A 72089-nucleotide genomic window follows, 5' to 3' on the forward strand; every position below is an offset into this window, starting at 1 on the left:
ACTTCCTGTATCCTCAGGACCTCACAAAATGTCTCAGACATAGTAGGTGCTCAGGAAAGGATCAACATTTTTAGTGCCCTTTGGCCAATCCCTAAGAGAAAGAGGGCTTATCAAATCTGGTATCTACTTTGATCATTTTCACTTTGATCTTATTCACTGACTAGGAACTCAATTCTTTTTTTTTTTTTTTTTCAACGTTTATTTATTTTTGGGACAGAGAGAGACAGAGCATGAATGGGGGAGGGGCAGAGAGAGAGGGAGACACAGAATCGGAAACAGGCTCCAGGCTCCAAGCCATCAGCCCAGAGCCCGACGCGGGGCTCGAACTCACGGACCGCGAGATCGTGACCTGGCTGAAGTCGGACGCTTAACCGACTGCGCCACCCAGGCGCCCCGGAACTCAATTCTTTACTACTGGTTGCCAGTGTAAACAATGAAGGAAAGCGAAATAACGGGCAATCCCATGGCCCTGCTACAGTTCAACTATCCTTGAGATGAAAGTGAGGACCTCATCTATCACCACATCCTCCTGAGAAGTGGCCCTCCGGAATCTAAAGACGTGTCTCTTACTTGAGTCCATGCAGCTAGGTGAAAATGAGTAAGATGAGATGCCTAAGAATCCAAATGTGTCATGCATTCATTCAGCAGATATTTATGAAGTACTTACATTGCGCCACGCACTAGGATAGCCCGTCGTCAACTTCCTCGAGGATTTTATGCTAGAATTAAATCTCTATATCCTGGGCGTCTTAACATGTCATGAATTTATTTCCCTCCTATGCATATAGTATCATTTTAGTTATATATCATCCTTGGGAAAATTGGGGAAAAAACAGTCACTCAATTTTTTGCTCTGTGGTTCAGATGAATTTTAAACAAATTCAAGTTTATTTTTTTTAACGTTTATTTATTTTTGAGAAAGAGACAGAGACAGAGACAGAGACAGAGGTGGGGGGTTGGGGTGGGGGGGGGAAGGGCAGAGAGAAAGGGAGACACAGAATCCGAAGCAGGCTCCAGGCTCTGAGCTGTCAGCACAGAGCCAACACGGGGCTGGAACTCACGAACTGCGAGATCATGACCTGAGCCTAGGTTGGACGCTCAACCTACTGAGCCAACCAGGCGCCCCTAAACAAATACAAGTTTAAAAAGGCTGCAAGTCTAGGCGATGAAATGACAAACAAAACCCAATACTTGTCTTTCAGAACCATACTGTCCAATAGAACTTTATCAATGATTGAACTGTTGTATATGTGCTACTCAACAGGGTAGCCACTGGCCACATCTGACTCTCGAGCACTTGAGATATGGCCAGTGCAACTGAGAAACCGAATTTTTAATTTTGAATTTTCTTCAATACTAGTTCATTTAAATTGATGTAGCCCACATGTGGCAAGCGGCTACCGTATCCAACTACCCAACAAGGCAGGTCTAGAATTTCACACCCAAAGGGAGGAGACTGGCACATAAATGATCATAATCTGGGTGAAGTGAGCACAGAATGCTATGAAATCTCCTACCTGAGGAAGCTCATCCTAGGTCAGGGGAGTGGATGACAGGGGTGGAAATTTCCAAGAAGAAATGACCTCCAGAACGAGACCAGCAGGACAAGAGATGGATCTGGAAAGGGTAGCGGAAAAAGTACTATGCAGAAGGTTTAGGTGTTTGAGAAGCCCTGAAGGTAAAGAGAATGTTAAGAAACGGCAAAGAGGTATGGCAAGAACCTAGAACAGTAGTGGGAGACAGTCACTCAATGAGTTCAGAGAGGAATGTTGGGGCCAGGATCTAGAACATGAAGGGCTTTAGGTATCACGCTATTCCAAGGGCAATGGGAAGGTCGTGAAAAGTTTGAAACCGTGGCGTGATATGACCATATTTGTGGTTTAGAGAGATTTCCCTGGCGGCTGCTTGGCGGTGTGGAGGGAAAAACTGGAGGCATGCCGCCATCGTCCAGGTGAGACACGAGAGCTGTCTTAACTACAGTCGAGCAGAAGATGAAGAGAAGCAGACGGACTTGGAAACAGAAGAAGGGAAAAGGTACATGTCTTTCCTGATGGATTAGCCATGACAGTTGAAAGGAGAAAAGACAAGGACCACACCTTGCTTTCTGACCTGGGTAGATGACAGGGCTGTTTATTGAAAGGCAATATGGGATTGTTAGCAACGGTCTCTAAATTTACGTTTTCCCATCGCATCAGATTAATTGCTCCTCGTGGATCCTGAAACTAGCTTTGATAAACACTAGTGAAAACAAACAAATTATGAGAGCACGCTCTTCCAAGAAATCAACACAAGTTCACAGTTGATGCAACGTTGCTTTTATTTGGGGATTCAAGGGACATACGACAAAGTCTCAGAAAATGTCAACAAAGTCACATTTTGTGCTTGGCTACTCACTTAATGAGAACTGTGTGAGATAGGGCCAATAATCGTCATTTTGAAAACAGGACGGCCTGAGCCACAAGGAGGTCTAGGTCTGACACTGCCAGATTTTGAAGTGGAAACTTACAACAAATATTCAGGTGCTTCCAAATGTCTAGATGTGTGTCCTTAAGTAGATGCAGTTTAACTGACTCCTTCGAGACAGAATTGCATTTGGGAACTGTGTCATCCAGCTGACCACTTTATTAATCATTACTAAATGCCAATTAAATGCGAAGGATCCGGTGAAAAAGAGTGAGATTTCCTCACTTCTAGCTTTTTATGGCTGAAGTATTCTTGAGTTAGTTACATGGATAAGTGAGGATTAAAATAGCAAATAACCATTGATATTTTCAAAAACATAAGGACTATTGAAACAGTCGTGTATAAATATTCATGCAGAAGCACTGACAAATACATACTGCGCATAAAAACGGATAAGGAAATGCTCATTAGAAGACCCGATTGGTTTAGGTGAACTAAGAATTCCAAATAACTTAAGAAGAGCATTGGAGACACGGTGCACATAATTTGAGCCATTATGTGTTCTTTGGGGGTGGACCATTGACAATGTCTACATCAGAAGATGTCAGTTCATACCTGGCTAGTTTTCACGTTGAGGTGGGAAGCGAAACAGGTGCAAAATGGAAACAAGCTGCTAGGCGCAGTCCCCCCCTCCCCCCCCCCCCCCCCCGATCACCCAGACAGAACACTTTCCTTGATCAAATTCAAGTTCATACTTCATGTAGGCAGGGTGGGGTAGTTCAAGAGCCTCGGAGAGGAGACTGGACAGCCTGGTTTCTGGACCTAGCTCTGCCACACTCAAATGTGTGAGCTTCCTGCAAGCCACTCACACGTTGATTTGCCGTCTGTAGAAAAGCACGTTGCAACAGATGACCTTTGAGTCTCCCCCCTCCTTTATTAATCCTCAGGGATTTTAGATTTTGTGCAGAACAAGGCGAACCGTTTCCTCAACGTCTGGCGAAAAAACAAACAACACCCTAAAATGCTGAGAAGCTCTCTTCCCCAATTCTGTCAGTTTTCTCCCATGAAAAAGTCTTTCGATCGTTCTAATGTCATTTAAGCAGAAAACTGAAAAATTTGAGGGGATAACTGAATGTCATAGCTATTTGTTCACCATAAAGAACTATCGGGGAATACGGAAGTGGTAACACTGCAACACTGACCACAATATTGGGACTTCGTGCTTCAGATCATGAGATTTACGGTCACAATTCTGAGTGCGGACCCTGTGCGTGGCAGTTTGGCAAGTTACTTAATCTCATTAACTGTTAGCTTCCAAACAGGGATAATCGTACCTATCTTGCAGGGCTGTTCTGAGCTGTAGGCTTAAGCGAGTTCATATGTCAAATGCTTAACACACATTAAGACCTCGATAAATACTAATTGTCATTAAGTGAAAAGAAAAATCGTAAGTTCTCATATTACCACCAATCACTCCCACTTGCTTTTGTGGAAAATAAGATGGTATTTCTAGGTGACACCCAAGGTGGGAGAGGGGACGTGTGTGTGCAAAGTCCTTACCGTATATGTCTATGTATGCTGGCATTCAATGTCAACTAGACACGTATACTCATAATTCCCAATATTCACCACGTAGATTCCTTCCTCCATGGCTTTGCTCACATTGCATTCATTTAAAGCAATCTACTCTCTCTTTCCTTTCCATTTATCTAAATATTTAATACCTCTCCCCCCTTTTTTTGTAAGTAGGCTCCACGCCCAATGTGGGGCTTGAACTCACAACCCTGAGATTAAGAGTCGCATGCTCTACCAACGGAGCCAACCAGGTGCCCCTAAATCTTACTATCCTTTAAGATTCATCTTGTGTCTTCCTCCTTTGGAAACTTTCTTCCCTAAACAGGCCAGGTTTGCCCAGATTATGGTGACCTCCTCTGAACTCTTTGCTTATTATCTCTTGAGTTTTACTGTGGTCTTAACATCAGTGCACCTGATTGGTTACTATCTTTTCAAAAGTTTGTGTTTCTCGGTCTCATTAAATTGAAACTCTTTAGAGGCAGGGATCGTGTCTCAGCGAACCTATTTTGCTGGATTAAAAGAATGGTTGACTGGTCTGTGTCAGGTGGGATAATGTCCACTATGTTATCCTTCGGATTGCCTCTGACTACTTTGGTATTTCGAAAGTACTTTATGTTCCTTCAGGTCACTCTTAAGATCAAACGGTGTGTGGCTAAAAATCGATGTTCTTATAGCACTAATTTTGTTCCTTACCCCATGAACACCTGTGTGCAATTTTCTGTTGTAAAAACATCAACGCCTTCACGAGCATACTCATCCCGGGAAAATATTTTAGAAATGAATGTCACACTGAATTTAAATACAAACAGAGGAATACACACGAGGAAGGGAAAGTCCTTGGCTCTTTAGAAATCTAGATGTCACTGTTAAATTTTGTCTGGTTCTTGAAAACATGGTCTCCTGTTCTGAGAGTTCTATTGCCTGCAACTGCGCCATTTGGGGTGTGCTGCTTAGCAGGGAAGGTGTCTTCAGGTGATCTCTTTCTTTGTTTCAACTCCATTGTTGGCTTGAGCGTCCAGCAGTGCAGCTGTGTCTCTGAAGTTTTTGTCCTTTCCCTGGGGAGACCTTCCTGAGGAGGGGGGCTATAGGACCAGCTGAAAGGAACATCGACACAACTAAAAAAATAACAGAACATGTCACAGAAAGTTATCACATTGACTCTTCGATAAAAATAAGTAAACGTAACGATACTTTGGGGGCCGTGCTATTTCTAACTCCACGTGAAATGCTGCATCACCAGAAAGACGTAGCACTTTCTCGCTCTTCACGTCGCTCAAGGACCAGTCAAGCAACAGCACTGCTTGAGCGTGTGAGCACCCCACGCTAATCACTCTGGGAGAAAAAGCTCCGTCAGAAAAGCTTCAGGGTTATCCAACAGGCAACTTACTGAAATAGGACACGTAGGAAAACAACAAAAGAACACAGGACATTAAGGACAAATTCAAATAAATCTAAAGACCAAAGGCAAAATAAAATAATTGTGGATACAGAAGTGCTTAGCAACGCAGGGGTGAATGAAGTCACTGAAATTGTTAGGAGTTAATGTCAGTTTCTTGTGTTTGTATTTCTAGTGCCTGGCTCAGAGCACGACATACGGTGCCCACTGAAAGAAAGGAGGAGAGGAAGAACAAAAGGGAGGGAGGAAGGGAGAGACTGAAGAAGGAAGGGAGGGAGGGAGGAAGGAAGGAAGGGAAGGAGGAAGGAAGGGAGGGAGGGAGGAAGAAAAGAAGGAAGGAAGGAAGGAGGGAAGGAAGGAAAGGAGAGAGAGAGAAAAAGGGTGGAGGGAGGGAGAGAAAGAAAGAAAAAAAGAAAGAAAGAAAGAAAGAAAGAAAGAAAGAAAGAAAGAAAAAGAAAGAAAGAAGAGAAAGGTTGCTGAAAGGTACCAGTGGTGGAGAGCAGAGTGTGCGGGGAGGAATAGCAGTGTGCGAGCTCATTCAAAGACCGGGAAGCCAGGAAGAGCAGGCTTGCTTAATTCAAGGAGAGATTATACATTCGGAGTGGCTTTAGAAAATAGGGCAGGGCAATTTTCAGGAGGTCCTGAACATGTTAAGATTTAATTTGGGAAACGTGGCGTGTTAATGTGACTTTGTGGGTTTTGAAGGGAATATTAACATGATTCAGATAAATCGAATGGAAAGGGAAATGTGAAACTCAAAGCCGTCAACCCAATGGGGCAAAACAAAATCATGCTGCAAGAAATTAAATGAAGGCAGAAGGACCAAAGACTATGGTCTTAAAATAGAAAGACAGGTGCTTGTCTGGGTTTCTTCTGTGTTAATGCTGAAGGACATGGGCTTAGAAGTCAGATCAAGAATTTCCTTCTCCCACTGTGTAGCTTTTTTCATTCTTCAGCTGTTCCTCTTTTTTGTCTCTGCCCTTCCTGAAAATGAACTTCAGACTTTACTGTTTTAGCAGCAAGGCAAAAGATGTTAGTAAATAAAGTACCTGGAGGTGGAATCAAATATAACTTTAAAGGACAACTGTTGGTAAAAACAGACTCCGGATTCCAGGGTCCTGGAATGGTTCTATTTCTATACTTTAGAGCAACTTCAAAAATCCTTAAGGCTGCAAAAACATTTAGAGACCGACTCATCCAACCCACTCATCTTGCAGATAAGGATATTCGGGAAGAGCTGTATTCGTGTTTCTCTTATGCTGCAAAAGTTATTATGAATGAAATATACTCTGCAGGTGGATTTTGATGTAACGAAAGCCCTCACTGTCAGCCTTTTCATTATGCCAGCACAACGAAGGTGCATAATGAGTTAGGCACGGCAAAAGAGATACACTAACACGTATCACTGATATACTGCCACATATCTGCCCTGCCCAACTTTGGATATGTTGACGATGGGTCTCTAGATAGCAGGGACGATGTTTTTTTTTTTTTTCCCTAACACCTGAAATATAACCCTGTATGACATATTATTAACAGGTATTTTTCTGTGCTGAGCAAGCATGCAGCAACTGAGCCCGGAAGAGTAATTAAAAATGTATCTTACAGAGGTCTGTATTTTAGAACTCAGTGTTTTGTGAACATCGTTGGGGACGGGGGTCGCAAAGCCCCTGACACACGTGTGCAGGACTCACTTGTGAATACATTAAAATGCTATTAGAGTCAAGAAGGACGCTTGGCACAGTTTTGGGGGTAGCTAATAAGGGCAAGTCCTTGTATACGTGAGCAAACGAGAAGTAAAACAACGCATCGCTTTGGTGTTGCATAGATATGGCCCATGCAGAGTGCCTCCTTCATGATATGGGCCCCATTATTAAAATGACTGTTGAGGAACAAATGGTATAAAAATATGAGCCACCGTATTTTGGTGTCCAGTATGAGTCAAATGTTTAACAGATCAGCCTTCTTTGGGGCCTCTGCCTACTTAATTGGAATGAGTAATCTCTTGTATCATCTCAACATGAGCCTCCCTCGGACTCCTTTTTGTCTCCCGAACATATAAGCATAAATCGGGACGTTTGCGTAGCCTCGCTCAGGGTCCCTCCGTGATCTGATGGTAATGATTCTCCAAATTTGCATCAAGAGCACCTTCACCTTCACCTTCACCTACGGAGCGTAGAGCAAGTGCCTCGCACCAGGCTGACCAAACTCACTGTTGCACTGTCTGGCTTTTTCCTTAATGGCTAGATCTTCGGGGGTCAGCTCCTTGGTGGGGAGGGGGTCTTCAGTCCAACGGAAGACCACGTCGAGACACCAAAAGGGAAGTTGAGGTTAGTGCATAAATGACCGAAGGCAGAGTTTTAGTTATTCATCGTGTGCCATGCAAAATGGAGGAAAAATGGAAAAGAAGTTATTATCGTTATGATTTTGGTTACTCTGATTAAATCAACAAATTATTATCTCTGCCTAAAGCCATTTCCCTGGCATTTTATCTCATCCCAGTAAAGGAAATGGATTTCCTACGAGTAAGATTTACCATTCTAATATTCTCCATTCACTTCACAAATTGTCCCCAGTCTGGATGAAGAGTAAATCAGTAAAGAGTAGCAAATATTTTACAACTAGTCCCAGTGTCCACAATGATAACCCTCTTAGAGACCATTACTTTCCAACATCAAGGTCACACACATCCATTCATTCTTGCATGGGAACACAGACCGTGGAGCCCTTTTTCTCTTAGATCAATTAGCGAGGAATTTTTTTTAAAGCTGATTTTAAGAACATTCTAGTCAGGAGCCATTTCAAATGATGAGCAATACCCAAGGGGGGGGGGGGGAGGCGGGAATCTCAAGTAGGCAACATGTAAAGCCACACACAACTATATGCACATTAGTATAATTACACATTGCAAATTATATCGGATGTATCTAATATCTAATTTTTTGAAAGCTGACTCCACTTGAGATTTCAATAACAGCATCAACATCTTGCAGGTGGCTCCTTCTCCATAGTATCCAGAGAGAATGATTCCTCTAATGTGCTTACAGCCCTCAAGTAAAAGCTGAAGCTCTCCCTGAAAGGACCAATGAACAATGAAACTGGGAATATTACCTTGATAGATTAAGCAAGGGAGGGGGGAGATTCCACCAAATATAATATTCAGCATGGTTATTTATCCTCTGCCTTCTGTGCATAGGATCCTTATTTGCTTCCAGCAAGAAGAAACAAACTTAAACACAATCCTCATTACAAAACGTGGGGGAGGCTTCCCATGTAGAGTCTGAGGCAATGATATAAAAAGCTAAGGGGCTGACGATTTTTTAGAGCACCTGATAAAAGAGAAATAGGCAACTGAATGGCGGATTATATCTTTGATTGAAAACAGAGGGCCCTCCGTTAAATTCCGCTCTTACAGAACATACGATTAATCTGTCCGAAAAAGGAGGCCGGATCAAAGCTCCATTTTGAGGAACAGGCTTTTGTCCTCATCTTTCTGTATGAATCAATCAATTATCGAATAACCAAATATACATTTGTGATCTTGGGGAGTGGAGCGTATTATTCGAGTTGATTGGATCCATTTTCTTGATTCCTCCTTGAAGATCTTTCTGCTAATTAGTCAGGGTTACTATTGAATTATTTAATTATCTGCACTTTGGTGCAATGAAATATGTTGTCATATCACAGACTTTATCATGCTACTGCTGTTCACACTTAATGATGCCTCTATAGTTACCAGTTCCCTTTGTTCTACTCAGTAAGTGGTTTTAGAAAGGGGGTGGGCCGGGAAGGAGGAGCCTGGGGTTTGTAAAATAAAATCATACATTCCTGGTGCCCATGCAAAACGGTATGCATTTACATGACTCTCTTTTTAGCAATTAAGTTGCAATTCCGTTTGGAATAAGTTAAAAGGCACATGTCGGCGACTTCAAACGCAGCCAGGATGGTATTACTCCTATACCTTGGACCTCTCCCCACTGCATTTCCACTGCAGTGCAATGGTAAAACGATTTAATCTTTTTTTTTTTTTTAATCAGCAAGGAATGTCTTTAACAAGGAAGAAGTAAATTATGATAATTACTCTGAATGGTCGGATCCTTGAGCATTACTAATTAGCATTTATTGCCTGGATTATAGAACAATACATGCGAAACCGAACTACGACTGCTCTTTTGCGTTGAAGAACTGAAAAAGGCAATGGAGCAAAAAAGGCAGCATCATCAGGACTGTCGTCTGGTAGTTTCCATCCCCTTGATAAGTGGGCAAAATCCCCCACTTTTGAAAGACGCCAACGCGGCCCTCCATATTTACGGCCCATTCATTTTTTTTGTGTTGGGCACATCTTTCCATAGGATATCGTAGTCATGAGAGGCTAATGAGAGGAGAAACATTTTGGCCGTGATGTCATCTGGGGACAGTTTTATCCATTGTGAGAGTTTAACAATCAAGAGCACAAAACTCGCCGTTTCGGAAAATATACATTTTGCTGCAGACATTCCGACTTAAAAAGGAAACAAAGAACTCAGCTCTTAGTAAACAGAATTTTACATCCACCTCCCCACTTTCTCCTAGGAGGACTACAGTTGCAAAGAATTGAGAAGAGGAAATTGGCATGTAGTGCAAAAGCCTTTTCTCCACCCCCCCCTCACCCCCCCCCCGCCCCAACGCATCACGAATTTGTAACAAAATAGATTCTGAAATTAGAAATAAATGAGATCTTAATCAACGGAGCAACATCGGTCGTGGAAATAAATGCCACTCAAATAATCTGGCAACTGAAATTCCCCAATAACCCAGCAGGTAGAAGAGAAAGGGAGGAAAATTAACCATCCCTCACCCCCCCTCCCCACCCTGCAGCATCGTGGGTTCCTCCACACCCCAGTACAGGGAATGAAGAGGAAAGGACCCGGTAAAATATAAAGCCAGTACTAAATACAGTCGCTAGTCTTCCCAGTACCTTCCATGGATTCCCTCCCCTGATCCCTTTTAGTTTGAAAGAATAAGTTTGACTAAATCTGTGAGGAGATTAAACAGGCTGGTGATAAAAATTAATTCTGCTGAATGAGCAAATGCGTTTGGATGGCAGAGATGCAAATAAGATAATACTTTTCTTTTCCTTTGACATACCAAGCGGATTAGTTTAGAATGTTAAATTTGATTTTATTAGAATATATTAGCAGTGTTTTAATTAATACCAATCAAACATTTTCTTTCCCTGGGGCTTGATGTGTTCCTAACGCTTTCTAAATCATCTGGTATTTATCCATCAACCCCCACCCTCCCCAACCACCAAATTACCAAAGCCTTTTGTTACATTCTTCATCATTTTACTGTATTCAACAGAAAACTATGAGCTGTTTACCTAAAGGTGTCTTGCCCATAAAATTAGTTCCCAGGTGCAGGATTTAAAATGAGTCCTGGTCGTTAGTACAGTTGATTTTTCTTTTTTTTTTTTTTTAAAGGTAGAATTAGAGACTCAAAAATAAACATCTTGTGTGTTTTTCTTTTGGGGAAAAATGTTGCAAAAGGAGTTTTGGCTGGTTCGTATTACTTGGCCTTCTTCTCAGTAGAGCTTCCTAAAGCTGTTAAATTTCCAACTGCCTTGGTGTAGAGCTGGCATTTCTTTGGAAACAGAGGCAAAAAAAAAAAAAAAAAAGGAATAAAAAAAGGAGGAGGGGGAGAATCTAGTTAAAAATATGGTGAACCAGGATGCCCTGTGAACTGAATTGTAACTGTGTGTTCCAACGAGGTGTTGCATTGCATTTCACTCATTATCTGCTCCTTTTCTCTCAAGCTTCCTGTCCTTCTGTGTCCGAAAGCTCCACTTCACGTCTTTTTCTTTTCTTCCTGCAACGCAAACCGCCCCCCACCCCCAATTCCCCGCCTTATTTTTTTTTTTTATCTGCCAAGCTGGATTTGCACTTTTAAAGATCGGTATCAATAATGCCCGGCTTGTTTCGGTGGCACTCCCCCTTTAAAAGACAGCTCTCTCTAATTGATGCGTCTGGGCTAGTCTAGACTGGTAGTGATTGAACCAACCACCAATTATGTTATTCATTTCACTGAACTTCGCTGATGGGCTCGGTGAGGAAGAAGGGGTGTTGAGAAACCTGCCCTTACACTCGAGCAGTCCCCTGCTGAAATTCAAAATCCTGTGCGTCGTTGTGCATTGCTAAATGCCCGTGTGATCAGTTGTGATGGCAACCTCAGGGCATGAGCAATCCACTTGAAAACATGTTAAAAAAAAAAAAAAAAAAAAACCAAAACCAAAAGAGCCTTGGAATTCAAACTGTATCACTTGTATTAAATTACTATCCTGTTCCCATTTAAAATCATAGAAGAATGATATCCAGCATGTTTTTATTGGCCCATGAGTCTATCTTTATAGAACTGACTGCAGATAGATTTTGACTTAGTAAAGCACCAAATGTTTTGCAAATATTTGATATGCATCATGTGGTAATATAGATCCATAAGTTAAATAGATCCCTTTCCATAATTTCCAAATACCTATGCATACACACCAGCTTACGATGGGGAAAAAAATCATTAATCCATTGTGGAGAAACCGAAGGTGACTTGAAAATCAAATAACTCTTTTCTCTGAAGCCCATTCAGGCTCCCCAAGGCTGGAAAGTAATATTTAAATAGTACAACTGCACGAGAGGTCGCAACAAAAGACGTAGTGCAATTGTTGCACGCTTCATTTTCTCGATTCAGTTTTCTGATACAAAATGGTTTCTTGACTACGGTTTGGAGTCAATGACTGAAATTGCAATAAACACTCAAAAAAAAAAAAAAAACCCATACACACACACACACAGGAAAAGAACAGTTTCCTTAACCTTCGACTACACGTATAAAATGAGGTTACAGCCAATACAAAGTCTTTAAAAGAAGAAAGCATTTGAAGTCAGGGGTGATTTAGGTGTTTCCCAAAAATACAAGACAAGTGTTGGCCCACGAATACCAAAACTGTCTAAATAAAATTGTATATGGGAGTTTTGCACAACAAAGAAAAGGTAAGTTAATGTTTCTCTTCTTCAACTAGGAGATAGATCTAAATCACTAAAATTATTCTGTCACAGAAAGTTCCGTTTTTCTGAAAACTGCAGACGAGGTAATGCTAACAAATTACCTTAAGATTATTTTAAAGGTACAGTTTGGTGTTATAAGTAACTTTGTTGGATTACATTTAAATCCTGATAAATTTTTCCACCCCTTGATTACTCCTAAAAGATACAATAATTGCATATTGTGTGCATGCTGCTATTTCTTTGCTTTCATATATTCAGAAAATGTATTTCCAACGCCTATTACCCTTGAACTCACAGCGCGTAACATTTCAAAACGGACGCCAAGCACGCAGGCTCTGTCTCTCTTATTTTTAAAATCTCGCAAAGTACCACAGATGTAATCTTCATGAACACCATCAATTTCATCCTCCCTGTAGCGTAGCAAGAGTCGAATTTTTAGCCTGCTACTATTTTAGCCCAAACTCCTGGTTTGCCCCCATCTGCGTCTGTGTGCTCACTGTCCGGCCGTATATGTGACACATACGTGTGAGGACTGAGTGTGTAACATGTCCACATGCCCGTTTTAATTGGACATGATTTTCAGGTTAACTGTTGAGTTTCAAAGTTGGAGGCACGGGGCATGCTGGGACTTCAGCTGCTATGTTCTGAGGTCAAGCACCAGGTACTGAGCTGTTCTTGTTACGCTCGGATAGTACTGCGTGTTGCTCTCAAGAAACAGACCACGGTAGATGAGTTCCCCAAGCCTTGGGCATCAGTGATACACATCCGTACGCACAGCAGCCAACACGCTCCTCTAACAGAATGTATACCTCCTTCACCAGAAATCCAGGAGAGCGGCCACTTTCTGCTCACCTGACCCCATCTAACAATGAAAACCTCTGAGCCGTGCTCCGTCAGTTCAGACAAACTTTCTTTTCTTTTGTTTTTGCTTTAAAGAAAGAAGTTCCACCCAATTTCCAGGATGCACAAGCACGACTCACAGCTCCCAAGAGCCTAACCCGTGGATTTAAACGGTAAACATCACAAGTTAGGGTCTCAGGGATTGGGAGGAGCGCAGGAAAATTGTTCTTTCTTGAGACAAAGCAAGGCAAAGCAAGAACCACAGCCAGGTTCTGTTCCAGGTTCATGACCAAAAAGGCCACAAACAGGTGGCAGGGTATTCCCTCACTCTCGAAGCTTCCTCAGGTCACAGAATTTAGAGCCCACGTAAATACGATACATTCATACGCACACACGCGCTCTCTGTGGACACATATACGTACCTGAACATACGATCGCGAGCGTATCAGAGAAAAAACGAAACAAAACAAAAAACTCTTTGACGCTTTGGGCAATCCAGTTTTACAAGGAAAATCGTATGCATAGACCCAGGAACGCCCCTGTCTTCAAAACCAAGGTCTAAAAGAAGGATCAAATGTCCTTTTGGAGCTTTTAACTTACAACTAGCACAAATGACGGTAAAGAAAATAGGAGGCATCTCTTAACCCCTGGGCAAGCATGCCGCATGCAAAATCATAGAAAATCAGGTTTTCGGAGGCAGAAGACCCAAGGCACAGGGCTTGGAGGCCGTGGAAGTACAAATACGAATAGCGTTTTAAACTCACCCATTGGAAGCGGAGCAGGGCTGCAGCCCTCGTGCAACACCATTCCGAGCAAGGGGGGGAAATGGGAGCTCGCAGTGCGCTAGCCTGGGCGAGGTGTTTCAACAGAGGACCGACATCGGGGCGGGGAGGGAGGCGGGGGCAGGAAGCGATACACCAAATCTCGAGACTGTAACTCTGTAGCTCATGCTTTGACGAGGGAGAAAAAAAAAGGCAATTTGGTGCAAGTGGAGGGAGGGACTGGGACTGATCAAATTTTGAAAATATTCAGTGGAAAAAAAACGTTTTTAATTCCCTCTCTCTCTCTCTCTCTCTTTTTTTTTTTTAAGAATGAGAAACCTCCCAAGAGCTGCTTTTAAAAAATTCCTTGCTTCTTTCTTTAGCGTGCACTTTGCCAGTCCTGCAAACGGGGGCCTCGTCTTCATCAGCTGCTTGGCTGAGGCCAAGGCCAAATCACCCAGAGCCAGCACCAGGCTGTCATTTGGGAGGCGAGGTGGGGAAGGGGTGGGTGCAGGCTGGGGAGATCCGTCTCCCCCGCCCCACTCCCGCCGCCGCCGAACCTTTGGAGCCTCTTGCCAATGTTTCAGAGGAATCAGAAGCATAATTGCCTTCTCTTGTCACAGAAGCTACCGGTTCTGTACCTGAGAGATAGTCGCTTGTTCCCATCTGCCTGGAAGCTGAGTTCTCCCCAAGCCAGGGGTTCTTGTGCCGCCTCCAAAACCGAAAGGAAAGGGAGGGGAAGTGGGTGGAAAGACTCTTAAAATTTTTCTTCCTCCTTGTGTTTCTCCCTTTCTTTCTTTTTCTTTCTTTCTTTCTTTCTTTCTTTCTTTCTTTCTTTCTTTCTTTCTCTTTTTTCTCTCCTTCCTTCCTCCCTCCCTCCCTTCCTTCTTTCCTTCCTTCCTCTTTTTTTTTTTCCTTTATTCCAGCCTAAGCAAGGTAGATGGCTGGCTAGTCAAAGAGAATGACAAAGCAGCCCCCTCCAAGGAAGACACTGGAGGGGCCCCGGGCACTTAGTAAAAATGCTAAATATTTGGTAGATGTTTCCATATGCAACTAGAAACCGTTAAAACTCCAGCCTCTCCCCTCTTCTCCCCCACTCTTCCAAAATAGAATCATAACAGCAAGACAGCTAAATGATGCCTCTTTTCCCTCTGTACAGGGTCTACTCAGCATCCCCCACCCCCCCATCTCCAAGACAACTTTTTTTTTTTCTCACCTCTGTAGGTTCTTCTCAGGCACAATCCTCCGTTCAGTTCAGGGTCTCTCCTTTCTCTCTCACTTTCCTTTTCCTCTCAGAAAGGCTAGTCCGTCATCAACCTACCTTGCTTCTCTCTCCCTGTCTCAACCTCTCTCTCCCTTTTTCTTTTACTATTAAAAATAATAATAATAATGGCCTTTTCGACATAGCAGCGTGAAGTGGCCGCCTTTGAGAAAGCACATTTAATCTTTGCTGGCTCCCCTAGGCTTCAGTGAAGAAGGAGAAGGCAAGAAAAAAAGGGAGAGAGAGAGAGAAAAAAAGATTGTAAGGGAGGCTGCTGACGGACAGCAAGCATCAGGCACAAATCAGCGACAAGTTGAATTTTCCTAGACCACACTGCCCCCTTTCTTCTCAGCTCTCTCCCTGGGCTCCTGGAAAGCCCGAGTGTCTGGTTACAGAGGCTCCTTTTGCCAACCATGGTGCAGATTCCTCGCATGCCTGCTTAAATCTCTGGCAGAATAAGGAATCAATATCCCCCCTCTAATCACCGTTAGCTCTATCTACGGCTTCCCTCCTTCTCTGAGAATCCACTTGGCTTTCCCCGCCGCTCCCCCGCCCTGCCAGGCTCCTACATACAAAGCTTGCGGTCCTGTCATTTCTCACTTCCTTCCATATCTTGGAGACAAGCCTCCCTTCTAATATCCTCTCGCGCTCGCTCTCTCTCTCTCCGTTGTAGTGTCTCATCCCTGACTCGCAGCCCCGGATGCACTAAGGCATCTCCCTGACTGCTAATGAGACCAAAAATACACCAGCAGGTCAGGGGGAAGGCCAGACATTGTATTATACGAATACAGAAAAAAAAAAAACAAACAAAACAAAAAAAACAACCCTCAGCCTGCTAGACCCAGAGATCAGGTATCACGTTTTCTAGAAGGGGTAAAAGAAAGGGGGAGGAGTGGGGGGGGGGGGGGAGAGAGAAAGGAGTGAAGAAGAGGAGACCAGGGCGCAGTTCTCTGCCTAATGGTTCCGCATCCCACCGGGCATTTAGGGCACCTATGCCTGTATGCGTGCAGGTGGAGAATTCTGTGAGCCTTGCTGGGTTTTCTTTACGGACAGAAAGTCAACAGCCCCCAAATACTTCCTTGCAATCGGCGTTTAGAGGCACGAAGAGCAGAGATTCCAAGCCCTATTTAAAATACGCACTCTATTCAGGCATGAGATGACGACAACGCTAAAAAGCTCTTTCCTTCCAGCGGCAGGCTTTGCTCCTTGACTATCTTTGCCATATGCACTGATTTACCACTTGGCTTCTGCAATGGACTCATCACTCACTGCGGCTACTCCTACCCCCTTTACTTCTACCGCCGACATTTTCCTTCTTTCTGAAGTATTTCTCCTCCAATGTCCATCAGATCCACGCACACTCCACTGATCAGCCTACAGCCCCTTGGTAATGATAAGTAATAATTCAGATGACAGAAAAGTGGCAGAAGATAAAAATGAAAGACATCTTGAGTTGAGTAGGGGAGTGTCTCCCATCATTTCTGGTGGCACGCGTTTTCGGAGCTCGGCTACACATCGATCCTGGAAAGCAGGTAGCTCCTGAAAATCGGGGTCTCTACCTATCTACACACACAGTGGGTATATTGCCATCTCCACCCGAGTTTGCTGGCCGGAATCATGCAGACAACAGGCAGTGCTGTGTTAAGTAGAACGCTGGGTCCCGCAAATAGCAGGGAAGGGAGGGAGATATCTGAGGACACAGGTTTCCTCTAAGTCGATGTTTTTTAAAGGTGGCTTCTTTGTGCTCAACTCAGACATTGTGCTTTGTCTCTCACTGGGAGACCTGCAGAAACGCAGCTGGATGCCAAGGAAAAGGAGAAGAAAAAGCACACATGAGGAGACCCAGAGAGAGGAAGAAGGGAAAGGAGAAGAGAGGAGAGGAGGGGAAGGGAGGGGAGGGGAGAGGTGGGGGGGGGGGGGACAAACAGAGGCAAAAAAAAAAAAACAAAAAACCAGACAGACTTACAATCATAGCATTGGATTCCCTTTAATACTTTGTGTGTGTGTGCGTGTCGTTATTGGGAAGGAGAAAGACATGGTTGGCAGGCTTGGGGACTGGGTTAGAATCTTTTTCAGATTTGGCTAATAGTGTGTTTGCACTAGACTGATGAGAAAAAAAGACATGCTAGAATAATCATAAAGGGTGGAGCTGTCAAAGAAAAAAATCTTTGACTCACTGGGTGCCTCCCTGTAACGCCAAGATGAATCATTCCTAACCAGAGTCGTCAATTGTCTCAGTGTGCTTGCACACGAAGGCCAGATTATGGGAATCACGTCAGTGCCCCCATCTTCAGAAAGGAAAGGTAAGCAGAGAATGGAATTCTGAGACTCCCCTAAACCTCTCTCTGTGTGCAGCCGCAGTTCAGCGCGGTTTGTCACACGCCCAGCGAATCCGCCCCTGTCTGTATTCACTCTGCTTACAAAGATATACAAATGTATGAGTTACGAAAGTTTTGCTACGAACACATCGTGTTCTCTACACAACTCAGCGACGTCTTTGGAGGATCCTTACTTCAAGCAGTTAACGCCTGACCCCAATTTCTGTGGGTAATTAGTGAGCTAGATAACCACACAAAGTGGGTAATTATTTAGTACCCAAGGGTACGCTAGAAGTGGGTAGTGGCTTTGTTAACAAAAGCACATCTCTAATTATTGTATCTATGATGGGTGTTTTAAAAATACCAGTTACTATATCAAGTGAACCATGAGAAGCAAGTGAACTGTTTTGCTGTCCTTCGCGTATATACATATGTATATTCCATCCTGGTTAATCATATTTACCTCTCTCGTACGGAGCGTTGTGAAAATTAATTAGTTAACATCTGTAAGACTCTCAGAGAGGAAATGTGCTGGAGAGTTTCTAAATACAGTATTATTATTGTTATTACTGTGTTGGCTAAGAATCCCAGGGTGAGAGGAGCTTAGGGAGTAGATTCAATAGCCCGGTCTCTGTCTTGCTTTGGAAAAATATGCTCAGATAACGAATGCAGTGAGTTTGTTTGCAGGGACCGGTCGCCTACCTAGCCGTCTAACACAGGCAGTGATAGAAAAGAAAGGTGTATGCCATTTCCTTGACAGCTGGCTCAGGAAGGACGCGTGGAGCCGGGGGTAGGAGATGGGGAGAGGGAGGAGCAGAAAGAAGTCAGGGATGGGCCTGGAAGGAAGCTGAATCAGCCCGACCACACCCTCCTTCCAAAGTCCTTCTAGCCTTCCCTTTGATGAGCAGCAAATATGCGCAAAAATCCTCAAAGAAGACATCCGTGCAAGTGCCGGGACAAATTCATCCTAATTACAACCAATCAGCCAGATATATAGTATTTATTCTGCAGAAGAACAATCACTACAAATTACTTGAACAAATGCAGATACACATTAAAATATTACAGTGTTGAGAATAAGCACGCACAAATCAGCTTCAGATATTTTTAACCCAAGACAGGAACACCAGTGAAGACACCCTTTCTAATTCGATTGCTTTTCTGAATCATCCCCCAAGATGGGAAGGGAATATCATTTACTTCTGCTGAGAAAGAAAGGAAAGAAAAAGAAACGAAAGGAGAGGGGTGAAAAAAGAAAAAAGAAAAGAAAAGAAAAGAAAAGAAAAGAAAAGAAAAGAAAAAAGAAAGAAAAAAGAAAGCTTCATGCTTTCAGGGACCTTAATTCTGGGGCGAGAGACCAAGCCTTGAAAACAAACAGCAACAAACATAAACTTACTGCTTCTTTCTCTGTAAATGTCCATCTCCTTGAGCCGGCTGTCTGGGGTCTGGCTGAAGCAGGGACAGACAGAGGCCTCTGAGTTCCACATCTTCTAGTAGGCTCACCACATTTTTTTCTTTCAAAGCAAGGTTGTCCCTGGGATTAACCCTAGGAGTCTGGGAGATGTGAAGCATTTGGGCAGGATGAAGGGACATATGTAGAGATATTGTATTCAGCCCCGTTTAGGGTATCTAGGGAAATCGGAAAGGAGAGGGACCCCATCAGTCAGCCAACAGGTACCAGAGCTGGAACCTCTCCTGGAGGACAGCCTCCAGGACACGTGTTTATGCTGTGATTGGAGGCCAGTGAAGTGATGAGAGCATTTTAAGAGTTTGGGAGCAGAGGGGAAATTTCTCCAAAGCCACCCTAGCCAGGCTTCTGACCTGAAGCCCAGGATTCGGCACCCCCTCCCCAAGCCCAGAACTACAAAGGCTGACTGGCATTCCCCAACCCGCCCAGCTCCTTTCAAACCCACAGACTGTGCCAGACTGGCCCCACCTCCCACTGCAGCAAATTCTGTAGCCCCGCTTCAAGCTGCGCTGTGAGGAGCCAGATTTCCGTTTTAATTGTCCTACCTGGCCTTCCCCTCTGCCACTGCCCCTGGCTCTTGGTTCCTGGCACCCTTTCAAAGGCCCAACCAACTGCTTTCCCTCCCCCATTGTCATTCGAAACACCTCTAGTTCTCCCCTCCTCCAATTTTTATGTCTAGAATGTTCTCCTGTCCAGCAGCTTTTTTCATTTTTGGCCCCCACCTTTCCCTTTCTTTGGTCTCTCACATTCTCTTGTCTGACGTTTTTTTTGGAGGGGGGGCATGTCAAACTATAGTTGTATCTCCTGTTATGGACCCAAAACCCAAACCCAAAGTCCGCTGCCAGCATCTTCTCCTCCCCCTCCCCCCTCCCCGCCCCCATATTAACATATTTGACAATCCAGTTCAGATCAGGGCACTTCCCAAAGGCTCACCTAAAAAAAGCTGAAAGATAACAGGTGTGTGTGTGTGTGTATGTGTGTGTGTGTGTGTGTGCGCGTGCGTGCGCGCGCGCTGATCTAACTATATGAATGCAGTGGGAAAGGGCCTGATGGACATGTAGGGAAGGAAGCACAGAAGAAAGGGGTCTGGTATATTTGTGGATATTTAAGATAAAAGCAACAGAAGCTAATTATTGCAAGGCCTTCTAGAGAAAAGGGTTATATTTTTATGTGTGTATTTCTATGTCTCTGTATATAAACATATACACATATATGGTCTGTCTCGAGCTTCGACACGTCACAATATTTTAAGAGGATCTGATGATCTGAAAAGGGCATTTACCATACCGTAAACAGTGACGGGCAGGGCCCACGTGGTTTTGCAGCTAAAAGCTGAATTTGAAAGCCTTCAGACGGATTGGAAGAGGAAGATAAATCCCGTAAGACACCTACCCTCCCCCTAGCCTTGTCTGGGCTTAGAAGCTAAGAACTTCGGGAGCACCTCTCCCGGCTGCCACCGTGACTTTAAATTAAGCTCGTCATTGCCATCCATCCCTCAAAGTGTTTGTGCTCTTAACCTTACCCCTCAGGTCTTTATTGCTTTAACGTTGCAGTTCTGTTCTCTGTTACTCCTTTACTAGCTGCTCTTGAGTTCTTCGATGTGACAGACACTTACAGGCAAATAACATCTCATTTTGTCTTCCCAAGCCATCATCAGTGTTTTCAAAGGTTTGGGATAGTTGGAACTGCCCAGCTCTGAGCGCAGCGCTAGGATCCGAACCAGGTCGAACTCCATGAGCCCGGTCTTTCCTTTAGATCATTGTGTTGACTCTTGTCTCTGTGTAAATGACACTTTCCACACAGTTCATCCCCTCCCACGAGCCTGGTTTCTCCTCCGATGTGGTTTCCATAGCAGTCTATACTTACTCCACTTTAACATGTATTCATTCTTTTCATGAGCTCATTTTAGCCAAGGAATATTTATTGAGTACTTGACTGTATGTCAGGCACTGTGCTCGGCGGTATAAGTCCGTTAGCTAGAGGAAAGAACTCGATGTTCTGGTGTTGGCACTATCCATAGACTATGTTGTCTCTAGCTCCAAATTCCAAGATGAACGCGGAGGGTGGTTGTCACATGATTGCTATTGTGTTTCTGGTATATAGCTCAGCACCTGGTATATAGCAGAAGTTTTTTTTTTTTTAACATTTATTTATTTTTGAGAGGCAGAGAGAGACAGAGTGTGAGCGGGAGAGGGGCAGAGAGAGAAGAAGACACAGAATCCGAAGCAGGTTCCAGGTTCTGAGCCATCAGCACAGAGCCCTACGTGGGGCATGACCCCACAAACCGAACCATGAGATCATGACCCGAGCCGAAGTTGGATGCCTAACGAACGGACTGAGCCACCCAGGTACCCCCATAGCAAAAGTTTTTAATAAACGTTTATGCTGATGTGGCTTTGATTGTAACTTTTTGAGTGATCAGAGCTCATGTCTAAATAACCCTTGGAAGAACGCTTAGTACGATGCCACATAAAATAACATTCAATAAAGGGTGAACTGCAACCTTATTTTCTAAGACCATACTCTGGCTGAGGTCCCACTTATAGCCCCTTTGTGTTTCTGAAAAATAACAAATTGGTCTGCTTAATTCATTCTAAATGTTCTGAAGTCATGCTGTTTCTGTTTGAGAGCCAGACAGATTCTGTCTGAAATCTCACTGATCTGTGGATTAGGAGGTAATATCAAGTGATAAAGTGTCCAGGATGACGTGGCTGTGAAGGCCTATTCTGGGCTACACGCAGGGAGGGAGGGAGATCTCTTGCACTTTAAAGTGTGTGGGTAAGTCCAGATCTGAGATAAGCAACCGAGCTCAGATGCCCTCATTTCAGAAAAAAAGAGGTTGAGAAGCTAGAAATCGTTTGTGACCATATGAGCGAAAGGCTCCAGAGTTTCATAATATGTATTCTGAAAAAAGGTTACACAAGTCCTTATTTGCCTAAGGAAAGAGTACTGAAGCGTATACAAGTGGTATCCTTGGCAGGCTAGCTTCCATCCGAGACCTCATCCGCGCGACAGGGGCGGGCAGGGAGAATATGATGGCGCTCAATCCGTCCTTTGACAGGCATTGATGCACATTCAGAGTTTTGACACCACTCAAGTTTCTAAAGATGCATCCTTGGTGGCTGACCGTGACTCTCAAGGGACAGCTGGATGCATAACCACAGTCCCCCCGACTCCAGCCCCCAAACTCTAAACATACTTTAGATGGGAGCGATCTAAATTCCCTCAGCGAGAGTCCCTCATCAACTGACAAAAAGATATTCCCAGGAAGGGGAGGAAGACGAAGCTTCCTTCTGCATTGATCAGCAAAACCATTTTCCTGAAGCAACGAGACCTTGAGCCAGTAGGGAGCAGCGTTTGGTGCAAGCAGTCTGAAGCTCCAGTGGTCTCCAAAGGAGTCATCTGGCAGGTTTTATACCCCAAATCTGTAAGAGTTCCAAGTGTCAGGTTAAGTAATGTCAGGCTAAAGACTTGAATTTTTGCCTAGTAAAAAAGAAAAAAATATATTATTTCGCTTTCCTTAGCCTTTTAGGATATTAGGGGAAATCAATGGTGAGAGAAGTCTTCAGCATATTATTTAATAATATTTTTTGATATGAATACGTATACTAATTCTGTTGCCTCCTTATGCTTCATTGGGTGAGCTTCAGAGGACTTCTCTTGGCTTCTAGATTAACTCCATACAAGGACTGTCACTTATCTGACGAGCCCATGTTGTCTATGAAGCCCTCTGGAAGGTACTCTATGGCCCACTGCCTTGGGGTCTGACTTGACCAATTTGTAAATAGTACATTGCAATAGCCTTTTGGATGTAGGCAGGTAAAAGAGAGAAGCTTTCACTCCTATACAATAAGTGGGTAAACTGAGAGTGAAAAATAGAAAAAATCAAGGCCCTCCTAAAGGATGAGATCCCTATTACCTGTGCACTAATAGAATGGAGCCTGACGTTAAAAAAGAAGCATTATTCTTGGCTGACGCATATCATCTAAGAGCCAAGTTCTATTTTGGTCTAGGTTCCCTGCCATTCAGTCATTAGGTTTAGGCTGGCAAGCAAAAAGGCTTATTTCTGCCCCTGGAACTTTTGAAGATGGAGATTGCCAGGCCAAGAGTCTAGAGATGATAGGAGACCAAAGATATAGGCCAGGGACTTGGGCTGGAGTTATTCGTCTATATATTTGAAACAGCTACACAGCCAGGAGGTTGTGAGGAGAAGGAGAGAGGTGGGGGGAGGGGAAGGCTTTGGAAGCCAAGAGTGTTCTCATCTTAAATTCAGTCTTATTGATGCCATGGCTCATAGAGACATCTTTGCTGACCAAATTAATGCTCCTTAGAAGATCAGTCCCCTTTTATAGTATTCACCATTGCTGGATCGCTAAGTGCTTTCCAATATAAAGGAGAGAGGTATCCAAAGCAGTGGTCTATCATGAAGCAGATACTGGATTACAATTCAGATTTCAAGGTTTCCAGTCAAACTCCTAAGACTGTATCTCACCTTTTCATTAATGGAAATAAAGTCAAGCCACACTCCTTCTCTTTAAGACTTTTTAGGCTCTTCAGATTAAAAACATTTTTTTTTTACTAGTTAGGTTCTAAAGGTCTAGGATAAAGACAGGGAGAGGCAAATATCCTAATATCATTATTCCCTTTTCATAGTTGGGAACTGAGGCAATTAGTGGCTAAATACTTTTCCCAAGAAGGTTGTTGAAGCACCAAGAATAGAATCTAGGTCTCCCGGCCCAGCTGTGGTGAGGAAAAATGAGCTAATGTGTAGGAACTGCCTAGGGTTCATTGAGAGTGAGTTTGTGCAAATCCAAAGTATTGTTACTAATAATCATACCCTATGCCGCCTGGTTTCCCCCATTATTTACTAATGACAGCACAGTAAGGAAGAGCTTCAAAAAGATACGATTACATTTACTTGAGTGTTTGTGAAATAGAGGAGTTTCAAAAGCACTGAGTGTGCAGAATTAATACACTTAAAAGAACACAGAAACGCTGTTTGAGACACATTTTGGGGACTGAGGTGCCGTGGCAGCCCCAGACTTCCTGCTAAGATTCAAACGGAGATAGATGCATGGGGAGCACTCTGGGGGAGAAACCCAGGAATATTCTCAAGGTGGAAACTGCTAACTCAGAGATTTTAAATGTGGCGCACTCAACACTCACCAAAGAGTCTCTCCATGCTGCAAACAGCAATGAAAGGAAGACCACAGGGAACTCTGTCACAGGGAGCCACGCTAGCCTTCCGGGGTCCGATGCTTTGCCCTTCAGGAATGTTGGACTGCACACTCTCCGATCCAGGCAGGTACAGAGTAAGCCAACTGGAGTTGGCAACCAACCTGCACTCCCAAATGAAGGGAGGTTAAGTGAACTTTCTGGCATTCTTAAGTCTTCAAAGATTCACCGTGATATTATGACGACCTACCGCAAGTCTGGAAAATTGTTCGGTTTATGGGCCCGTGGGTCTCTTAGCTCTGTGTGAAGTGTGCTGATCATGATTTTACTATGGTTAGCGCTGTGCCTGCCGCATGATAGGTGCTTTACAAATTATTGTTCTGTCTGTCCTGTGCTGGGAATTTAATATAATCCAGGGTCACAGTGTTATGAACACAGACCAATCAACGGATTACGCATAGGCAAGCAATCTTCAACTGATGACTTTCCTCTCCTGCCATGTGCTCAATTACTCCAAATCCACGTCTTCAAATTGATGGGAAAATGAGACCAGCTCTAAGGTAAGGAAGGAGGAGACGCACTTTGAAAATAAAACAAACAAAATCTGGCTAGGGGCTCTGTTATAAAACGTTAACAGAGCTATTGGGTGTTTCTAGTAAGCACCTAGGTGTCAACCTGTCAAGGTCTTTTTAAAAACAAAGTAAATAAAGAGAACTGATTTAAAAATTAAAGTTGGAGAGGAAATGATTGGTGAATAACATCTTCTTCCCCCAACGAATCTACATCTGTGTGCATCCCTGGGCCCAGAGGACTTGCTTTCTGTAGCACAGGAGGAATTGACTGAAGTATCAGGAAACCTGCTTTGTTCAGAGAACTTATGGAGGAAGGTGAGACTATCTAAGCCAGGAAGTAAAAGAAAAATCCTACATGCTACTTCTCTTTTGCTGAACACAAGGCAGAGATGGCTCTGGAAAACACTATTGTCTAAAATTAACTTCTTGGCTCTGATAAAGAAGGAGAGGAGAGAGTAAAGGCAATTATCACCAGATCTAACATCTTCTTGGACTTCTTCAGATGACCCCAGGCTCTCCTCCTTCATTGCTTCCCGCCGCCACACAGCACATCTCGTATGAGCATGTCTCATGCAGGACCTACTACACCGTGATTGTACTTAAGAGACTGTGGGATCCAGCTCTGTATCTCCGGCCCACTGCCCATGACTGGCACACAGTAAACTCTCAGTAAAGGTCGAATAAAAAATGTGTAAAGTTGGGGCACAAGAGTGGCTCCGTAGATTAAGCATTCGACTTCGGCTCAGGTCATGATCTCACGGTCTGTGGGTTTGAGCCCTGCCTGGGGCTCTGTGCTGACAGTTCAGCTCGGAGCCTGGATCCTGCTTCGGATTCTGTGTCTCCCTCTCTCTCTGACCCTCCCCCGCTCATGCTCTGTTTCTCTCTCTCTCTCAAAAATAAATAAACGTAAAAATTTTAAAAAAATATGTAAAAAAAATTTTAAAAAAATTAAAAAAAAAAATTTAAAGATAACATTTAAGAGCTGTCAGATAAAGTGTAAATGCAACCATGTCCAAAGTAAGCTTGGAAAAGTAGGAGTTCAATTAGATCCAGAGTCTAGGCTGGGTCTTATGGGACAGGAGGGGACAAAGAAGAGGCTCTGGCAACCATGAATCCATCCTCCATGAGGATGCTAATGCCACGTTGGTCAGGTTATGCACAGAGAATTAGAATATGGCCCTGGGGAAAGCCAAAGGTTGACAAATCTTGGTCCGGACTGCTTATTTGAACTTCAGGTACTGTTTCCAATCATAGTGGTCTCAAGGCACGTGAACCAATGGAAACAATATAGAACTGAAAGTTAAAGAGACGTGGGTTCTCCGCTTAATTCTGTCACAGCATGGACGAACGGGTAAAGATGTGGTATGTTTATACAATGGAGTATTACTCGGCAATCCAAAAGAATGAAATCTTGCCATTTGCAACTACGTGGATGGAACTGGAGGGTATGATGCAAAGTGAAATCAGTCAGTCAGAGAAAGACAAATATCATATGACTTCACTCATATGAGGACTTTAAGAGGCAAAACAGAGGAACATAAGGGAAGGGAAACAAAAATAATATAAAAACAGGGAGGGGGACAAAACAGAAGAGACTCGTAAATATGGAGAACAAACTGAGGGTTGCTGGAGGGGGTGTGGGAGGGGGGGATGGGCTAAATGGGTAAGGGGCACTAAGGAATCTACTCCTGAAATCATTGTTTCACTATATGCTAACCAATTTAGATGTAAATTAAAAAATAATTAATTTTTTTAAAAAGTTAAAAAAAATGTTGTCATAGCAACCTTGGACAAGACATTTTTCCTCTCGGATCATTAGCTTCCTCCTTGACTATAAAATGAGAGGATGAGACTAGATGAACTTTTAAATCCCCTCCAGGAAAATTCTAGAACTGCACAGTCCCTCTCTCTGTCTAGATTCCATTTTCTTACAAAACTATTTTCTTAACAGTCATGATACAGACGGAATTTGTCTTTTGAAAATAAATAGAGCATCTTAGCTGATGTTAAAAACAATATAGAATCCGAACATCCAAAATGAAAGAAGAAAAACATGAAGAGTCTCAGAATGGAGGAATTGATCACAGCAGATCGGGTCATGAAAAGGAGATCCCCATTTAACGGTCTCCCAAATCTCCTGAGCATTGCCTGGATCAAAGAAGTTTTGACAAGATTCTTAGGCAATAAGGAAGTTGTCCAGAAGAGGCAAGAATTATCCATCCCAGTTCATACAAAGGGAAACTGACATCCAGAAAGGAGAGGTAATTCACTCAAGATCACTGTGAAGATGCAGTCAGGCCTGACACTCAGGTATCCTGCCTCCCACCCAATTATGTTGCCCAAATCTGTTCAGAAAGAACCCACCACTGCTTCCAGTGACGGCGAGAATGTCGTGCTGTGACCCAGCGTAACTGAGTAGTGTCCTGGCCAACTTGGCTTTCAAAAACTCTGCTGAAATCACACCTGCTATAGCACTGATCACTAGAGAAAGTGACCACATGAATAACCCAGAGAGACTCTTTAGAAGTTTCCCTACGGTCCACGACACTTCCACTGGCCTCGCGTCAGGAAATTATCCGGTTTCCATCCCTTCCATCTGTCACCTTAGGCTTTTGTACATCACGTTCCTTCTCTGGGAGTCGAAGAACTTACTAGAGAAACTCATAAAGTGTAAAACGATCCTAGATCACCATGCAGAAACGACGGTTAGAGGAATTTTTGGTATCGGTATCACTCATTATCTAAAGCAATTATTTTTATCTACTTTTTAAATTAAATTTTAAATCTACTTTTCATATATGTTAGAATGTATAGAATAGTGTAATGCAGATACATGCCATTCTTGTAAACATCACACATGTATGTATGTACATATATGTATATTATATATATATATATATATATATATATATATATATATATATATCTCCTTCAGTCTAGCTGGGAAAATCTGTTTCAAAATCAACTCCTGCTCTCTCCTCGGACTTGATATATAGCCAAGCAGGCCTTTCTCGATTAACACAGCCGCCTCCTGGGAAAAGTCACAGAATAACTTTATTGATTTCCCTTTACCCTTCTCCACATTTCTCTGCTGAAATGTTGTCTTAACTCTTAAATGTAAAAGCAAAAAGAAAAGAAAATTAAAACAAAGAGATACGCTTCCTTTAGGACCACGTTGATTCTCTTATATTTTTTTCAGATTTTCTAAAAAAGATTTTTTTTTTTTTTGAAGAAGGAGAGAGTACTTGTAAAGACAAGGGAGGATTAGGTTCTCCAAGGTTTTTGTGCAACAGATTTCTTTACATCGAAACCTGTGTTTTGCACACAACGCTGGACTCAATGCTACACAAACCACTTGTCCTCGTCTCTCATGACTTGGCCAGCCAGCTCTGAAAACTGCCAAGGCTTTCTGGCGAACAATCCCTCCAATGTTTCCAGGAGCCTACCCAGTGCGTAGGAATACAGCGAACGTTTATTTCTCATCAGATTTTCCTACCTCAAAAGATTCGCAACAAGATTAAGTATCTTATTTAATTAAAAAAAATTTTTTTAGGGGCGCCTGGGTGGCGCAGTCGGTTAAGCGTCCGACTTCGGCTCAGGTCACGATCTCGCGGTCCGTGAGTTCGAGCCCCGCGTCAGGCTCTGGGCTGATGGCTCGGAGCCTGGAGCCTGTTTCAGATTCTGTGTCTCCCTCTCTCTCTGCCCCTCCCCCGTTCATGCTCTGACTCTCTCTGTCCCAAAAAGAAATAAATGTTGAAAAAAAAAATTAAAAAAAAATTTTTTTAGGATTCAGTATTTTAAAAATCAGAAAGTTCTTTAGGAGTTTCTCCGATGGCAGCTTTAGAGAGGTCAAAAAACGAGGCCCTCTCGGCTACCTTTCTGCTTGCACCTCTCACGGTGACCCGGACAGATGAACCCAGAGCCTCATTCTTGTTCTCCTTCTGGCTTCGGAAGCGCCCCGTGCCCTCGATTCTGACCATGGGGCTGGAGTGGGGTCAGGGTAGTGGGAGGAAGAGAAGGGAAGGAAATACTGGAATGCCTTAGAATAAAAAGCTCTAACAAAACACCATTTGCATTTTTGTCACTTCCCTCCACTGACTCCACAGATTTAGTTCTACTTGCTCTAAGGCCTGAGTTCATAAAAACCTAGTCGAATTTCTATTTCTTTGGGCTCTCTTTGCTGCCACCCCCAGCTTTTTCTGCAAAGGGGAGGAAGCGGATGGACTTATTTACAACATAATTGCGATCTGATTCCTCCCCCACTTTAAGCAAATAAAGATGCCTAGTGAGATGAACGGATTGTGTTCTTTAAAATTGAAAACGCATGTGAACGCATCACCCGGCAGAAACAAGCTTAAGGAAAGTACAGGAAGCAAATGAAAGGTCTGCGAATAAACAAGGTTACGGTGATGTACACTGTTGGGCACAATTTAGTAGAGCAATTATTAACAACATGACAAATATCTGCCTCCAGTGCACAAATAAAAGGCACTCAAAACCACAAAAGGGTAGTGATGTGCTATGCTGTCCTGAGGTTTAATCACAGAGCTTTTGTTTTGTTTTGTGTGTGTGTGTGTGTGTGTGTTTAACAAAATACCATTTCCCACTCCCCCCCCCTCATTAACTTGGAAGCTTAGTTTTAATTAAATGCCATTTTACTTTTTAGTGGCCACTTTATCTTTTCTTTTCCATTGGCTTTCTCTGCACAATGTGAATCAGACAGTGATTTGGAAGCGTTATGGGTAAAAGTGGGTAGAAAAGCATGCTAAGAATTGGGTCATCTTGTTGAAATCAAGTTCACTTCTGTGTAGTAGAGCAGGAAGAATGGGGGAAAATCTGCCTTAATATCTTGCTGTATCTGTCCCAACTTCTTCCTTTCATAGGGCCTCAGCAGGGGGAATTATGTAGCAATGCAATTTGCATCCTGGTTAAATAGGAAGGTCTCTGGAGCACATTTTCAAGAACACCCCCCCTCGTGGCAGAGGAGCCAACCAAGATTGTACCTTGTAAGAGGAAACACTGTTTCCTTAGGCAATACAATATAGGCCCTTTGTTGAAACTGGCAACTGTGTTCTAGTGACAGGCAAGAGGGTCCCTTCTGCCTCTGGATAAATGGAATAATGGCCAGAAGCTTGTTCTAACCAGGCAGTACAAAGTCACTCTCAGTTTCCAAGATCGAATAGAAAGTTCTCTCCTGGCTTCCTGCAACACCCAAATGGAGCACAACACATCCACCATAATTTTAAGTTACAGTGTAAGAAAGTTCAGAATCAAACACTCATTCATTCATTCATTCATTCAGCAAGTTTCTATAGGGCAGCTCATATAGACTGGGCTCTCCTTACGCACAATGTTAAGTGGAAGAAGAAAGGTTACATCCTGCCCTTCTCTTCTCAACTCCTACTATCCTTGGTATTTTCCTTGATTTCAAGTGGCAACTCATCAAAAATCCTCAGCCGATAATAGCTTCCAAGGGTTCACGTATTCATTCCCACCTCTTCTAACCTGCCTCCACCTAGAATATCATTTGATCTAGGTTTCTGTGAATAAACATTACTAATTAATACGAAGTCTTGACGATGTCCTCTCAAGTTTGATGCTCAGACTACAAAGAAGCTCTATCTTCTACCTAAAGGTAAGAAATCTCCCCATGTTGGTCTCTGACATCTAAACAGCAGGGATACTTTTTTTAGATTTTTTTTTCCCCAAATGTGAACACCCCTGGGAGTATTTGCTTCATTTCTTAGTCAGCAAGAACCTAGAGCTGCGGATGCCTGAGGGAGTCATTCCAACCGAGACTAGAATTTCAAGAGAGAAAATTTATCCAGCTACCTTGTCTGGTGCTTATAATGCATGAAAGTATCAACCTCCCCATGGCAGACTACAGGGAATGATCAGTGTGAAGTAAGTCATCTCCTCAAAGATGTATTGCTGGGCGCCTGGGTGGCTCAGTCGGTTGGGCGTCCGACTTCGGCTCAGGTCATGATCTCACGGTCCGTGAGTTCGAGCCCCGCGTCGGGCTCTGGGCTGACGGCTCAGAGCCTGGAGCCTGCTTTGGATTCTGTGTCTCCCTCTCTCTCTGCCCCTCCCCCGTTCATGCTCTGTCTCTCTCTGTCTCAAAAATAAATAAACATTAAAAAAAAGATGTATTGCAATAATTTCCCTGGTGAAACGGCAAGTTCCTCACCATGGTATTGTACACAAATAATAAATAAACAAATGCCATTATGCTGTTGTTGTTTTCCACACTGGGAAGACCTCAGAACATCTTGCTTCGACTGATAGGCTGGAATCGTTGAAAAACTTGCCTCCCCTTCCTAGTTCTTTGGCTAAAGTGTATCGGGAAAATGGTGCATTAGTCATTATTTCTAATTGGGAAAAGCCTGATTATCATGAGAACCCTGGTTAGGTGATTTGTAGAGTACTATTGTGTTGAGAGCCAAGAGACTTAAGGTAGAAGCATCTTAGTTAGCAATAGCAGAGAGGCTATGCGATTGGATCTGGTGTTTCATATATCTACTATCAAGATATATTGCACAAGAGGGGCGCCTGGGTGGCTCCTGAGCGTCTGACTTCGGCTCAGGTCACGATCTCACGGTTTGTGAGTTCGAGCCCCACGTCGGGCTCTGTGCTGACAGCTCAGAGCCTGGAGCCTGCTTCGGATTCTGTGTTTCCTTCTCTCTCTCTGCCCCTCCTCGGCTTGCATGCTGTCTGTCTCTCCCTCAAAATAAATAAACATTAAACAAATTTAATATATATATATATATGAACAAGTATTCAGGGAATACTTGGGTGTTTTTCTAAACTTACAGAAATTCCAACACTCAGTTGGAAGTGGGGGGCACATAATATTCTACTCTGGCAAAATTTAGAGGTAACCTGGGAAAAAATCCATCAAGTGCCTTGTAGAAAATCAAATGGGCAAAAGTATAATTGAAACCAATAAGATGGATAATGGAATCATTCAGGCTTGGATCTGAAGCCCAGATCTGCCACTTAATAACTCTGTGGACTTGGGCAAAGTACTTCACTTTTTGGAAACTCAGATTCCTGACGTGCAAAATTGGGGATGACTGTATTTTCTATGCCTATTTATTTTGAGGTTAAATGAGATAAGGAATATAAATTGTTTATCACAATGTCCGGCTTATAGTAAGCACTCAACAATGTTAGTTTCCTTATTTCTCTCCCTTTTTTGATGCATGCTTTCCTGATTTCCATTTAACCTATTTTGTGCATTTATAGAACACTGACTTTCTATACAGTTCGATTGATTTAATAGTCCAATTTTGATTAAAAATGAGTGAGGGGAGAAACCCTGGGGTGGCTCAGTCAGTTAAGCGTCCAACTTTGGCTCAGGTCGTGATCTTGGGGTTCATGAGTTCAAGGCCTTCGTCGGGCTCTGTGTTGACAGCTCAGAGCCTGGAGTCTGCTTCCGATTCTGTGTCTCCCTCTCTCTCTGCCCCTCCTCTGTTCATGCTCTGTCTCTCTCTCCTTCGAAAATAAATAAACATTTTTTTTTAAGTGAGTGAGGCAGTGTTCCTTGTTCTTCTATTTTCTGGAAGGGTTTTGTAAGATTAGTGTTATTTTAGAGGTTAAATTATTCTAAATCTAACACATGGAAGGAATATGAACATGGACTGGTACTTGCCATTTTTGCAAAAGATGCTCCTCATCTACTGAGGAAGTCAGAAACATGCATGTGTAGCTACAAATCAGACCATGATAAGTGGAACAGGTTGACGAAACATTGGCGGTAGATGGTATATTATGTGCCAAGCACCATACAAGGTGGCAGAGACTCAGAGATAAAGAGGGTGCAATCGTGAAACTTTAGGGCCCTTCACTTAGCATAAGAAGAGACACATGGGCACACAGCCGCATAGGAAAGTGGGGAGTACAAGGGCTACTAGATAAAGTAATGGCACGAAGAATGTGAAATCACTTCTGTTGCAAGGGTCAGGGAAAGTTTCAAGAGGAGAAGATATCTAGGGTAGACATATTAAAAATAACGAGGTCAGAACTTCGATACAATGGACAAATGCCTTAAAAAATACAACTTACTCAAATGGACACCGATGAAACAGAAAATCTAAATGGCCTCATATCTCTAAGAGCAATTAAATTCATTATCTAAACTTTCCCACAGAGAAAGTTCCGGGTCCAAATGGTATGACTGGTGATTCCTATCAAATATCCAAGTAAGAAATAATGCTCATCTTACAAAACTCTTCCAGAAAATAGAAGAACAGGGAATACTTCCCTGATTTTTTTTTAAAATAAAAATTGGGCAAATAAATTATAAGGCAATCACATGGGGCGCCTGGGTGGCTCAGTCGGTTGAGCGTCCGACTTCGGCTCAGGTCACGATGTCGCGGTCCGTGAGTTCGAGCCCCGCGTCGGGCTCTGTGCTGACCGCTCAGAGCCTGGAGCCTGTTTCAGATTCTGTGTCTCCCTCTCTCTCTGACCCTCCCCTGTTCATGCTCTGTCTCTCTCTGTCTCAAAAATAAATAAATGTTAAAAAAATTTTTTTTAAATAAAAAAAAAATTATAAGGCAATCACAGACCAATATACCTGATAAACATAAACGCAAAAATCCTTAACAAAATTGTAACAAATCAAATCTTGCAACATATTAAAGAGCATTGTCTCCCATTAGGATTTATTCCAGAAACATAAGATGGATTTATATCTAATAATCAAAGTAATTCATCCTATTAGTAGGATATATGGGAAAAAGCACCATTATTTCCATAGGTGCAGAAAAATCATTTGAAAAAAATTCATATTCTTTTTTTTATTAAAGAACCTCTCATATTAGGAATAAAAAAGGATTTTTTTCAATCTGATAACACACATCCTACAAAAACTTACTATAAACAAAATCCCTAATGCTTAATTATAAAATCATTTCCCCATAATATTGGGAAAAGGCCTGCTCTAATTACTTTTAGTCACCATTTCACTGGACATCTATCTTAGTAATTGTAATAAAGCAAGAAAAAGAAAAAGCATAACTAGAAAAAACAACATGGCTTTTTTTTTTGTAACTGATGTAACTTTTTGTAATTGGTGTGCTCACTTAAGTAGAAAATCCTAAAATAATCTCTATAACAATGGCCAGAATAATTGCATTTGGCAAATTATTATCTAGCAAATACAAGATTAACATATCCAAGTCAATTATATTTTTAGGTACTAGCAGCAAATCATTAGAAACGAAGAATTTTAAACCATTTATAACAGCATCATAAAACACAATATTTAGGAGGAAATTTTCTAAAATATGCGTAGAGTGAGTTCAATTGTGACTTCCAAAAGATATGACTACCTGGAATCTCAGAATGTGACCTAGTTTGGAAAAGGGGCCTTTAAAGATGTAATTAAGGTAAAGATCTTGAGATGAGGTCATCCTGCAACAGGCTGTCCCCTAAGTCCAATGACAGAGTCCTTATAAGAGACGGAAAAGGAGACAGCACTGAGACCTAGAAGGAGAAAGCCATGTGAAGACATAGGCAGGAAGGTTGGCTGAGGAACACCTAGGAGACTCCAGAAGCTAGGCATAGGACAGACTCTCCCTTCAAGAGTCCAGAAGGGGGGCACCTGGGTGGCTCAGTTGGTTAAGCATCTGACTTTGGCTCAGGTCACGATCTCACGGTTCATGAGTTCAAGCCCTGCATCGGGCTCTGTGTGGAAATTAATTAATTCACTGATAAGAAGGAACAAATGACTTACACATGTAACAGTATGGGTGTGTCTCAAAATCTTTATACTGAATGGAAGAAACCAGAAACAAAAGAGTATATACTATATTGATTCCATTTCTGTAAAATTGTAGACACTGCCAACTAATCTATAGAGACAAAAAGCAGATCAGAGTGTGCCTAGGGCCAGGGTGAGAGAAAGACCACAAAGGGACACACAGAAACTTTTGGAAGTGATGAAGATGTTCTGGATTTTGATTGTCATGGCTGTGTTGTGGACGTGAGTCTGTCAAAACTCATTGACTGTATATTTTAAATGGATACAATTTGCTGCGTGTAAATCATATCTCAATAAATTTGCTACACATATGGAGTAGAAAGATAGCAGCTGGACAGGGGGGAAGACAGGGCATGCAGAGAGAAGCATAGGAACAAGGCACATAGAAGACATCTACGCCTTATCTCGGAAAATAGTTTACACATTCCCTCCAGGCAGCAACCCTGTCTTGTATTTTATCTACGGTCCTCTCGGTGTCCAGAAATCAGGAGGGTAACGATGCATCTGAGTTGCATGGAATTATTCAGTATATGCCCACAGGCAGCTGTTTTGAGAGTGCTACAGGTCGACTACCAGAAGACTAGGTAGAAATCCCAGTCCTTTATCCTGCTGAGACCCGCGGAAGTCATTTCAACTCTCAAAGCCAAATCTGCGTAATGAACGTAACAATATCCCCACAATACAGTTGCTGTAAAGATTAAAATAATACCTACGAGAGTCCCCAGGAATACCCCAGTACATGCTACATATGCATGAAACAGCGGGGCTTCCAAACATATTTGTTGGTTGACATCTCGACTGTTATTTGCTTGTTCATATGCTCAAATCTCTTATTATCTGCATACATGTTTTCCACGTCAAACGATTTTCCCAGTCAGAGATGTACTTTTACGTCGCTTTGGTCAATGAAGTACTCCAGAAATTAGAGTTGATTTTCTCTCTCTCTCTCTACCTCTCTATCTATCTATTGATTTATGGGAGAGAGAGGGTGCAAGCGAGCGAGGGGCAGAGAGAGAGAAGAGAGAGAGAATCCCACGAGGGGCAGAGAGAAAGGGGGAAAGAGAGAGGGAGAGAGAAGCAGGGCTCACCTGGATGGAGCAGGGTTCAAGATCACCCCATGCAGGGCTTGAACTCACGAACCATGAGATCATGACCTGAGCTTAAGTCGGATGCTTAACCGACTGAGCCACCCAGGCGCCCCTAGAGTTGATTTTAATATTAGATTGGGCAGGATACAATTACCAAAGTAAATGTGTTCCTTAAAAAAAAAAAAATCACATAAAGCATTCCACAATAGAAGTGACTGGGGATTATGCATTGTTTCTAGATTTTCTATGCCACTGCTTTGAGTACTGCAGTCAATGGAGAGCAAACTATTGTCTAAACAAAAACCAAACACACAAAACATGAACAAGTCATGGGTAAATGTGGTCCCAGTGTGAAGGTTTCAAGGAGAAACTAGAATAATAGATACAGCGAGGGCATATGATTAAAGAAAATTAAGGCAGAAGGAGGCTCCTTAACCCAGTTGCTTAGAAGAGGCAAATTGCTAGGAGATTGTCTTTAAGAAGTAACCAGACTTGGGGCGCCTGGGTGGCTCAGTCGGTTGAGCGGCCGACTTTGCTCAGGTCATGATCTCGCGGCCTGTGAGTTCGAGCACCGCGTCGGGCTCTGTGCTGACAGCTCAGAGCCTGGAGCCTGTTTCAGATTCTGTGTCTCCCTCTCTCTGACCCTCCCCTGTTCATGCTCTGTCTCTCTCTGTCTCAAAAATAAATAAACATTAAAAAAAAAAAAAAAAAGAAGAAGTAACCAGACTCTTTTAGTAAGGAGCATACAGGCATCTCTTGTCCCCAAAATAAAATGGATAATATAATCACACTGTCAAAGGCTGGTTGATTCATAGGACCGTTTGATAGAAATGGCAAATTATAGATGAGAGCAGTCATACTCGTTGAGAAATTCTGAGATTGAAAACCTCCGATGAGCTTTATTTCTCCACGTTCTGTTGTACACTCTTCGTGACATACAGGGAGATGTGCGTTGCTTTTTAATACATTTTTGTTGGTAAGCAAATTTCATTCTTTAAAAAAATTTTCTTTAAATGTTTATTTTTGAGAGCAAGCCAGAGTGCGAGCGGGCGAGGGGCAGAGAGACAGGGAGACGCAGAATGCGAAGCAGGCTCCAGGCTCCGAGCTGTCAGCACAGAGCCCCACACGGGGCTCGAACTCATGAACCTCAAGATCATGACTTGAGCCAAAGTTGGACGCTAAGCCGACTGAGCCACCCAGGTGCCCCACAAATTTTGTTCTTTTAGTTTAGGGGTGAGCAAACCAGAGGCTTTGAGCCAAATCCATCCTGCTTCCTGTTGCACTAGAATCTTTTTGCTCCCGTTGGTTACTCTTGATATGGCTGTTTTTCACTACAACGAAAAATGGCGGGATTCCACCATGGTGGAATTGAGTAGTTGCAACACAGACCCTATGGCCGACAAAGCCCAAAATATTTACTCTCCGGCCCTTTCTAGATAAAGTCTGATGGCCTCCTGTTCTAATGCCAAGTTAGATCTGGATACTGGACCATCTGCATCGATGTTATATCAAGAGTAGGGGAGCTGTTCTAGAAGGATCTCTAGAAAGTCTTGTCTTCTCACGGTGTTAGTGGGATCCTCTTTAAAACTGGATTCCCCCCTCTTGCCTGAAACCATTTTGCTAAGATGAGAGAAAGGCTTTTCAAATATTGCCACCCATCTCATAAGTTTATGGACGGAATTGCGCAATGGACTCTGAAAGAGAAGTTCAGTTTCAGGGTGCCACTTACATAGAACCAACTAGGAGGCAATGTGCGTTTCTCTGTTGTCTCATTGAGGGGCAGGATTTATCCTCGGACTTCTACCTGGCCATGACTAAATTCTGAGGCCCCAGAACCACCTGTGCCAGCAAACAACATAAAACTGGACAGAGAGGACACCTTCCATTCCTCAGACTGATGTTCATTTTTGCTTAACTTCTCCTCGTTTATCACCTGACCTTTAGAACCTGAGACTCTATTTGCTCCCACTTGTTCGTCTTTTGTGAATTACTCCTCTGTACTTGAACCTTAGTCTGCTGTCAGAAAACCCTTCCTGCTTCTTTGAACTTCTTCTCTGGTTCCTTCCAGACAGCACTGGTCTCATGTTATCCATATCCCAGGGTGAGCCTGGGTCTTTAGTCCTCTCTGGGTTCCAGTTCAACCATGTATAAAATGGGAATGCTATGTTTTCAGGTTCTCTGCACAGATCTACTAAAGACAAGTGGAAAGGTCACTAATGGAGATACGAACACTATTCTAAGTTGCACGCATAACAGATTCTCTTTTTTTTTATTAAAAAAAATTTTTTTTAACGTTTATTTATTTTTGAGACAGAGAGAGACAGAGCATGAACGGGGGAGGGTTAGAGAGACATGGGCTCAATCTCAGGAACTGTCATATCATGACCTGACCCAAAATCAAGAGTTGGATGCTTAACTGACTGAGCCACCCAGGCACCCCCAGATTATCTTAATATTGATATTACTAAAGGCAATCTAAATGACGGTTGTAATCAAACTATTTCTGCACCAGTTTAAAATGGTCAATCTAGGGGTGCCCAGGTGGCTCAGTCAGTTAAGGGTCTGACTCTCGGTTTTGGCTCATGTCATAATCTCACAGTGTGTGGGCTTGAGCCCCGCTTCAGGCTCTGCACTGATGGTGCAGAACCTGCTTGAGATTCTCTCTCTCCTCCTCTCTTTGCTCCTCCCTGCCTTGCGTGTTCTCTTTCTCTCTCAAAAATAAATAAACTTAAAAAAATAGCCAATCTTGGGGCACCTCGGTGGCTCATTCGGTTGAACGTCCGACTTCGGCTCAGGTCATGATCTCACGGATCGAGGGTTCAAGCCCCGCGTCGGGCTCTGTGCTGACAGCTCGGAGCCTGGAGCCTGCTTCTGATCCTGTGTCTCCTTCTCTCTCTGCCCCTAACCCACTCGCATTCTGTCTCTCTCTCTCTCTAAAAAATAAATAACCATTAAAAAAATTTTTTTTAAATAGCCAATCTAGAAATTATCATAAATTTGAAACTTAAAATACTTTTCCTCTAAAATAGTATGAGAGAGAAGAGTATGGCCACATGTTCATTTTTAGAAAAAGCTAAAAATAGTAAAGAAAGAAAAGAATGCTACACATCACCTGACATATGCAAAGTCCACCTTGGTACTTAAATTTTTTTCTTAATGTTTACTTATTTTTGAGAAAGAGAGAGAGAGAGCGAGCACGCGTGGGGGAGGGGCAGAAAGCAACGGAGACAGAATCCGAAGCAGGCTCCAGGCTGCGGGCACGAAGCCTGATGCAGGGCTCAAACTCACAGACTGTGAGATCATGACTTGAGCTGGAGTCAGACGCTTAACCAACTGAGCCCCCCAGGTGCCCCCCACCTAGGTACTTAGGAAGACGCACAAATAATCCTCAAAAGCTTAACACAAAACCTGAAGCTCTGAGCTAATCGTGCTGTTTCGTAACCTTTCAATAATAAAATATAGTTGTGATCTTCAAAGTGACTGTTTCCCTTTTCTGTCTCTGCCCTAGGGCTGTGTGTCTAGCGTACTCTTCAGTGCTTGGCTCTCAGAGCGCTGTTCCATGGTTACCGGGGACAATACTCTTCAGAAGCATTGAAAACAACGGCATTCCCATTAGTGAACGAACACCACTTTATCTGGTTTAATAAAATGGCCACCAGTGAAATTGACAAAATGGTGTGTGTATATGCGTATACTTGGAAGAAGACACCCAATATGGCAGCGTAATATTTATTTTTATTTTTATAATCCCACGGTAAGCTAAATTTTTCTTGCCGCTGCTTGATTACAGAAAAGTTTATCCTTTCTCCACTTTGCAGACACGAGACTTTGCTTTCCGTCCCTAAAACACATACTAACTCGTGACCTAATAATCTACACTGTACCTAGAGCAACGCACCCCGCCCACCAGTTCTGAGTCGGTCAGTATGTTGTCAACCTTGACCTCCTGGCGCCCACCCTGGGAGACAGCAGCGAGCCAATCGCCCACTTTGGGACACTCAGTATGGCAAGCTGAATGTCTCCACGATACACTACGCCTTGATTTTAGAGCCCCCCTCGTAACCGCGTGGTGACTCATTTCACTTACAGTGTCCCGCCATTTTGGTTAACTGTTCCGCCAGGCCCAACTGTGTTTCAGAGAAACGAGCTGCAGGTGGCATGGGGAAGTAGTTGAAAGGCAAGCACAAGAGAGCAGGAGGGGCAACTGCCAACCGTCAATACTAAGACAACTAAAAAGCAAAACGCGAAGAAAGACCTGATGAGAGTGTGGCATTCAACAATGGCCCATTCTGCTAAGGGGTGACCCTTAGCCACCAAGTGGGTTAGGGGCAGAAAACTGCTTTAAAAGGCTAAGCAGGCAAGAGTGTTGTGATGCCCAGGTAGGTAAGCTTTTATTCTTATAAAAATGTACTTCCGCGGCAGACCTTGTTCCTTGATAAAATCAGGTAGCTGAGGAATTGCTGATATAATTGACGAGGGGCTCATTTAGCCCTTTTATGGGGCCAGCTCACCTTTTTTTCTCCCTTGCTCTTGCATGTAGGGTCTCCAGGGAGGGCAAGCCTATGTGACTTTGGCCCCGTGCATAAGCACAGTCAGGTGCTTAATGAATGTCTGGTGACGATGATGAGCAAGAACTTAATCACAGGGTCTTCTCTAAAGGCTGATTAATGGGGCTTCAAGTTAATATGATTTCATTCTCTCTTGGCACTCGTACTTCAGTGGGTGTAGAGAGATGACAAATTGAACATTCATTGAAAGAAGAAAGCAGAATGTTCGATTTGGAAGTATGTGGATTGCTTTGTTAGAATATTCGCTGATGGTTAAAGAATAGGATTTCCAGGATTTTATTCCCAGGACTCATTCTATGACGTGGACACAATCTATCTTCGCACACTTCCATTTCCAAGATGTTCCTAACCGCATTTACCATTTGCAACATATGAAGAGGATCTGCAAAATTAAGGGATCCTTGTTTTAATCAGAAACGGTATTTGGTGCTTTCGCAACCATCCACCGATGAGCCAGAAAACCAAGGGGAGTTGACAGCTACTGTGGTCCTATGATTCTGCCACACCACAAAGGAAGCATTCCACAGAAACCCTTCTCTCCACGCTAGTGGATGATGACTCTATAGTCTTAGGCTCCCGTCTGAGACACTCTTGTCTCTCATCACCACTGAGTCACACAAAAACAGGAAACCCAACTTTCCCCTAAACAGGATTCTCCTTATTGGTTCCAGCCATCATTCTCCCAGATTTAAAATGTGAAAGTTATCTTCGATTGGCCCCCGCCCCACCTCCCACCACCCCTCCCCCCCCCCAAATCGCTTTTTACGAAAGTTACAACGTCTGTCGCTCTTCTGTGAACCCGGCTTTTATTTGTTCCTTCCTCTCCACTTCGCACTATTGTCTTTGACCAAGTTCTTCGGCTCCTCACCTCCTGGGTCACTCCAGCCGTTTCCCTATGGCCTCCCTCTCTCCGGTTTCTTCCCCCTCCAGTCCACCTGGAGCTCCATTTAAGTTCTGCTTTCATTGTGTCATTCTCTAACCCCAAGTCTTCATTGGCAACTTATGCCATCTCGTATCTGTAAGACCATGCATCTAAGAAAACCTCACAAGCAGCATAGCACGAGAGAATCACTGTCATTAGCAATAATGACTCTTCCTGGCTTTTAGGACATGACATAATGTAACCCATCTTCCTTGAAGTGTAACCTGATTTGAAACTGCTGGCCAACACGTTACCTTGGGCTCTAGTTGGGTCAGGCTCCACGCTGCCAACAAGCATGACCTTTATCACGTGTTCCCTGCAGAGGGAGACCTGGAAGCTTCCTGACAGTGAAGGTGGGAGCTTTTTATACGGTGAAATGACCAGACATACATGGTTTGCCCATGAGCTCTGTTCTTGACCCTGTCTTGTTTATTTTATTAAATCCTTGAAGGAAAAAAAAGATTATATTCTTATCAAATCTTCCGATATCAAAGGTGAGGGGAAATAAAAGCTATGCCAGCCAACAAGATCAAAGTTCAAAGAGAACTCCGGCAAGAGGTCAAAATGAAGAGCACCGAATGTGACAGAAATAAATAAGTTCTGAATGCTAGATTCAAAACTCCAACTGAACTGGGTGGGGGAGACCTCACATAACAATTCTTTTAAAATATTTCCAGGGGAGGAGACCAGCATAAGGGTGAGAACGTGAGGAACAGGGTACAAGAGAATGGATTATTTTTAAGGTTTGGTTTAAATACGAACCCAGCCAACACACTGAGTTGTGAAGGATCTAGAAATCGCATAGAGTATGTAGACTTATCCATGTTTCTCTTGAAAAGAGGACATTAAGAAAAGATGTAATGTCTTTTCTTTTAGGACTATCCTTAAAAAAACAGGGGATAGTTGGCACCTGGGTGGCTCAGTCGGTTAAGCGTCCGACTTCGGCTCAGGTCACGATCTCTCGGTCTGTGAATTCGAGCCCCACGTCGGGCTCTGTGCTGACAGCTCAGAGCCTGGAGCCTACTTCAGATTCTGTGTCTCCCTCTGTTTCCGCCCCTCCCCTGCTGGTGCTTGGTGTCTCTCTCTCTCTCTCTCTCTCTCTCTCTCTCTCAAAAAGGAATAAACATTTTTAAAAAAGGGAATAGAATTATTCCCTGCAGCAACAGAGGGACGAATTGGACCCACTGGTGGAATAAGATGTATTCGGAAGTTAACTTCTATGACTAAAGGTGTTCAAGTAGTAGACAGTGACATCAAGGCAGGAACTTTTTTTTTTTTTTTTTACATTCTTAGAGTGTGGAGAGTCTAGACAACCTGAAGTCTGTCGATTTTTAACCCCTGAGATGCAGTATTGCTCCCCCCTAGCCCCGGTAACAAACTGAACTGTGCTCACCCACCTCTATACAACACTGATCATATACGCTTTCCGCTCAGACCTCTCTCTGTCTTGTCCTTCTCACTAGACTGGGAACTCCTCGAAGTTCTATATAGTTCCAGATTCTAGCACAGTTCCCAGGGAACTAAGGTACTCAATATATTTCACTGAATTCGCAATTGTAAGTTTCTACCTAGGAAAATCCTCCCTTCAAAGTCCGGCATGAGTTCCCACTTTCCACAAGGTACCTCCCCTGCTCCTACAGCTTTCTATTCTGTGCCATACTATTTGCCACAATGTAGTTCTCCATTTCTTTCCTTGTACTGTGTGTGTTTGATGAGCGCCATACCTATCTCCCCAACTAGACGGCAGTCCCCAGTGAACAAAAGGATACCGTTTAAAAATTAAGCCACCCAAGGATACCGTTTAAAAATTAAGCCACCCACTCATCACTGTGCTCGGCACTGAACTGATGAGTGATAACTGATGAGTGCTTGCTGGTTGAGTGAAACGTACTCTAGAACATTTTAACATTAAGAAAAAAAGTCTTATTACAAAGAGAAACACAGTAACAAAGAGAAAAATAGTAACTTTACAGTGGAGAAACATGGCAGACACTCCCTTAACCAAGTGATCAAAATTAACATCACTAGAAAGACTAGGAAGGCATCATTGGCTCCGATATGATGTCATCATCTCTCCTGCGGACTTCTTGCCAAAAAGAAGTAACCACAATCTAATCCTCAGAAAACATCCAAACTGAGGGACAGTCTACAAAATACCTGACCACTAGTAACCATTAAAAATATCTGGGTCATAGAAGACAAAAAAAAGACTGAACCCTTCTCATAACATGAAAGACACTGAGGAAACGTGACACTAAATGCAGTGTGGACCCTGGACCAGGAAAAGGGCGTTAAAGGGAAAAGTTGAGAAATTCGAAGAAAGTCTATGGATTAGTTAGTACTATTAAAACAATGTTGATTTCCAAGTTTTGACAATTATACGATGGTTATAAAAAAATGTTAACGTTAGGGAAATTTAGATTAAACGCTGTACTATTTTGTAAGTTGTCTAGTAAGTCTAAAATTCCTTCGAAATAAAACATTTAAGCAAATCACATTTTGGTTTTCTTCAACCAATTAACCAGAGAATAGCGTCTATGAAAAGCTTATACACTTTGAAGAGGAAATGGTCATTAGTAATGGTAAATGGTAAAGAATTTGAGTGGGGATCCAAACAATTAAAACCGCTACCTTTAACACAAACAAGGTACAGTTGATTCTCGCTATTTGCGGTAGTTATGTCTGTAGAGGTGCCACAAACACTGAATTAGTGAATACTGAAGAACTGCTCCCAGCGGAAGTACGAGGAGCGTTTCCTGCAAGCTTCTGGTCATGGTTTCATCAGCCGATCAATACATAACCTTGATTTATGTGTGTTTCTGTTTAAAGACACCTTATTTAATATATATTGTTGATTCATTAACATTGAACTCCCAGCCAACAGCTATAACTCATGACTGAATGAAGCTTCTCTAACACGTGTATTTCCCCCAAAAGGCACGTGACAGCTTTTCTGTGCTTAGGACCTACACAGCGGCTTGGGGGCCATTTTAAACATTGAAATCATCAACAAAAAGTGCACAAATGGGGAAAACGTGGCACTAAATAGATCTCAAAAAGGACACAGTATGAGAGCCGAAACACGAAGGCAGAAGGAGGTCACCTTGTTTGACCTCAGCTTGGAACATGTGAATGGGGCGACATAAATTTTCGACGCTCTGTGTGTGTCTGCAAATGACCACAGAAGCATTGCTAGTATTAATTTGGGTTTACAAATAACTACATTTTAGTGAGCTGGCAAACTTGAAAATATGGAATTCATAAGTGAGCATCGACTGTACCCTAAAACATATCGAGTGACTGTGAACTTATGTACCTCTGCCTTAAGTGAATAAGAGAATGAGTATAACAGTTGCATTTGAAATGACAAATTGAATTCTTGAAAAATTAGAAAGTAACTAAGGATTCTTCAATCATCAGAGCCCAGCAGAAAGAATGGGGCTTCTTCACTAAGACTTGCCCAGTTTGAGCACCACAATTTTCTTAGAGATGGAGACAGTTCGTGAGATTTCTCTCTGAACTTCCGTTCTGTCTGGGGGTGTTTTAATCCTATAATTCAGTTCTATTTCAGCTTACTACCTTTTCCTCCTCGCTATCTGAGGACCTTTCTAGTACCCTGGCCTCATTAAGTCTAACGATATTTATCCCCTTTCATTTCCATGACTACAGTCAACAGTACACATGGCGATAACCTGAACTTCATCATCATCTGGAATGGCCCCCCCCTCAGGAAATCTCTTACTGCACATCCACTCCTCACTTGTGTTGGATGTATCTAATTTCTATTTGTGATAGAAGAAACCTCAAAATTCCTTCTGATCCCCTCAGTTAATCACTGTCTTCTAGCTGTGCTTAAACTATCTCTATTTAGTCAGTAACATGTGTGAAGACATTTCAGTGACGCTTTCACTAGAACCCCAGGATCTTAATCTTCTGATCTTTTATACCTTTTCATTTTCCAAACCCTGATCTTGAGTATCGCCATTTGTTTCCTCTGCGTCTATCCCGGCCTGCCAAATACTGCTGTCAAAATGCACAACGCCATACTGTTTAAATCCAAAATAAATTAATTTACTTAATCAACCTTCGGCAAGTATTTGTCATCCTTATTCTTACTCATCTACTGTTGAATCCCCATTGCACGGACAGGATATGCCAAATATTCCCTCCTCTCTGTACACGTTGCCAACACTCTAGTTCAGACTGATACAGGGATCACCTGAGTCTATGGTAATAAGCTCTTAACTAGTCTCCCCACTTCCTGTCCTGTCCACTTTATACGCTAATTAATCATCTTAAAGTGGACAGTTAATCAACCTACCTGCTCCCTATAGCTAACCTGGCAAAATTCCAAACACCTTTACATGGCACTCAACTCCTTCTGTGAACTGATTTCAGATTGCTTGTAAAGTCTTTTCTCCTTTCTACTACGTCTAAGCCCAAATGGACTCTTTCCATTCCCAAATAGGTCCCACTTCTTGCGAATTAAGCCCCTTCTTCGCATTTTTTTCCATCAGGAGTATTTTGTCCCTAATTTCTGTTCCTCAAAATCTGACCCCTTCGTCAAGCCCAGCACAAAATACGTATCTTTCATGCAGCCTCCTACTGATTCTACAGTTGGAAATATCCTCTTCCTCTGACTGACTCACTGCAGCATTTTGGAATTGTACGTAATGCATTTATATTTGTGAAGTAATTATTTTGTAATTACATTATTCCCTTCACTACATTTCAAGATCTTTGAGGGCAGGAAATATCATATCTACCTTGCATTTACCACAGCACCTAGCATAAATGCTCAGTAAAGCACTATTTAATAACTGAATGAGTAAATGTGAGATATATATATATATATATATATATGGATATATATGTGGATATATATATATATGGATATATATATATGGATATATATATATATACACACACACACACATATATATCCATATATATAATTTATGTATAACAAAGAAGATTGAGCACATACAACACATTGTGAATGGCCCATATTATTGGTGCTAATTACGGATTCACTATTGATAAATTAAAACTCGAAACAGACATAAAAGAAAAGAGAACAGAAGATCAGTAGATTAACAATTATTTGATAAAGTGAAATGAAATTGGTTGGGAAAACCAATGAGTGGTTAACTATCGTCACAACTCTCTGGGCAGGGCTGTACTGAAATCCTTTCAGACAGAGAGATGTATTAAAATGTATTCACTGAATTCTTAAATCGAATAGACATTGCTAGACGCAGTTGGTATCGTAATAGCATGTCACTTGATTGGAAAGACTTTTTAATTTTGGTAAGTGAAAAAGGTAACTCAGTATTTACTGTCTATTCCATTTGGACAATGAATGCTAACAAAACAAATAACCGTCACCACTATCACTACCACCACCATCATAAAATCTATTCCTCAGTTTAAAAAACTTCAAAAACTACAGTAGAAATGTGGCTCAGTAGGAAGCTACGACAACTGTGGAAGGTTAGTAACATCAAAGCAAAGCCATTCATCATCTTCATGACCATGATGGTTTTATTTGCACTCAATAAACAATGCAGAAAAGGGTAGATTTCACCAAGGAAGATTTCCTCCCCTGGAAGTTTCATCCCATTGCAGGGAAATCGCATGTGATTCCTCAGAAATAAAAATTAAGTAGTAAAATCTGGTCAATCGCGTTCTGATAAGCATTGATGTTTCGCATTGGGCTTGATTCTATGTAGCCACAGTTTGCTGAACACTTACATTTCTGAGAACTCCCAATATTCTGAGGAAACTTTTCAAAAGCCAAGCCTCAACCGCATCCTACTTTCACTTGGCTATTAAACGTATTTCAGAGTCAATCTCGTGCACTGAAACAATAGCAGAATGAAAGAAAAAAAAAATCCCTAGACGCTCCAGAATGCAAAACAGAACGGAAACGTGGGGTGTCAATGTTAGCTGAGTTTACCACTCCCTAAATCACGGGCCTATCAACATTGTTTACTAAAAGAAAATCTGGTTCAAGTGAGCCAACACTTATTAAGCAACTATTATGCGTCTGCTTGGGAATAAAAGGGTGATTGAAATGGTGTCTGTCCCATCAAAGGATTCACTGAAGCTCTCAGTAAAACAGACGTGTGTAACACTCATATAATGGTATGCTAACTGTTTGAACAAAGTGTTAGTTGAGCACAAAAGGAAGGGTTGCCTGAGGGAGGTGAGTGGGAAACAGAAAGAGAGAAGGTGACCTTTGAGCTAGACTTCGGAGGACACCAACAGTCCAAACAAACGCATCTTCGACCATGAACACGGCCCTCAGCGGGGATCTAAGTTTTGGGGTAATTTCAAAGCATGCGCTATGAAAGTAATGGAGAGGAAAGATAAATCATGGTAGAATGTGATGAGACACCAAACGGAGATAAGTTAGTAAAATGAGCTATGTTCAGGAGAGTGATACTCTCCCTTAAACCATAAGACTGCGGGATGAGGAATATACACCACATTTCATGTTGAATTTATTGTGGGAGTGACCTAAGAGGTATCTTCGCTTGACGCAGTGGGGGGCTGGGAGTGACTTACTGGAACTTGTAGCATATACTATATAAGAGAACCCGTAGAAAAATGATCACCTCTTAAGAAATGCTTTCGTTTAAGGATAAGCAACCTAATCAATTGTGTAGTCAGTTACAGGCTGTCGGAGAGTAATGCATTGTGTTTATATGGCCTTTCTCCTCAGTGCTGAACTAGAACTGACTTCCAAATGATAAATCAGGACTGGGGAAGCAGAAAGCACAATGGAAGGGACTGATCATCCAGCCCCCGGACAGAATTCCTCACTACTACCCGTTTTTATCAGAAAGGATCAGCATCCAGACACTTCCCCGGAAAGCAAAGAATGGCCTGAAGCTTACCCAGTTGGCTTAGGCACACAATTCATGGGTAATACCAGGGTCTTGTCATCTGCCTTCTTATTCGGTATCTCATGTCCACATTCTTTTCACCTGTGTATGCCAGAGTAAGTTGGGCAAGTAATCAGCTGAGAAGCTCGAAGTCCTCTGGAAGTAAGACCTCTTGACTGTCCCTGTATTTATTAAGGATGTCCAGTGTCATCTATGGAGATTTGATTTAAAAATCAAAACAATAAAACTGTTTGATTTTTAGTCCCAGATAGACAACTCAAAGTGTCACCTGATGGAGAAAGCATAAAAAATTTGTACAACACAAAGGTGGGGTTGGGGGGGGGGAGACTCCTTAAAAGCATGGTCTTTGCCAACACAATCCCGAGGAAACGACTCTTTTATTAAAAAATCGAGATTCCTCCCAATGCTTCATTTGTCTTGATAAATGTAGCTCAAGGCACAAAAACACATTCTTAATAAAGTTGAAACGCACAATGATTATGCTTTATTTATCATGCTTGTATTTTTCTAGCAACTTTTATTTTTCTATCCTTCCCAACATTTTTAATTTCCCATGTGCCTGAGATAGAATGTAAAATTAAAACAACAATTAAACCAAATCTCTATTGAAGAGCTTTCTTGAGAGGTACGGCAAAGGTTTACTGATTTAACAGGACAACATGTTTATAATTTGCTGGTGGCAGAAAAATAATTCACTACTGGGGAATTCTGACATCTAAAATCTACATATTGAGATGCTGGAAGGGAACTAGAGAGAATGTCTATGATTTTAATTTACTTATCCTATTTAGAAAAAAAAAAAAGCCACTTGAGTCATTCTGGCTCACTTTCCTTAGCATTAGTCATACTGCATTTCCTTAAGCCTGTGAATGTGTTTCTATGTAAATAAACTGTGTAGTTCACTTGGGGATAAAAGTCACAGTATTTAGAGATTATAAAGACCTATTAGATCATCCGGTCTGGCCCATAAGAGATAGTCCCTAGATAGGGAACGTAACTGTTGATCTTTGCCAAGAGGCCAAGAAGAAACAGTTGGCAAAGTATTTTCCAGGCTTTTTAAAAATCTTAACTTATCTAATAGTGCTTCGGTCACTTCCCAAGCGGACTAGTAAAATTATCATTAAACAGTTTCACTTACCAGGGAGACACAAAGCTTAACTTATCTGAGTTGACAATGTTCCAACTGCCTCCATTTGTTGAAGAAATGCTCTTGTTTGCAAAATATGAACAGTAAGGGATCTGCTCTTTGAACCGGCTGGGGAGTTTCCTTTCAGTAAAGAAAGTCCAAAGGCAAGTTCTTCTTAACTTTTTCCTAATCTATTTTCACAAGTTTCAGAGCAAGTAGATATTAAAGCATGGATTTGCTCAAAGTAGAAAATAAAAACAATAGACTCCCATACCAGTAAAAACTTACTACATTAAAGATCAAAGTGTTTTCCATTCCCAGTGGCTACATTTCATGAAACTGGGAGTCATTTTGAAATTTAAAGTATGGAGAGATTTGGAATTATGGTAAAAGTCAAAGGGCAAATCGGTAAAATGAACCCCAAAGAAAGAGTGAAGATACCTATTCTGGTAAATATTCCCTTTATCCTGAAGTTCTTAAATCCTATTTCAGACACATCCAAATGTTCCCTCCACCCAGATCGTATTCAGAATATTGCTAATGCTACTCTTTAGTATCGACACCATGGTGGAAGCCATATAAATAAACACATAAAAAAATAGCACAAATAGGAAAACTAACAAATAGTAAAGGGTGAGTTGGTGCTGTAAAACGAAAATTAGACCCAAATGCTTTAACTAGAGTTATTTCTCATCTACTAAACACAAACCAACATAACCCATGGTGTACATCTTCTATTTTTATGGAGTTAGAATTTCCAGACTGGGTTTGATATTTGTGTCATGGGAGATTATATTATAAATGCCGTTTAAAAAAATAGTGTGGTCCTTGGCTTCTTGAAGTCTACATCCTAAGCCAAGGACTTACGTTCCATTTAAGCCTATAACAAATTTGAGGATTTCCGTGGAACTCAGTAAGATTCTCCACATGCTCTGAGCAGGCACTGTGAGCTAAGCCCTTTGCAGGTGTTGTAAAGAATTATAAAGGAGGTCTTAGATATGGTCCTTAACCTTCCAGAGCTTACAGTATTATGGAAAAGATAAATATCTACTCTCCCATCCCTCATCTCCCACACAGGAGTGACTAATTTCTGTTACCTAGCTTATGTTAACTTTAGCTAGAAAATCAGAGTCCACACAAGAAAGTAGCACACTCAGATGGGGAAACTGGGGGAGCTTTAGTGAAAGGATTATTTGGAAAGATTGGGCGGAGTTAAGAAAGACACTGAAGATGTGTAAGTGTCCAAGTACTAACAGCAGGAGAAAGTCAGTACCAAGCTTCAGCCCGAGGGGACGTGGAGGGGGAGTGGTTATCAGAAGAGGGAGAGCAAGTGAGCGAGAGACTGAGAACTAGAGATGTCGGTCAGAGCGGCCCCCATTCTTGGTAAGGAATGAAGCCAGGTCAACCCCAAGGCCTGCAGGAAGGCAGGGGGATTAAGTACCTCTCTCTCCACTTTCCCTTCTGTCTCCTGTTTGATGCCTCCCCATTGGCCAAACACATCCAGAAGCCAGAGGGCCGAAGGGACTGTTGAGGCAGCCCCTGAAGATCGATCTCTGAGTGTAGAGAACAGGATGAAAAAAAGGTTGAGAGAAGATCTGACAAGGCAGAAAACAGCCATCAGAGGTGGCTAAATTTAGAACCACACAATTTCACAGGATAATGTACATGCTGTATTCAGAACTAAATATTTTGGGAGATTGGTTAAGAGTAGGGTTTAATTTCCAGGAGGAGGTCAAACTTCCACTCTTCACAGATGACATGATACTTTATATGGAAAACCCAAAAGATTCCACCAAAAAAGTGCTAGAATTGCTTTATGAATTCAGCAAAATTGCAGGATGTAAAATCAATGCACAGAAACCAGTTGCATTCCTATACACCAACAACGAAGCAACAGAAAGAGAAATCAAGGAATCTATCCCGTTTACAAGTGCACCAAAACCCATAAAATATCTAGGAATGCATCTAACCAAAGAGGTGAAAAATCTATACACTGAAAACTATAGAAAGCTTATGAAAGAAACTGAAGGAGACACATAAAAATGGAAAAATATTCCATGCTCTGGATTGGAAGAACAAATACCGTTAAAATGTCAATACCACCCAAAGCAATCTATATATTCAATGCAACACCTATTAAAATAACACCAGCATTCTTCACAGAGCTAGAACAAACAATCCTAAAATTTGTATGGAACCAGAAAAGTCTTTGAATAGCCAAAGCAATCTTGAAAAAGAAAACCAAAGCTGGAGGCATCACAATCCCAGACTTCAAGCTGTATTACAAAGCTATAATCATCAAGACAGTATGGTACTGGCACAAGAATAGACACTCAGATCAATGGAACAGAATACAGAACCCAGAAGTGGACCCAGAAACGTATGGCCAACTAATCTTTGACAAAGCAGTAAAGGATACCCAATGGAATAAAGACAGTCTCTTCAGCAAGGGGTGCTGGGAAAACTGGACAGCGACATGCAAAAAATGAACCTGAACCACTTTCTTACACAACACACAAAACGAAACTCAAAATAGATGAAAGACCTAAATGTAAGACAGGAAGCCATCAAAATCCTCGAGGAGAAAGCAGGCAAAAACCTCTTTGACCTTGGCCGCAGAAACTTCTTACTCAACACGTCTCCGGAAGCAAGGGAAACCAAAGCAAAAATGAACTATTGGAGCCTCATCAAAATAAAAACCCTCTGCCCAGCGAAGGAAACAATCAGCAAAACTGAAAGGCAATTGACAGAATGGGAGAAGATATTTGCAAATGACATGTCAGATAAAGGGTTGGCATCCAAAATCTATAAAGAACTTACCAAACTCAACACCCAAAAAACAAATAATCCAGTGAAGAAATGGGCAAAAGACATGAATAGACACTCCTCCAAAGAAGACATCCAGATGGCCGACTGACATATGAAAAAAAAATGCTCAACATCACTCATCATCCGGGAAATACAAATCAAAACCACAATGAGATACCACCTCACACCTGTCAGAATGGCTAACATGAACAACTCAGGCAACCACAGATGTTGGCGAAGATGCGGAGAAAGAGGATCTCTTTTGTGCTGCTGGTGGGAATGTAAACTGGTGCAGCCACTCTGGAAAACAGTATGGAAGTTCCTCAAAAAATTACAAATAGAAGTACCCTACGACCCCGCGATTGCACTACTAGGTATTTATCCAAGGGATACAGGTGTGCTGTTTTGAAGGGACACATGCACCCCAATGTTTATAGCAGCACTATCAACAATAGTCAAAGTATGGAAACAGCCCAAATGTTCATTGGTGGATGAATGGATAAAGAAGACGTGGTATATATATAATGGAGTATTACCAGGGAATCCAAAAGAATGAAATCTTGCCATTTGCAACTACGTGGATGGAACTAGAGGGCATTATGCTAAGCGAAATTAGTCAGAGAAAGACAAATATCATATGAATTCACTCATATGAGGACTTTAAGATAAAAAAACAGATGAACATAAGAGAAGGGAAGCAAAAATAATATAAAAACAGGGAGGGGGACAAAACATAAGAGACTCTTAAATATGGAAAACAAACGGAGGGTTGCTCGAGGGGTTGTGGGAGGGGGGATGGGCTAAATGGGTCAGGGGCATTAAGGACTCTACTCCTGAAATCATTGTTGCGCTATATGCTAACTAACTTGGATATAAATTTAAAAAATAAATTAAATACATTGGTAAAAAAAAAAGAGTAGGGTTTAATTTGCAACAGATTTTTTTGGCACTTTTCCATTAGATGAGATCACAGTCGATATTAACTTGAGTTTCCAACATAAGCCACAGAATGTAAATGGTAAACTCTAGTTTAACCAGTATTCTGCCAAAACCGGTCTATAATTGGCACTTCTGTCACCTAACGATACAACATAAATTTAGCTTTACAGTGCTGGTCTTGAAGCACAAGGTAATTTCAAAGCATGGGCTATGAGAGTAATTGAGATTAAAGATAAATCAGAGGTAGAATGTGAGCTGAGACACGAAATAACTCATAAATCTTAAAAGAAATATGACATTGGATTTAAAACCGTTTTAGCTTTAAGCAGAACATAACCTTTACTTTCTTAAACTGGTCATTCGTGTCCCTTGTATATAACAATTTGGTTAAAAACCCCGTTGATTAACCAGAAAACTCTGCTTCTTGGTCATGAAAGGTAATAAAGTTTTCTCTCCCCCCAACCACAAAAGTTTACTTCCCATAAATTCATTTTGTACCTTTCTGTTCGGTCTTTGGGGATCTGTTCTCCTTGAATGATGCTTGATTTAATATGTGTTTTGCATATTGGTTCCAGTATTTTAGCAGCACTTCATTACTCAATAATAAAAAGCTACAAATAGATTAAAAGACTTTTAAACCTTCAGAGGATTCAGAGCACAGATCATGAGTGCCCATTTATGTTTTGAAGTCGCTTATTAGCAGTTGACTAGAAGCAGCATATCACTATAACACTGTAGCCCCAATCTGCCCCAATTCGGAATTCAAGCTATGATTTGAATTCTATACATTTTATTCAAGTTTAAAAATGGCAACCACAGAACACTTGGGGCCTTATTCATTAAACAATGAGTCATTCTGGAATTCCTTTCCCTCCTTCCTGGACTTGGTGAACTTTTATACATGAAGTTTGGCTGCCCTTGATGTGACTGAATCAACAATTAGAGTACTAGTATTGCAATGTATCAGCCTGGTTGGGAAACAGGTCTCAAAATTTCCAGTTCAGTGTAAAAGCTGAAAGCTCATGCCGCTCTTTCCACCCCCCTACCAAAGCCAGTGTAGTCATCTGACAGGATCGGGTGGTAATCAATAACATATACCCGCCACACGTTTCGAAGACTACACATAACACAGAAAATTTGATAATTATTTGGGGCACCTAAACTGTGCGGATAACCCCTTAAATGGATTCCTGAACCAGAATATTTTTACCAGGGAATGAAGTCTTTAAATACTCAAGAACATCCTAATTTTAGCATCTGATGACAATTCATAAATTACAGAACAAATTTCTTTCTAAAGTTCTATAGGATTCTCATCGCAAGGAAATTTGCTTTTTTTTTTGTTTTTTGTTTTTTGCAAGGAAATTTTCTTTCTTTTTTTTTTTGTTTTTTTGCTTTTCTTTTTATTATACCTGTATGAGACAATAAATGCCAATTAAACTTATCAATGTAATCATTTTTATAACATATGTTATATGGCTCCTGGGTGGCTCAGTTGGTTAAGCGTCTGACTCTTGATTTCGGATCAGGTCATGATCTCACAGTTTATAAAATCAGGTCATGATCTCACAGATCACAAGACTGAGCTCCACGGTGGGCTCTGTGCTGACAGCGTGGAGCCTGCTTGGGATTCTCTCTCTCTCTCTGCCCCTCCACCCACTCATGCTTTCTCTCTTTCTCAAAAAAAAAAAAAAATTAGAAAATGTATGTGTAAGCCAAACCATTATGCTGAACACCTTCAACGTACACAGTGGTGTATGTTAATTATATCTCAATAAAACTGGGGATAAAATGTTCTACAGGAACAAGAAGTGACCTTGACTAAGATTTCATGAGAGACATTCTCAAGTGAATGGAAAACAAGACCATAAAAATATGTTTACATACGATCTTTATATGGCCATCCAAAACAATCTACTTTCAGGTAATTTTCAAGTGAAATCTCAGCATAATTACAATGTGCTGGTTACTGCTTTCGATCCCTTCCATACACATATTGGTCCACAGTCTATCTAAAGCATACGACAGATAAAGGCAAGATGCACAAAAGTAGGATAGGAAAGAAAGAGGCAGCCATGTCTCTTTGGTCACATGTTAGAAACCACCCCATAAAGCCTCTTACCCTGAATTTGTTTCTTGAAAGGTTAAATCTCACTTCCCCCTCCCAGAACAGTAACTATTTACTAAAGCAACAGAAAGAAAATGGAGGAGACAGAATTTTCCATCTAGAGGAGTCTCAAGCCACATCAAACATGATGTTGTGTGGACTTCCCCCCCCCCCTTCCTTAATGCACCATATAGAGAGGGCTCTCATGTTGTAAAGGTGTCATATATATTTTCTCTTCACTCAAAGCTTCCTGAATAAAGAGAGATCTATTTGTCTCCATGGTGTTTTCGCCATTAACAGTATCAGAGCCGCAGGAACACAATGGGAGATGTGTTTTCCGTTAACCTCTTGACTCAGAGATGTCCTGATGCTAAACGTTATTGCATTTTGCATTAGCACAGAACAGTGGGAGTTCTGTGACTGATGTAAAAGGGTTGAGAAGGGCCACAGAAGCTCTCGTGTGCTCCGTACCGCAGTTGGCGGTGGAGCACGAAGCACATAATTTTTGTTTAGAAAGAGCACAAACAGGAACCAGGGAAGGAGGTCATGAATTTCACATATCCCGCCATCCCCCCTTCTGTTCGCCACTGAGATCACTTCTACTGGAAAATGATAGTCAGTGGTTTAACATACCCCATTTGTAGACATTAACTAGGCAGAAATTAATTTACTTCTCTTTCTTACCCCAGTGATCTACAAACATGGAAGGACCAAGAGGATTAATAGTGACTGTTTTCTTAGGCTACTTTCACCATCGCTTTAATGTGGCCTTCAGCGTTGGCAGCTTGTTGTGGTGACCATACTTTCCGGCCATTACCATGGTGCTCATGTCCCTTTGACAGCACAGAGACAGAACTGGGAATATCTCCTGCCACGTTATAAAACAGAAGGATATGGAGGCGAAGAAGAGTCTAGTCACTGCCATCTAAGATTCCTGAATGACAGTCCCAGAACTGCAGTCTATTCTATCATAGAGGTATCTCAGAAATTACCTGGTTCTACCCCATGGACTTAGATGTTTGGACACTGAAAGTTGGAAAGTTTAAATGATGGGAGTATGGCGGAACCAGGTTTGATACCTGCACTCATGTCCCTGGTTGAATTCTTTTTACACGTGCTCTTCAAAGATGTTTCTGTTGAGTGAATGATCACTGCAATGCAAAAATCTTTAGGACTATGGCTCAATGTCGTAGAGTCCCTATTTCCAAGATGCAACCGTCATAGGGCTGCATCTTGGGTTCTGGGTTGGTGAAAGGAACTAAGATATATATATATATAGATAGATATATATATATAGATATATTTTAATGTTTATTTTTGAGACAGAGGGAGACAGAGCATGGGTGGGGGAGGGGCAGAGAGAGATGGAGACACGGGCCCCAGGCTCTGAGCTGTCAGCACACAGAGCCCGATGCGGGGCTCGAACCCACGAACCGTGAGACCATGACCTGAGCTGAAGTCGGACGCTTAACCGACTGAGCCACCCAGGTGCCCCAAGGAGCTAAGATATTTTTAAGAGAAAGCTGGGTGGCTACAATTAAAGGAGAAACTGCTGTATTTATCTAAAGATGGAAAGCTGTCTCCAAATCTCTTACCCTTAGCTTAAAAGCCTGGACATCCTGGGATTCGGAAGCACTGGATTATGTAGAACTTTGCTACCCGGGAGTGTGTCCTATACACCAAAAGCATCAGCTTCACATAAGAGTTGGTTAGAAATGCAGAATGTCAGGCCTTGTCCAGACCTACTGAATTAGAATTGGTATTTTAACAAGATCTCAGGGGATTCACATTAATTACAGTTTGATAAATACTATTTAAAGGAAGTTTTCAATAGAACTTGGAAGTATAACTGTTAGAGAAATAGGCTATGAAGACCACCAGAGATTGGTTCTACTCAGAATGGAAAGACAAGCATCACAGTGGGGTTAGAATTTGGAGGGCAAGAGGTGAAGGGAAAATTGTCCAGTGGGACAAGAATGGCAATGAGGTAGGTATTGCAGTCCAAACTTGTACGAAGTATCTAGAAAATATACATATTTAGTTGAACAAGAAAACGTTGGTTTATTCATTTCCCTGGGTCTCAAGAAAGCTCAGGAAAGACACTGAGCCAAAGCCAGCTTGGAGAAGTCTAGGGCTTGTCCTTCCAAAAACATCTTTGGAAGTATACACTTACCCAGCACAAGGAGGGGGACCAATGCCATCAATTCATACTAGTTAAATGCCTCTACTAATCCACCAAGTCAAAAAGGATTTGACGCCTGCAGATAAAGAAGTACAAACGACCTGTCTTCAGAAAAGTTTATAAACTCACTATTCTGACTGGCCAGAGTCTCCTTAAATTGTGTCAGCAAAATGTTCCTTGATTGATGAAGAAGGTCAAGGTGCCAGCAACACATTTATGTTTTGAAGTTTATCAGAGTGCCGGAAAACAGCTGGATTCAATTACCAGATTATGAAAAAATTAGAGTAACATTTACACCACCCATAGAAATATTATAAGTTGTTGATGATATTTAAAAATGTAGCATGCTGCACCTCTTTACTTTTTCCTTTTAGATCCTAAAATTAATTCTCAGAAGATACCATGGTTATTTGTATTCTATCACAGTGTATTTAGGGCTTCTGGGACTAAGAACGATTATTAGACATAAAAGTCAGTAAAGAGTTCCCCTGGGGGAAGAGAACACATACTCACCAAAAATGAAGATAAGAAAGGATTCGTTTGGAAGAATATTTTACCCATTTCTTAACGCTGAAACTGACACTAACATGTGTCTAAAGTGTCTTCCAACATAATGTATTTTCCTTGCAGTTCCCAAAGCCTGTCCTACCATGGGGGCTACTGGCTGAAAACACGCAACACTATGCCCTCCTAGACACCACAGCTATTCTGAAAGCAAAGAGGATATTATGTAAATTCAGGTGGATATCACCTTATTACTAAGTCAGTAGAAATTCAATCGTATGAAAGTTAGCTTGTTTTCAAAGCATGATCCCAAATACTACGTGGCCCTTGGCTAACCATGGCTGTGTGAAACCACTCAAGTTTATTGACCACTGCAAAGAGAGGATCTTATTGCCTTATACAGGAAGATAACTTGATTTTTTAAAAAAAGCTTTATAAACATATGAACAGCACTAAGTAGGTCTTCATATGTCAAGTGGCTGCAGATATTTAATACGCAAACTCTTAGCCAATACAGATACAGGTAATACCTGTGTTTCATGTCAAACTCATAATAAATGTAACAAAGTCATGGCAATGTCTTCTAGAGTAAGGCCAAAGGACTTTCTAAAGGATGAATGAGTGAACGAAGGAATGAAGACTGTACTGGAGGCTTAGAATCGCTCCCAGTTCTAGTGTAGACTTTCAGGGTGGCCTAAAACTAACATTGCTAGCCGCGCTTTATCATCAAATTGGAGCTACTTATCCTTGAACCTCTTAGTAACGTAACAATCACCGTAAATCACCATGAAAATATCGGAGCATGGAATCAAAATGGTGACACAGGGGTCTCGCCTCTTTTTTAGTGTAGCTGAGAAGTAGAGAGAGAGAGCTAAAATGTGCAAAAAACATTCTCTTTTACAGATGTTGTATATTAAAACACCAGAAAGTAATAACATGGATGAAATAACCCATTAAGCACTTCTGACTACATCTTCGCATGTTGTGTTAAAAGTGTCTAGGCTTGGAGCAACCCCATCCTGGTCAACAGACTTGGATTCTAGTGCTGCTTTGCCACCCATGCAGTCTGTGTAGATTGTGTGAGTTCGCCCTAGGTCAAGCAAAATGTCCATCTTTCGTGACACTGGTTATCACCATGAAATGACTGCCAGTTTGTTTCCAGCTTAGTCGATCCCCACATCATTACAATTCCAGTGTCTTGGCAATTGCCCACAGAAGTTGGTTGGAGCACATCTCATTAACAGAGATATACATAACATTCAGACCAAGACCAGCTTAGCCCCCAATCCAAAATGTGAATTCACAAACATGGCCCTCGATCTTTGGAGCTTCCAAGAATGCAGGGTGCACAATTACTTTCAGTTTGATTGAATCCAAGAAAGTGCAATGTGATTGCAAAAATGGTCCCAATTCGCTGTGTGTGTCTGAGTTCTTGCCCTTTGCCAAGAAATTTTGTAGTGCCTCCTCCTCTGGCTCCAGGCTTGGTCATGTGACTTCCTTTGCCCAATGAGATATTACCAAACATAAAGCAAGCAGAAGTTCACAAAATACCTAAGCCTTTTGGCTCCTTCTTGTTCTTGTTCCTCTGCCTTTATCAGGAGAACATGCTAGGAATAACCTGTTGGAAGAGGGGTCATATGGAACAGAACTGAACTGCCTCAGTCATCCTAGAGACCCCGTCCTATGGCTGACAGAATGAATGAGATCAGCCAAGACCAGAAAAACTGCCCATTCTAAATCACTGACCCCCAGACTCACGAGCTAAACATGTTTATTGTTGTGCGTCCCTGAGGTTTTGTGTTGTTTATTTATGCAGCATTATTGTGGCGATGGAGAACTGATCTGCTGAATCCCTCAAAGTCTCACGTTTTTGGTAAAACAAAATCCAACCCAAAGAAACAGAACATGAAAATATAGCATGGGTACGCGAATTAAACAAAACCTCAATCCTAAAACGCCAATAAAATAACTGTACCCAATCTTACCTTTCATAGGCTTTCCTAGAAAAAAAAAAAAAAAAAAAGGCCCGGAGGAATCATGATCGTTCTCGGCATGTTGTTTTGTGCAAGACCCAAGGAAAGCTAGGAGGCTGTACAGTTATCTCCCTTGATGTAATTCTAAACTATACAACCTACTACCTCAACCTGGGCACATGCAGTCACAATGGCTGGAAAGCTACCATCTCTTAAGCAATGAAATTAGAAGTTAGTCTTATAATTATTCTTCGTGTTGTCATCCCTCTGGGCCATGTACAAGAGACAACACCTCAAAGGGTCTGACGCTAGAGAAAATAACACAAGAATCTTGGCTTGAGATTTACTGTGCATACAAGAAGGGAGGAAATACTTAGGATTGGTTTTCTTGTTGTAATTTGTGCCTGAAAATTAGGGTAATGTTACATAACGGCATTTGTTCTGCTCAAGCTAATGTCCTCCAGTATCTGTTAACAGGATATAAAAGTAGACCAATATTTAAACTTGAACGACCGGAAAAAGAGTTAGGAAAACAAACGTTTCTATTGTGAAACTGGACAACTGGGATCTCTAAAGGTATACAAGGGGAAAGAGCTTAAGCCAAAACATGGTGAAAAGTTACAGGAAACAGGTTTGTGAGCAAAGCAGAGATGGGAAAATAATATAGAAGCTACGGGGAATATTCACTCAACAGTATTCATCATTTTACATAATTCGCATATCTGAGAAAGTCCCCCTCCTTCCAGAGTTGACTGTCTCAGCACTTTTTTTAAAAGAAATTCTCTGTCCCCAACAGTTTACTTAGCAATGTATAGACTGAATTTTTTTCTTTATAAAGGAACACAGTGAATTTCCCTGTTGGCTTTTAATTTTTAAACGGGGTCTTTCCTTTATCTTTTATCTATATCCTTTATCCCAGTTTGATGCTAAGAGCAGCAAGAAAGACTCTTACAAGCTCGATGGCTTCCCATTTCCATGTGGCCTCCTCTTTGATCAGGTTTGTACAACCCCGTGAAGGCTGCCCTCTGGTCTGTAGATGGCCACCTCTCCTTATAGCTTAGCTAGACTCTGGTGTTTGCCTGGTAAAGGTTGTTCCACACAGGAGCTGGGCCCAGGCATTTTGAGATGGAGGAGTGTCTAAGCACATGGGGAATAAAAGAGTAATAATTCTAGGGCGCTGATTCAAAAAAAAAAAAAAAAAAAAACAAAGATCCAAATGATGTACAGTTCATGTTTCATCATGCTGCTGCACTGACCTGGAGAGAGATCGTTTTCTCAATTTTTCCAGCCCCATTGCCTGATGCTGGTATCAGGGAGTGGGGCTGCCTTTTTGGAGGAGGCTGCCTCTCTTAGATCAGTGCTACCTGGTGTGGAGGAAAGACCGGGAAGTTGGTCTTACCCAGCAAACTCCCACTCATCCTTAGCCTCAATTCAAAGCGTTCTTGTTGGGTCATTCATAATTCCATACACACATTTCTAATTTAACCCTGACACTATTGCATTATCATTTACCTATCTGTCTCCTTTACTATACCTTGAGCTATTTGAAGACGGGCTGTTCTACTCACCCCTGCAAATTTAATCCTAACTGCACACCTATTACCTGGCACTTAGTAGAGACCTAAAAATAAGCTGAAGTATATGAATGAATGGGTAAAGTTGGGAGTATGAATGAGCCTAAAGATAAGGGCCAGGTGATTTTTATTTTCCTTGCACTGACCGTTTGCCTGATTCCGTAAACACTGTCAAGATACAACCTCATGAGTTGGAAGCAAGGCAATGGAGGAACCAGTAAGAGTTAGCCAGAGGTGACAGAACAAAGACAGGGTAAGATTCCATGTACCAGAATGCTAGTATACTGGCCTAAATGTACAGCTGATAGAGCTTTTAAATATCTGGAGATAGAAAAATTCATATTTTTCTAGAGGTCAAAGACAAAAAGATGTTGCTGCTAGAATACTAATGGTTTTCAATACCCTGCTCTTTTGGTTGTGTGAATTTCCTTGTTTATTTACACTGATTTTAGCCCATTATCATGTATTAGTGCAATTATGGCTCATTACATAATTAGTGTAAATATTTGTAGGCGTGCAATAACAACATGCAATTATGATATGGAATGATGTCATAAAAGTCTTATTGAAAGGAGGAAGTAAAACATAAAATAAAGTGGCATTTATAGAAGAACAGTAGTTATAGATCTTTAGGCATAGAGAATCGACAGTACTCTATAACTTTAAAAAATATATTCCAAAGGTATTCTGAATACACGCCAACAGACTCTCGGTCTGTTGAACACTGCAATCCCCTCAAATGACAGTGAGGATGAACTTGAAACAATGTTACAAGTGTCTGAGATGATGGAAAAGGAGGGGCCCCTCATTAGTAAACATACTCTGCATCGATTAGGTATTGGGAAGCTGGACAGCTATGGTGATTAAACCATGTGATTCATTAAATATGCATCAGTATAACTGACATGCAGTACCACAAAGGGGCTCCTGACCAAATAAACATTTTTGTGAAGTCAGAGTCATATCCTCACCGTTTCACAGAACACTGAATATAGTAAGCATTCACAAAAGATTGTTGAATGAAGGAGTGAATGAATCTCCCAATTTTGGGCTCTACCAAAATAAACAAGGTGCCTTATTCTAACTTATGCTTTATTGAGCACCATGTTCGGTGTTAATAAATCTTTGGAATGTTTTAAGAGCCATTCGTATTGACTTCTCTGTAAAAATTTCAGCACTATGACAGGCGTGAGAAGCTTTAAAAACCTAAATTAGAGGGGTGCCTGGCTGGGTCAGTCAGAAGAGCATGTGACTCCTGATCTCAGGGTCGTGAGTTCGAGCCCCACATTAGGTGTAGAGATTACTTAAATAAATAAAACTTAAAAAAAAATCTTAGTTGGAGAGGCTAGGGGACATCAGATGAGGTATTTAAATACCATAGTCAGCAAAGATCCACAGGACCTAAGAAATAGTAGGGAATTATTGGTAAGCACATTGAAAAATAAGAAATCATATTAACTTAAAATTCAAAGTTAATTCTATCCCAGACATACCATTTTCTTCCCATGTAGAAAAATTCATTTATTAACTTTGGAATAAAAACAAGAAACTCTTTTAAAACTAAATATTAGCTCCCCCTCTCTCCCCAGTCTCTGGTCGTGAGGGTTGAGTTGCTTTCTCGAAAGCAATTCTTGTAATAAGAATTATAATTTTCTGTGTTTGTCTTTAAAAACTAAACTATATCCGGGGGTTAGATAGCGTAAGAAATATATCTGGATGCTGATGATTTGAAGATTTTAATAAATCTACTTTCTTTTATACTCATTCTCTCTATATCTCCACGCAATAATGACTACTGAAATATATTTTTAGAGTCTTTCTGGGGAAAACTTGAAATCATTTTACTTTCTGCAGCTTCCTGTACAATATTTGGTCCACTCGGAGGGAGACCCAAAGGAATAATTAACATCTACAGGACCATTCATTCATGAACATGGAAGGAGGGAAAAACACTGAATTGCATCATCATGTAAAATATTTAATATCCTGTTTCTTGTGGCCACTGTCCAGGGGCTTTGGGCTTTCCACTAGAATATTTTCTAGTCCGATGAATCAAATAATAATATCGTCAGTCTTTTAGAAACTTTGAATAGACTGACTTCTCTGTGTACTCTTTTTACTTGGGGTAATGGGTTTTAAAAACCTCCTTAAAAGAAACAACCCGGGGCGGGGGGACCTACAGGGCTCAGCTGGTTAAGCCTCCAACTTCAGCTCAGGTCATGATCTCACAGTTTGTGAGTTTAAGCCTCGTGTCGGGCTCTGTGCTGAGCCTGCTCCAGGAGCCGGGAGCCTGCTTCCGATTCTGTGTCTCTCTCCCTTTCTCAAAAATAAATAAGCAGTAAAAAAAAAAAAAACAAAAACAAATTAAAAAAAGAAAGAAAGAAAAAGCAAACAACCTGGCAGTCACCTAGTGGCCATCCTGTGGTCCTTCCGTTGTCTCTCTACAGAGACCATAGGCAGCTAATGTCTCCTTGGGTTCATGAACTCCATTGGCCCCCTGGTAACACACTTTAATGGCAGGTTAAAGGGATGATGTGTAGAGATGTGATTTTGCCTTTATTAAATACATATTTATCCAGGGAAGGTACAAGCTTAATTTGCTGGCAGCTTATCCATTCTAAGTCAACCACTTCAAAGAAGTAGGTAAAACCAACCAAGTAGATTGTTTGCTTAATGAGTGGATAAAGGCCTTGGGCAAACAGTTAGACATGATACACACCAATGGGGACAATCTTTCTCTTCGGGCTATAATGGTCTATCATTCCATAATAAAGTAATGGTTTCTTGGCAAGCTGAAAGTTGAGGTCTACAACCCTCCTCGATGCAATGCCAAGCAAACACAAAGGAAATGCATGTCCGCCATATCCTCTGGGTACAGCACAGGCAAACTGTTTATTCTCCCCTTTAAACATATGTGATCTATATCGAGACCTTCCCAATTCCAACATACAAAATTTCATTTTTATATACTTAATAGAAGAACGAGTTCTACTATCCCGGAAGAGTGTGGATCTGAAGAGGAAAGAGTGTTTAATGAAATGAAATGTTACCATTTGAATTTCAAGCTTCTTGTTGATGGTAAATCAATAACTGTTTTATATTGGCTCGTTGGATAGAAGAGTCTGCACACACACACACACACACACACACACACACACACACAAGTCTTAAGGGAATTCTCGGCACCATGTTTGACAAAAAGGGAATGCAAAAGTTTAAGAGTCATCCACATCTGATCAACTTTTCACCCTGGGTTCTGTTTACAGACTCTTCAGCTCACATTGTTGGAATGAGACAAATATAGCCACTTTTGCTTTGATCTGTGGTCAGTTTGGCTTTCCAATCCTGGCACAATGGTGACATTTAAGAGGCAAGGGGATAAAATTATTTTCATTCCAGCCTCTTAAAACATGTGAAGACTTACAATACAACTCTGGCCAAATATGAAGTTAGACCTAAACAGGCGATTTCTTTTTTTATAAAAAGTTCTTTTTCTTACAGTGCAGGCTATTTACAGAAGTATAAATACTTAAGCAGTCCATTGTGCCCCCCCCCCATTAATTTTATTTTTAACGATAAGGACTGATTCGAGAACAATGGGGAAGAAAGAATTGCCACAAGGTACAAGTCCAACCGGGGTGCGATGGGTCTTGTACACAAGCTTCTGTCAGTTTCCCCACAAGATAATAGTGACTTTCAAAACAATTAGGCCTCCAGAAAATAAGAGACCCTCCTTTATATGTCTATTTACTCACCACTCAACGGTAAGCTGTCTGAGTCACCCAAATTCTTGCTGCCTCACCGGCAAGCCTGGTCTCTAAATGTGATAGCTGAGGAGAGTTACAAGAGCTAAGGGAATTGAGCGCAAGCTTATAAGTTCACCGGTGAAGAGTCCCATCCATCTCAGAACAAAAGGTCTCTTTCCTCCGTATCAGCCCTTCTTTCCATTTCTACCACTCTTAAAGGACCCTAAGGAGAAGAGGGGGGATTAAAGGGATCGGAAGGGGAATCGAGTGGCATACAGGCAAAGCCCACGCGCGGTCTGTGAGGTTGCCTAACAGACACATACCTATAGACACAAGCTTGTGTGGACTATCACCACAAGTTCGGATCTACGGGTTTGTGGCAACAGGCCTCAGTATCTTCTCTCGTTTGGGGGTCTGAGATGTCTGAAAATAAAATGTTAAAGCCATTAATCCAACCAGAGATTCTGCCATTCTAATACTCGATGCCCCAAATTGGAAGAATTCATCCTGCTCTTAAAAGGGCAAAGGTCAGGGCCGCCTGGGTGGCTCAATTGGTTGAGCGTCCAACTTCGGCTCAGGTCATGATCTCACGGTCCATGGGTTCAAGCCCCGCATCAGGCTCGCTGCTGTCAGCCTGTCAGCGCAGAGCCCCCTTCGGATCCTCTGTCCTCCTCTCTCTGCCTCTCCCCTGCTTTCACTCTCCCCAAATCAATAAATGTCTTTTTTTAAATAATAGAAAAAAGAAGGGCAAAGTTTAGGGGCACCTGGGTGGCTCAGTCGGTTAAGCGTTTGCTCTTGATTTTGGCTCAGGTCATGATCTCACAGTTCATGAGATTGAGCCCCACGTCGGGCCACGCTGACAGTACAGAGTCTGCTTGGGATTCTCTCTCTCCCTCTCTCTCTGCCCCTCCCCTGATCACACATGTGCTTTCTCTCTCTCAAAATAAATAAACTTGAAAGAAAGAAAGAAAGAAAGAAAGAAAGAAAGAAAGAAAGAAAGAAAGAAAGAAAGAAAGAAACTTTGCTGCGAAGGCTAAGCAGCATCCTCAGTGTTATCCCTTACGCAAGTCCTTCTGTCTTTACTTATTCCACAGATACACTAGGCTTTAGGTAAATTTCATCAGGTTATTATTTAATATTATGGAAGACTCATTTATTCAGACCTTAACACGAAATCTGGGCAAAGTGGTACCAAATTATAAGCAGGAGAGAGAGGGAGAGAAAGAGAGAAACACATGAAATCCCCAATGGAAGTTCTTCCTCTTAAATGCCTGTAATTACATGAACAAGGACGCTGAGTTTTTTCTTTTCTATTTGCATTCTGGAAAACAGGTAGAATAAACTGGCAAGCACCACGAACGGGCTTCTAAGTATTTTCTGAAAAGTCTTCTGGAAGAGATTTCTAGCTACGTTAAATTGAAAGACTCATCTTTAGGAAAAGTTTATGGTTTTGTTTCCACCCCACCCCCACTATTGGTACAAACATGAACACAGAGCAAGTTTGGGCTTATTTTATAAAATTTGAAGTGGAAAAGAAATCGCTAATTGTCCCCCCCCGACCCCCGCAAAACTTTTCAAGGATGTGACAACGGACCTGTTTCTGAGGCCTTCTTACAAATATAAATGATTTCATTTGTCAATATAACATTCCTTCTCCCAAACCAATGTTCCACATGTAAGAATGGGAATCCAAGGCAACGAAGCTTCATTAATGGCTTCTTTTACGAATTTTACGGAAGACACGGTCTTAATCATAAGCACATCTAGGACACATGATGGAAAGCAAAATAATCCCCCTCCCTAGATAACTGGGAAAAACACACGCCACCGTCCTTGGCATGACCTAAAAAGAGGCCTTGTTAATTTTTGTTAGCAGTGTCTATAGATCCTGGATCTCATAAAAAAAAAAAACTCTCTCCTTTGCCTCGACATACGAGCATTCCGGCCTTTCTCAAGAATCTGGGAAAAGACAGAGTTGCATTTGGGGACTATTTAGAGAAAAGAGCAGGCCCTTATGTACATGACCTGCAAGGTGAAAACAAGAGAACATAAAACCAATGGCAGAGCCAACAGGGACTGAGATGTGACCATTCACAGATATCTCATTGTCTGTCTGTTTCATCAGGACTGAACTGTGGGTATGACCACTTGCAGCCCACTGGTGCCGTGAAGGTTACCCAGACTGAGAATTTAGTTGTAGTTCCATGGCTTGACTTTGAGATCCAAAGAAACAACAGGGTAGCAAGTGGAAAGAAGTAGGATCCAAACCAATCACCTCTGAGGGGTCTTGGCTTTATTTTGTTATCTTAAAATGCTCCTTTCCTTTCTAAAATGAAAGATTTTAAAATAAACTCTAAGCCTCTGCTCTTCCTTTGATCTCTCTCTGGCAAAGGCACAAATGACCAGAGGCATTTGAGGATGGGTGCCCTGCACACTGTTCAGGATTACTGGAACACGGGTGACATAGGAGCTCTCACTCAGATAGGAAGGAATCGGCCCAGGCTTCCCGAGTGATGAGGGCTAACTGTCATTTTCATGTTCATTACAAAGATGTAATGCAGTACTTGTTAGCAATGAATGAAAGACGATCTGTCAAAGTGTTATACTTAGTCATTCAATTAGAGCCGTTTTCATAAATGTGCACCTTCAAAGCCCACAGAAAGGAGCACAATGCTATGTTTTCATTGGGGGCATCTCTCTCTCTCTCTCTCTCTCTCTCTCTCTCTTTGGTAAATATAGGACAGAGAGAAGCTATTCCTTCCAAACGGTTTGTATTGTTAGCTTCCAAACAATCCACAGTTTTAATTTCAGAAAAAACAAAAACAAAAAACAAATCAGAAGATGCCTAGATTGCAGGGGGAAAAGAATTAAGTCAAATACTGACCTCCTAGCAGTGTGGTTTGTTTGGAGGTAGAAAGCTTCTCCAAAATATGAATTGAATACCTCCTTCAAGAAGCTTCTCTGTGCTAAAGAGGAAAAGAAATGTTCTTTTCAGAAGAAATTTTGGTTTGCTTTATTAAGCAAGGTTTTGTGGGGCTCTCTTACATATTAATACTCGTAATTCAGTTGGAAAATGTAGGCTGATGCTTATGAACCATGGCAAATCAGGGTAAGGTAATTTATCAAGCAATATATCATTTATGTTATTAAACCTTTTTAAGTGGCACAAAGTCCTGCAATAACACTATAAGGAAACTACCTATATCATGAGAGCTGAGCTCAAATCTTAGCCACTAGACATGTACAGGGAGAGTTCCATTATACGCCATACAGTATTACCAATCTAGGACTGAAGTTAAAATGTCAATATTGTTATGATGCAATTTACAGAAGCACTATCTTCCAGGAATTCAGAGCGCACGGTAGGCTTTTTAGAGACAATCTTCTAATATTTACATTTTTATATTCAATTACCCAAGATAGCCATGGAGTTTAAGGACAGTGCCTGATGGTTTCAAGTGAGTGCTGCCTAAATCATTGTCAAAAGAAAGTAAGCACTGTTAAGTAATAACTTTACATTTTTTCCGCTGAATTCCGTACAGTTGAATGCCATGTCCGCTCTACTCACTCGCCATGAATATTATAAAAACGGTTGCTAGTTTTAAAAATCGAGTTTAAAATGCAATTATGCTTCATAATTAAATCATTCGGGCATGCCCTAAAAATGGGCAGTACTTGAGGAAATGGAAGGTTTGGGAAAGTTCTAGGAAAACGCTATTACCTGAAAAAAGTAACTCCTTAGAAATCCTATTTTTTTAAGTTCGCTGCCACCTTATTAGGCCAGTATCTTCCAACCGTTAGCCCTGCGTCTGGAAAATAAAATTATTTTAACTGGATCAAGGCTCTTTGTTTGTTTTTTTGGTTCGTTTCTTGTTGCCACCCAAATGTTGTTTAAAAGCTAAATCAGAATGAACACCAGAATAAGAGTAAAAGGGCACCCAAACCTTGACATAAAAATAATCCGAGAAAAACACTGGGCAGCCTAATTTTTACTTCATTTCCAGAACTATACCGGACACAAAGGTTCTGCATATAAGTCACTTTCACATTTTTCCTGGAATTTCCCTGGCTATCGACAAACCCTGAGAACGATTCTACCAGAAAAAAAAGATTAAACAGGAATGTGAGGTCTTAAAATACTCACAAATTCCCATGTTTTATACCAAACCGCTCATTTGCTACACATGATTAAGAGACAGGCTATCAATAATTAAGAATGGTCAAGGTACAATCAAGTTGGGCGATCATTACCTGGCATGATGTAGCATCACTGAAACATCGTTTTAACTTTTGATTGTGAACTGTTTCGGGAGTCATTATTTCTCTCTGCTGATGGGGCTGTTAAAAAGAAGTAAAATATCTTATTGTGGAGAATTCATGAGTCTATCCCCTCTTCCACCACAGCAGGATTCTTGGCTTCCTTTCCCACGTTCTTTCACTGGCCATGTTTTAGACGCTGGGTTTGCTTTTCCTTCATTGTTCCTTTACTAACGGAAGGCAAACTCACTGTGCAGCTGCTTGCAAAAGGGAAAATGTATTTGAGTTTTGCCTGCCTGTGGACTTGAACACCAAATCCATGGTGATGTCAGCAGAACGACACCAACAGAAAGACTCCCTGCCCTCCACCCTCCTTTTTTTTTTTTTTTTTTTTTTAAAGATGTATGTCTTGTACAGACTCTCTGCAGACCTCCTTTGTCCTGAGGGGACAGAAAAATTCAACTGAACTTTTTAAAAAGGAAAGAAAGAAAGAAAGAAAGAAAGAAAGAAAGAAAGAAAGAAAGAAAGAAAGAAAGAAAGAAAGAAAGAAAGAAAGAAAGAGAAAGAAAGAAAGAAAGAAAGAAAGAGAGGCAGAGAGCGAAAGAAAAAGAGAAACAGAACAAGAAAGAAAGAGAAGAGAACGAAACAGAGAAAGAGAGGAAAGAGAGAGAGAGAGAGAGGATGGGAGAAATGAAAAGACAAAAAAGAACAAAAAAAAGACTCAAATCTACCCTTTGGCAATCGTCATGAGGCAGGGGCGACAGCTAGTCTTTGGTCTCCCTATGGGTTTTCTGTTTTCCTGATGTCTTTTCTCTCACCCTCTGCAGCCCTCGTTTTCTGTAGGAAGGATCCAATCACCTCAACAACAACAAAAAAGGCACATCCAGCAACTGCTGCCCCAAGAGTGATTCACTGGTGCCACGCGTCACACCATGCTCCATCCACCTGCGATACTGCCACCAGGACGCCAGACCCGGCGTGGGAGCGGCTCTCTAGTATGCGGTGCAAAGGCACCGGCACCAAAGCCAGCTAGCTTAGGTAGAATTAATTCTACTCTGCCCAGGAAAAACTGACCAGAAGGGAGCAGTTGGGAGGGGACTGGCAAGGCAACGCATTCGTTTTCGTGTTCCTTTCGGGAGCAGGGAAAACTAGAAATTGATATTGATAATCTTCCTATCACACACACCCCCCCCCCCGCATTAAAAAAAAAATTAGAATTTTATGGAAAATGAAAACTGAAGTATGGCTAGGTCCACCAAAGAACAAAGACATGAAAATGGTGGGACAGAATAAGAAAGACTGGACAGAAACAAACGATGCCCTCAGGTTGTTTTTAAATGACAAAAAAGCAGCCCGCTCCTCAAACCATCTTGAACCCACTCGAGGTTCGCCCTGGATAGAAGCGGAACAGAGATCAACCATTTAAGGGTGAGAAAGTGGAGGCAAATTGGCTTCTGACACACCCGACGAAACAAAAGAGAAAGAGGCTGCCAGTAACAAGTTATTTCGTGTGCAGCTGGCTAAGGAGACTACTTTCACTTTTGAAAGCAAGAAGTTTGCTTAGGATGACAATTTTTCCTCCTTTTTCAAAATGCAAACAATGATGCCAGCCTACAACTTCCTTTCTAGCTAGATTGTTAATAAAGCCAGGAAGGTTTCTTAAACCACAATTTGAAAAAATATATATACAGAAGACCCGGATTCTGATATGGAGACAGGAGATACATATTTTTAAAAATCAGATGTCTGTCATTTCTTTCAGATAAATGAACTACATGCTGCACAAGGTTTCCTATATGCCAGCCGATGTTAACACTTTTCTTTTAAAGCTATGTTTTGCTCTTGAGAAAGCAGCCCACAATTCGATTAGGAAGCTGCGAATTAAGTGAGGGTGCAGAGAGGCTTGGTAAGGAACCGAGAAGAAACTCACTTGGATACTGCGAGAAAAGAGATGTGCAATATGTAAAGAGTCAGGATGTCCTTAAAACCCGGACTCTAACAATGGGATGCTTGTTCTGGGAAAAGTACAAGGGAGCCCCGGAGCCTCTACCAGGATGCCTACAAACACCAAACGCAAGAAACTAAGTTCAGCTCACACAGAAAGACCTTTGCCTTACTGGAGGGTTTGCATTTACTCAGAGGGAACATCTGAACACCCAACCAATCACCTCCATTTCAGCCTATGAGAGGCCAGGTTTTCCCAGCTAAGGCTCTCCACATCGACTGATTTCCACCTTTCCCTCTTTCTTCGAAACAGCAAACAGCCAAATAGAGCACGATTTTATACCATTGCTACCCACCTTGGAGTTTGGGGGGAGAAAAGTATTAATCTGTATCACCTACTTCTTGCTGTCAATTCGTCCTGAAATCAATCTTTTTGCCTTTCAGCCCCCTGTCCACCCAGCACACTCTCTCCTCTCCCCCGGACTTCCTTTTTTCCTTTCTCTTTTTCACACACACACACACACACACACACACACACACACACACACACTGCTGCTTGCTCCAATCTGGTACCTGCTTAACAATAGAATGACAGGCAACATCTGTTTGTAAAAGAGCCAAAATCAAACCTTAACGTCTTTTGGCCAGGTTTCATTTTTCTTTTTTCCCCTAACTCTAAAAGGGGAGGGGGCAAAGAAGGAGAAATATTAAGATTTATATTCGATATCGGCGCCGATGAGGCAGTGACTGTACTACCCCAGAGTTATTTCAAGGGAAAGCAATTTTAGGTAAAACCACTATAATTATTTCTGGTGGTCTCCCCTGAAATAAACCCAATCCCGTAAAATCCAACGTACCAGATTCCTAAAAG

At 41.8% G+C, this 72089-nt stretch overlaps 1 protein-coding gene and 2 long non-coding RNA genes across 4 annotated transcripts in view; all 3 read right to left on the minus strand.

Annotated features, from left to right (window-relative positions):
- Positions 1 to 2292: 2292 nt before the first annotated feature.
- LOC122483084 lies at positions 2293 to 17146 on the minus strand. The gene is made up of 3 exons (XR_006297296.1): positions 15229 to 17146; positions 14016 to 14201; positions 2293 to 5093 (listed from the first exon to the last, which is right to left on the minus strand). It is a non-coding gene; the product is annotated as an uncharacterized LOC122483084 (long non-coding RNA).
- Positions 17147 to 28611: 11465 nt separating this feature from the next.
- BLID (BH3-like motif containing, cell death inducer) lies at positions 28612 to 30021 on the minus strand (the record flags this gene model as incomplete). Its single annotated transcript, XM_043582201.1, is given in 4 exon segments — positions 28612 to 29795; positions 29797 to 29854; positions 29892 to 29964; positions 29967 to 30021. Coding segments are annotated over 4 exon segments (288 nt in total), but the record flags the coding sequence as incomplete, so codon positions are not given.
- Positions 30022 to 64138: 34117 nt separating this feature from the next.
- LOC122483085 overlaps positions 64139 to 72089 on the minus strand; it is a 67294-nt gene continuing 59343 nt past the window's right edge. Inside the window, exons 4-6 of one of the 2 annotated variants that reach the window (XR_006297297.1) lie at positions 69269 to 69355; positions 68739 to 68826; positions 64139 to 67983 (exon numbers count right to left, since the gene is read on the minus strand). This is a non-coding gene — a long non-coding RNA (uncharacterized LOC122483085). The remainder of the gene's footprint in view (positions 67984 to 68738; positions 68827 to 69268; positions 69356 to 72089) is intronic. The other variant, XR_006297298.1, reaches the window with a different exon arrangement.

The sequence above is a fragment of the Prionailurus bengalensis genome, chromosome D1 (assembly GCF_016509475.1).
Source record: "Prionailurus bengalensis isolate Pbe53 chromosome D1, Fcat_Pben_1.1_paternal_pri, whole genome shotgun sequence".
In the NCBI taxonomy this organism is placed as follows: Eukaryota; Metazoa; Chordata; class Mammalia; order Carnivora; family Felidae; genus Prionailurus; species Prionailurus bengalensis.